The 72,089-nt window shown below is 40.8% G+C and overlaps 2 protein-coding genes, 1 long non-coding RNA gene and 2 pseudogenes across 3 annotated transcripts; 3 read left to right on the forward strand and 2 right to left on the reverse strand.

Moving 5' to 3' along the window:
- The first annotated feature begins 5,105 nt into the window (after positions 1-5,105).
- Positions 5,106-7,465, forward strand: LOC135539003 (gastrula zinc finger protein XlCGF28.1-like; annotated as a pseudogene).
- Positions 7,466-17,052: 9,587 nt separating this feature from the next.
- On the reverse strand, positions 17,053-19,960 carry LOC135539006 (gastrula zinc finger protein XlCGF17.1-like). Its single transcript, XM_064964894.1, has 3 exons — positions 19,884-19,960; positions 18,642-18,890; positions 17,053-18,008 (listed from the first exon to the last, which is right to left on the reverse strand). The coding sequence occupies exons 2-3, from the start codon at positions 18,742-18,744 to the stop codon at positions 17,053-17,055; spliced, it is 1,059 nt and encodes a 352-aa protein (XP_064820966.1). The 5' UTR covers positions 18,745-18,890; positions 19,884-19,960.
- Positions 19,961-24,316: 4,356 nt separating this feature from the next.
- LOC135539004 (uncharacterized) lies at positions 24,317-25,229 on the forward strand. The gene is made up of 3 exons (XR_010455532.1): positions 24,317-24,400; positions 24,854-24,951; positions 25,055-25,229. It is a non-coding gene; the product is annotated as an uncharacterized LOC135539004 (long non-coding RNA).
- An 8,959-nt stretch (positions 25,230-34,188) lies between these two features.
- LOC135539007 (zinc finger and SCAN domain-containing protein 2-like) lies at positions 34,189-55,415 on the forward strand. Its single transcript, XM_064964895.1, has 5 exons — positions 34,189-34,273; positions 35,267-35,515; positions 38,390-38,638; positions 52,392-52,637; positions 54,988-55,415. Exons 2-5 carry the CDS (start codon positions 35,413-35,415, stop codon positions 55,413-55,415), a joined length of 1,026 nt encoding a protein of 341 aa, XP_064820967.1. The 5' UTR covers positions 34,189-34,273; positions 35,267-35,412.
- Positions 55,416-68,910: 13,495 nt separating this feature from the next.
- LOC135539005 (oocyte zinc finger protein XlCOF6-like) lies at positions 68,911-71,614 on the reverse strand (annotated as a pseudogene).
- Positions 71,615-72,089: the final 475 nt, after the last annotated feature.

A 72,089-nucleotide genomic window follows, 5' to 3' on the forward strand; every position in this document is an offset into this window, starting at 1 on the left:
GCCAGGTAGTCCTGAGGCATGGTCCTAAGGCTCAGGTCCTCCGAGAGAGAGAGAAAGAAAGAGAATTAGAGAGAGCATGCTTAAATTCACACAGGACACCGGATAAGACAGGAGAAATACTCCAGATATAACAGACTGACCCTAGACCCCCGACACAAACTACTGCTGCATAAATACTGGAGGCTGAGACAGGAGGGGCAGGGAGACACTGTGGCCCCACCCGATGGTACCCCCGGACAGGGCCAAAGAGGCAGGATATAACCCCACCCACTTTGCCAAAGCACAGCCCCCACACCACTAGAGGGATATCTTCAACCACCAACTTACTATCCTGAGACAAGGCCAGTATAGCTCACAAAGATCTCTGCCACGGCACAACCCAAGGGGGACGCCAGCCCAGACAGGAGAAGACCACGTCAGCGACTCAACCCACTCAAGTGATGCACCCTTCCTAGGGACGGCATTGAAGACCACCAGTGACTCAGCCCCTGTAATTGGTGAGTTAGAGGCAGAGAATCCCAGTGGAGGGGAACTGGCCAGGCAGAGACAGCAAGGGCGGTTAGTTGCTCCAGAGCCATTCTGTTCACCTTCACACTCCTGGGCCAGACGACACTCAATCATATGACCCACTGAAGAGATGAGTCTTCAGTAAAGAGGTAAAGTTGAGACAGAGTCTGCAAGTCTCTCACGTTGGTAGGCAGACCATTCCATAAACATGGAGATCTATAGGAAAAGCCCTGCCTCCAACCTATATAACGTAGGTACAGGACGTAATGAACTCACATTAAATTTTGCGCTACACGTACAACATAGCATTTCCTAACCTAGCCCACCATGTCTGCTGTGTGAGATCGAGGCAGTCATTTGAAAAGTAAGGACATTTCAGTGAAACAAAGGCAGAAATCCATTAAAGCCAAGATAACGGTTGATTGTCAAGGGCAATGAATTCCATTATCTGTCGTGAGTGATGTTGGCTTTCGCCGACTGGTCGAGCACTGGTACACACAACCAAGTGCGCTATTTTTCCAATGTTGCCCTACCAGAGTTACACAGTAATATTGTCACTGCTATTAGCTTCACGACATACATACTACGGAACGTCGTTTGGGTCTTTGTGTGTCAAAAAATATACAGTAGCACTTTCAAAAGATGTACAAAAATGTCAGCAAACACCGGCCACGAACTATGTGTTTACAATACCACGTTGGTAATAAAGCATAATTTGTTCGAACGCAACTTTTGGGGTAGCTAGCTTTAACTTGGTACCTTAGCTCGCACCAATACCACCAGCCAATGACCAGTAGAAACTGCAGTCATTTTCATTATTCTTAGCAATGATTTAGGAATCCTTGTGAGTAAGTATTAGCTAGGTTGCCACTTGATGTTCGCCTATTGAAAATGAACTTCAGTTCATGAAAATAAATAGCTATCCAGCTACTTAACCCTGTTGCCGAAAGTTTCCGTTATAAGCAGCCAGCTAGCTTCATCTGGCTGAGGCTCGACTGGACCGGGTTTGTGTTGTGAAGCTAGCCACAATTGGGATTAGGCACAAAAGTGGAATTTGCCGTTGGTCTTCAAAATAAAAGTATGTCATTGAGTGATGCCAATGAATACAAATAGTATAATTATGCCAGACTTTTATTTTGAAGGCTACCCGCAAAGTCCACTATTATGGCTGGCAACTGATACAGATTATGTCGGTTTGCTATGTTTTTAGGGAAGAACATTGTTTGCATCCAATAGCTTTTTTCATGACCAGCACTGTAGGTGTACGAGACAACTAGCATCATAGCATATGTAGTGATTAATCGTTGACATATGAAATACAAGTGAGAGTGTAATCAATGTGTAATAACTACGTAAACGTGTAAAACTAATATGTGACTGGAAGTCATATTCAGGTCTGATTGGTCAACGAGCTTATTTGACACGTCAAAAGTGTTATTTGACATGTATCTTTTTCGACACGCAAAGACCCAAACGGCGTTCCATAGAAACCCTGGCTGAAAAAACGACTGAACAAATAAACGAAACAGCACAGCAAGTAAGTGAAATAACTAGTTTTTGATTATGTTGTACTGGTAATGGGGACATATGTAAATGTCAACAAAATAACTTTTTGGTGTCTGTGTGTGTCCGTAACCTTTATTTAACTAGGCAAGTCGGTTAAGAACAAATTATTTTTTACAATAACGGCCCTGACTACGCTGGGCAAATTGTGCGCCGCCTATGGGACTCCCAATCACGTCCGGTTGTAATACAGCCGAGAATCAAACCAGGGTCTGTAGTGAAGCCTCTAGCACTGAGATGCAGTGCCTTAGACCGCTGCGCCACTCAGGGAGCCCCTTGAAGTGTTGAAGGTCCCCAAGAACACAGTGGCCTCCATCATTCATTCTTTACATTTTTATTTTATTTGTTCCTAGTAGGACAATCAACAATTACAGAAATACAATTGATTTTTTTTATTCCCCCCAACACAAAAGACAGAAAAAAACATATAACAACCAGACAAATAAGTTAACGTTGATGTCAACGTTGTGAACAGAGTGTCCCATGGTGGCGGTGGGGTTATGGTATGGGGCAGGCATAAGCTACAGACAACTGCATTTTATCGATGGCAATTTGAATGCACAGAGATACCATGACACGATCCTGAGGCCCATTGTCCTGCCATTCATCCGCCACCGTCACCTCATGTTTCAGCATGACAACGCACAGCCCCATGTCGCAAGAAAGACTCTGTACACAATTGAAAATGCTGAAAATGTCCCAGTTCTTCCATGGCCTGCATACTCAGACATGTCACCCTTTGAGCATGTTCGGGATGGTCCGGATCGACGTGTACGACAGCTTGTTCCAGTTCCCTCCTATATCCAGGAAGCCTTTGAAGAGTGGGATAACATTCCAGATGCCCGATGAACTCTATACAAGGAGAGGTGTCCCAGAGGAGTGAGCAGCAGCTATCCACTTCTCCGGTGCTTCATTTTTTGTAAATTGGGAGGTGCCGGGTATAAAAAGGGAGCGCGAGAAGGGGTAACCTTCTCGGTAACCTGATGTATCAGAACGCATAAAAAAATAAAACATCACCTTTATAATAAAGCATTGCATTTATTATCATGGCTTTTGTGTACTGGCATATTTTTTTTTTATATGATTCATTTAATCTTTATTTAACTAGGCAAGTCAGATAAAGAGCAAATTCTTATTTACTGTTACGGCCTACCCCGGCAAAACCGGGACGATGCTGGGCTAATTGTGCACTGCCCTATGGGACTCCTATCACGTCAGGATGTGATAGAGACTGGTTGAACCAGGGATTGTTGTGATGCCTCTCTCACTGAGATGCGGTTCCTTAGACCGCTGCACCACTCAGGAGCAGTGGTGTTGAGCCGCTTACAGAGGATTACACACATGGAGTACATTTATTGTAGCCTGGAGTCCAGGAAAAAAGGTGGCCTTTTATAAACGTATTTCATGCAGTCATTTTAGATGACTGGGGACTTTTGAAGAATCATTTTTAATACCTCACAAATGACCAAAATGACAGGCTACTTTGACACGAATAAACTGAAATCTGAGATCAATAGAAACGACCTTGTCTTCAATCCATCAATAGCCGAGTGTGTGGAGAAACACATTGTACAAATGAGGGAAGCTATAGTCCTAAACAAGCTTTCCAGTTTCACTGACTCACCCAATGATGTGCAGCTCACTCACCTGTGTTTTCTTTTCAGCAGGATCCATTTGCTTTACAACCTGTGTTTTCCAGCGATTTGCAATAGAAATATTGCTGAAGGCCTGTTTGGCTGCTTGCTGTTCACTGACAGATTTGCCACATGTTCCTGACTGTAGACATGACTTGTGATTTGGCTGCACACAATCCACAACTAGGCTATTTAAAATAGGTATTGATCCTCTGTGGATAAATTATAGGCTGACTCCTGGTTTAGTATTGGGAATTATTTCATTTCTTTCTGAACAGACTGCAGAGTTCTCTCAGCTATTATTATATTAGGAAATAAATGAAATGCAATGCTGAGAGAGATGAGGAGTTGTCAACTCATATCTAAACTCAGCAAAAAAATAAACTTCCTCTCACTGTCAACTGCATTTATTTTCAGCAAACTTAACGTGTATATTTTTGTATGAACATAAGATTCAACAACTGAGACATAAACTGAACAAGCTCCACAGACGTGATTAACATAAATTGAATAACGTGTCCCTGAACAAGTGGGGGTCACAATCAAAAGTGGCCACCAGCTGCATTAAGTACTGCAGTGTATCTCCTCCTCGTGGACTGCACCTGATTTCTAGGACACATCTGCATATTTCTCGAGCTCTGAAATGCTTTCGTGTGCAATAACTCAATTCACCTTTGCATTCCTTCTAAACAATGCAATTTAAAAAAAAAACTTCTGCAAAGGGTAATGTCTACAAATATTAGTCCACTCTGTTCATAACAGATTTTAGTTTTGGGAACAGAACTGTTTTGAGTCATTTATTAATTTATCTAAATTCAGAAATCTACTACAGGTTAAGTTTAGTTACGTTGTGTAGCGTGTACTTTTGTCTAATTTGAACAAATTCACGTTTTGTTGTCAATGCTTACCTACCTGATTACCCACTGGAGCTGAGTACCAGCACCTCAATTTTCTACTGCTTGAGCTCATGTTCCTCTTCTAGAAAAATAGCTCAACGGTATTGTGAAGCTCCTGTATCTAAATAATAACATTACTGGCACCCACAATGAGTACATACACCTATTTCAGTCAAGTCAAGCACTGAATTTGATCATTGAACAAGAAGAAATAGAATATATTTTAATTGAGAATAAAGAAAGTGCCAGAACTGTCAAGACAATTACCTTTTGTGTCTGTTTCACATTGTTACTACAGAATGACTAGAATTAAGTCTGAGGCCGGTAACATCAATTGTGAGGACAAACCCAACCTGGCCCTCACCTTCCACACTATGTCCAAACCTACATTCACTGGGTCTTGATTGTGACAGTGGAGCCCAGTTTGCACTGCAGGATCCAGAGATGGCATCAGTGAAGCTGGAAGACTGCAGTCAAACACTGGAGCTGAATGTCAACATTAAAGATGAAGAAGAGGAGGAAGATTGGGAAATCTGTTTCTCATGGTAAGAACAGGTTCTATCTAAGTTTGTTATTCATTCCAACTTCCCACTGTGTATGAAAAGTTGCAGTAGAACTGTTTCATGATGAACTGTTTTAATGAAGGTAGATATTATTTAAAGCTACTGAGACTTGCCTGGTTTGACACCAGCAAAGGGAGCGTTTATTCTGGGCTGTCTGGAGGGCTCAGAGAGCAGACTAAAGTGACGCGGAGACAAACTGCCAGTGTTTTAAAGTTCTATGATTTATTTATTTTTTTTAATGTTCCTTTATTTATTATTTACATTGACATCCTACATCCGGCCAAACCCGGACGACGCTGGGCCAATTGTGCACCGCCCTATGGGACTTCCAATCATGTGATACAGCCTTGTTACCAACCCTTGTGATAGTGAGTGGAAGATGATATAATTTTAACGACTTTAAGAAAGGTTTTATTCTCTTTTGTTTTGTACAGCCTACTGATATGAATAAATATGTCATCTGGTACAGCAGAAGAGGACTGGCCACCTCTTTTAGCATGGTTCTTCTCTACGTTTCTTCCTAGGTTCCTGCTTGCTCGGGAGTTTTTTGTGTGACCACTTTGCATCTACATTTGCATTGCTTGCTCTTTGGGGATTGAGGCTGGGTTACTGTAAAGCACTTTGTGACAACTTCTGATGTAATAAGGGCTACATAAAATACATGTGATTGACATGTATATCACATCAACTGACTGGTTCTTCTGATGTTGTTCACACAGGAGACCGTGTTGAGACGTTCTCTACATCCAGAGAGCAACAGCAGGAAGATCACAGAGATAAGAGGTCTCACCACTGCCCACATTGTGAGGAGATTTTCCTATTTCTATCAAAGCTAAAAATACACCTAAAAATACACACAATAGAGAATCGGTTTTCCTGTACTGACAGTAGGAAGAATTTCACAACATCAAAGGCTCTGACAGTTCATCAGAGAGTGCATACAGGAGAGAAGCCGTATTCCTGCTCTGACTGTGTAAAATGCTTCACAACATCAACTGAGCTAAAAGTTCACCAGAGAACACACACAGGAGAGAAGCATAACTCCTGCTCTGAGTGTGGAAAGAGTTTCTCTCAACTAGGCACCTTAAAACACCATGAACGTATACACACGGGAGAGAAGCCTTACTCCTGCTCTGACTGTGGAAAGAGTTTCTCTGTACTGGAACACTTGAAAGCACATGAACGCATACATACAGGTGAGAAGCCTTACTCCTGCTCTGAATGTGTTAAATGCTTCACAACATCAACTGGGCTAAAAGTTCATCAGAGAACACATACAGGAGAGAAGCCTTACTCCTGCTCTGATTGTGTAAAATGCTTCTCAACATCATCTAGGCTAAAAGTTCATCAGAGAACCCATACAGGAGAGAAGCCTTACTTCTGCTCTGACTGTGCTGTGAGTTTCTCTCTACTGAGCCACTTAAAACGACATACACATATACACACAGGAGAAAAGCCTTACTCCTGTTCTGACTGTGGAACGAGTTTCTCTCTACTGAGCCACTTAAAACGACATACACATATACACACAGGAGAAAAGCCTTACTCCTGCTCTGACTGTGGAAAGAGTTTCTCTGTACTGGGTCACTTAAAAAGACACCGACATGTACATACGGGAGAGAAGCCTTATTCCTGCTCTGACTGTGTAAAATGCTTCACAACATCAACTGAGCTAAAAGTTCATCAGAGAACACACACAGGAGAGAAGCCTTACTCTTGCTCTGATTGTGAAAAATGTTTCACAACATCAACTGGGCTAAAAGTTCATCAGAGAAAACACACAGGGAGAGAAGCCTTACTCCTGCTCTGATTGTGTAAAATTCTTCACAACATCAACTGGGCTAAAAGTTCATCAGAGAACACACACAGGAGAGAAGCCTTACTCTTGCTCTGACTGTGGAAAGGGTCTCTCTCGAATGGGCCAGTTAAGAAGACACCAACGTAAACATAAAGGAAATATGCCTTACCACTGATCTGACTAGAAAATGTTTTAAAACAACAGCTGAGCTAAAGGTTTATCAAAGAACACACAGGAGAGAAGCCTTATGTCTGCTCTCAATGTGGCAAGAGTTTCTCCCAATTGGGCAATGTAAAAACACACCAACAGATACACACTTAAGAGAAGCCTTATCACTGCACTGACTGTGAGAAGAGATTCTACAGATTGGGCCATTTAAAAAGACACCAATGTATACATAAAGGAGAGAAGCCTCATCAGTTCTCTCAGACCAGCTAAGATTAATCACGCCACTTAATTATCATCTCATAAAGTAATTGGCAACGTTGAATTGGCTCAAATTAAGAAAGTGTAGAACACTCTATTGTAATCCTATTGATTCTCACTGTGAGAGACCTGTGCAGAGGAAAGGGAGTGGTTTATAGGATGTTAGCCTCTTTATTTTACTGATCAGTGTGCACCTTGTCAGTTTTGGTGTGTTTTGTTAGCTTCTACTGCAAATATATTGAGCTGACCTTGGATTTGCCCTTAAGGTTGAATATCCTCTGTGAGGCGTCTCACAATGGAGTCTGATGGTTGACTGGGTGGTACTGCTTCACTCTGCAGTTTTCTGTGGGAATGAGCTAGTAGACACAACATACACTGAGTGTACCAAACATTAAGGACACCTGCTCTTTCCATGACATAGACTGACCAGGTGAACCCAGGTGAAAGCTCTGTTCCTTAATGATGTAGTTTTGTGTATTTATTATGGATCTCCATTAGCTTTCCGCAAAAAAACAAGAAACTGCCATTGCAGTGGGCTAAGGAATGAAAACACTGGAAAGTTGGAAACCTACTGCCTGGTCTGATGAATCCCTGTTCCTGCTGTTTCATGCTGATGGGAGGACTGGGGTATGGAGGAAACCATGAGGACATACATCCAGTGGTGGAAAAAGTACCAAACTGTCAGACTGAGTGAAAGTAATGAAACCTTAATAGAAAATAACTCACGTAAAAGTGAGTCACCCAGTAAAATACTACTTGAGTAAAAGTATTTGTTTGTAAATATACTTAAGTATCAAAAGTAAAAGTAGGAATCATTTCAAATTCCTGAAATTAAGCAAACCAGACTGTACAACTGTGTTGTTTTTTAATATCACGGATAGCCAGGGGCAGACTCCAACACTCAGACATCATTTACAAATGAAACATTTGTGTTTAGTGAGTCCGCCAGATCAGAGGCAGTAGGGATGACCTGAGATGTTATCTTGATAAGTACGTGAACTGGACCATTTTAATTCCTGTTCTAATTGTAAAAACGTACTTTTGGCTGTCAGGGAAAATGTATGTAGTAAACGGCACATTATTTTCTTTCGGAATGTGGTGAAATAAAAGTAATTGTCAAAAATATAAATAGTAAAGTACTGATAACCCCCAAAAACTACTAAAGTAGTTCTTTAAAGCTTTTTTTGTTTCAGTACTTTACACCACTGCATGCATCCATGCCGTGTGTCAGCATTACAGGCTGGTGTGGTGATGCTTGGGGTGTGTTTTCAGGGCACACATTGGGCCCCTTGATAAAAGTTGAGCAACATTTGAATGCCACAGGATATCTAAACATCATTGCCAATCAGGTGCCTCCCTTCATGGCAGCAGTGTATCCATCTGCAAATAGATTTCTTCAGCAGGATTACGCCACAAGGCTTGTCCAGGAATGATTCCAAGAACATGACAGTGAATTCAGTTTACTGCAGTGGCCTGACGAGTCACCAGATCTCAATCCAATTGTTCATCTGTGGGAGGAGATGGAAGGAGCTATTCGGAGTAGAGATCCACTCCCAGCCAACTTGACACAATTGTGGGAAGCATTGGAGTCAACATGGGCCAGCATCCCTGTGGAACACCTTCAACACCTTGGACAGTCCATGTTCTGATGCATTGAGGCTGTTCTGAGGACAAAGGGGGTTGCAACTCAATATTAGGAAGGTGTTTCTAATGTTTTGTACTCCGTGTATGTCAGAAAAGATGATGTGATGATCAGTTTTAGCATTAATTTGAGTGGATTGTTTTATATTACTAAACAACTTTTGTTTAATGATAAACAGGCTATGAATCGACTACTTGTGTTTATTAAATTGTATTTTAATATTGTATTCATTATTGTAGTCATTGATGATGAATGTATTTGAATAACTGTGTTGAAGTTAATTGATCTGGCGGCAGGTAGAAATTAGTAAAAATAAAGAAAAACCCTTGACTGAGTCTGTGTGTCTCTTGAGCATAACATACCCCAATTTTTTATTTTATTTTTTTATTTCACCTTTATTTAACCAGGTAGGCTAGTTGAGAACAAGTTCTCATTTACAACTGCGACCTGGCCAAGATAAAGCATAGCAGTGTGAACAGACAACACAGAGTTACACATGGAGTAAACAATTAACAAGTCAATAACACAGTAGAAAAAAAAGTGGAGTCTATATACAATGTGTGCAAAAGGCATGAGGAGGTAGGCGAATAATTACAATATTGCAGATTAACACTGGATTGATAAATGATCATGTACAGGTAGAGATATTGGTGTGCAAAAGAGCAGAAAAGTAAATAAATAAAAAACTGTGGGGATGAGGTAGGTGAAAATGGGTGGGCTATTTACCAATAGATTATGTACAGCTGCAGCGATCGGTTAGCTGCTCAGATAGCTGATGTTTGAATTTGGTGAGGGAGATAAAGGTCTCCAACTTCAGCGATTTTTGCAATTCGTTCCAGTCACAGGCAGCAGAGTACTGGAACGAAAGGCGGCCGAATGAGGTGTTGGCTTTAGGGATGATCAGTGAGATACACCTGCTGGAGCGCGTGCTACGGATGGGTGTTGCCATCGTGACCAGTGAACTGAGATAAGGCGGAGCTTTACCTAGCATGGCCTTGTAGACGACCTGGAGCCAGTGGGTCTTGCGACGAATATGTAGCGAGGGCCAGCCGACTAGAGCACACAAGTCGCAGTGGTGGGTAGTATAAGGTGCTTTAGTGACAAAACGGATGGCACTGTGATAAACTGCACCCAGTTTGCTGAGAAGAGTGTTGGAAGCAATTTTGTAGATGACATCGCTGAAGTCGAGGATCGGTAGGATAGTCAGTTTTACTAGGTAAGCTTGGCAGCGTGAGTGAAGGAGGCTTTGTTACGGAATAGAAAGCCGACTCTTGATTTGATTTTCGATTGGAGATGTTTGATATGGGTCTGGAAGGAGAGTTTGCAGTCTAGCCAGACACCTAGGTATTTATAGGTGTCCACATATTCAAGGTCGGAACCATCCAGTGTGGTGATGCTAGTCGGGCAAGCGGGTGCAGGCAGCGATCGGTTGAAAAGCATGCATTTGGTTTTACTAGCGTTTACGAGCAGTTGGAGGCCACGGAAGGAGTGTTGTATGGCATTGAAGCTCGTTTGGAGGTTAGATACCTCTGTACATATCCAGAAGTGGACCTAGAAGTTTGTCCTTAATTATCTTCTAAATATCTATTGGGAGCCCATCTGGACCTGCCTCTTTACCTCCCTTCATATTGAAAATAGCATCAGATGTTTCAACACCATCCAATTCCTTTTCCAGATCCAATGTAATGTCTTCTGACATAGAGGAAAATCAATACCTGATTAGTTAAGTTCTCAGGAGATTCAAAGTTGTAAAATGTATAATTTGCCCCATAATACATGCTTTGAAAGCCTCCCATCTGGTAGTCGCTGACGTTTGGTCAGTGTTCAATGTAAAATAAACATCTATATGCACTCCAACATAATGTAAGACGTCTGGGTCCTGTAACCATTTGGGACACAAACGCCAACTAGAGGATCCTTTTACTGGTTTTGTATCCCTATAGAATAATGACACAGGGGAACGGTCACTCAGAACAATACTATCATATCCACTTCCTGCTACATTTGGAAGCAATGAGCAAGAAACTAAAAAGTAATCTATACGAGAATATGATTAAAATGTTGATGAGTAACGTGATTACTCCCTTTTCTACGGGTTCTTAATCCTCCAAGGTTCACATAGGTTAAAGTCCTTAAACAAATGCTGTAATTTCTTTCTACTTTGCGAATGGAAAATGTCTAACCAGAAGAGCGATCTAGAGGAGGACCAATTAAAATCCCCTGCCATTTGGAAGGTTATCAATAGAAATGGGATCATCATCATTAGGACCATGAACATTAACCAGATGAATATGCTCATTCAAAGAGGTTCCTGTATCAAAATGTATCTACCAGATGTATCAGTTATAATGTTATCCACTTGAAACGGAACCGATTAGTGAATTCAAACCATAACAGAATGAGAATGAGAGGAGAAACAGGATGCTATTACTTGCCCTTGCCATCTCCTGTGTACTTTAAGTAGCACATCCTTCAACAAGTGAATTTCTTGTAGGAACACAATAGACAAAGTTGTTTAAGCCTAGTAATCACCTGTTTAAGCTTGGATAGTTGGATAGTTTACAAACTCCACAGACATTCCACAAAGTAAATTTCAGTTTTGCATTTGATGTCATTTAACCAAGATGTAAACATGGAATAAGCTATAGCATAAAGGAATATCTAAAATATATTTAGTATCCACAAGGACCTCATTAATATTTTGTAGTGAGAAAAATATGTAAAGATCTGTTGGAACAAACAAAAAGAAATCTATGCTAACAACAGGTAAACACTGAACCCCATTCCACTGTCTCCCGAACCGAGACTCCCAACGCTTCCCCTCCCACCTCCCCCTAATCGTAGCCTGGTGGATGACTGATCCATAAAGGAGCAGTCTAACCTAACGATGCTAAACAAAACAAAGTGTCTCCTGCCTTCTCTCGGCCATTACTCCTCACGAGCAAAACAAAAGGCATATCTAGCAAGATGATATGTGAAATATCACAACAAAAGGCATATCTAGCAAGATATGTGAAATATCAAATCAAATGTATTTATATAGCCCTTCGTACAGCAGCTGATATCTCAAAGTGCTGTACAGAAACCCAGCCTAAAACCCAAACAGCAAGCAATGCAGGTGTTGAAGCATGTTGGCTTGGAAAAACTCCCTAGAAAGGCCAAAACCTAGGAAGAAACCTAGAGAGGAACCAGGCTATGAGGGTGGAGATTATAATAGAACATAGCCAGGATGTTCAAATGTTGATAACTGACCAGCATGGTCAAATAATACGTCTGGGACAGGTAGCACGTCAGGTGAACAGGTCAGGATTCCATAGCTGCAGGCAGAACAGTTGAAACTGGAGCAGCAGCACGACCAGGTGGACTGGGGACAGCAAGGAGTCATCATGCCAGGTAGTCCTGAGGCATGGTCCTATGGCTCAGGTCCTCCGAGAGAGAGAAAGAAAGAGAAAGAAAGACAGAATTAGAGAGAGCATACTTAAATTCACAGAGGACACCGGATAAGACAGGACAAATACTCCAGATATAACAGACTGACCCTAGCCCCCCGACACATAAACTACTGCAGCATAAATACTGGAGGCTGAGACAGGAGGGGTCAGGAGACACCCCCGGACAGGGCCAAAAAGGAAGGATATAACCCCACCCACTTTGCCAAAGCACAGCCCCACCAACTTACCATCCTGAGGCAAGGCAGAGTATAGTATATCACAACAAAAGGCATATCCCAAGAAACAAAGATCTTCTGTTGAATCTGACAATTCATCTTAATGGTTGTACATTCGTCTCAAATAAAACTGTGAAGGACCTCAGAATTACTCTGTACCCTGATCTCTCTTTTGAACAACATATCAAGACTGTTTCAAGGACAGCTTTTTTCCATCTACATAACATTGCAAAAATCAGAAACTTTGTCTACAAAAATTATGCAGAAAAATGAATCCATGCTTTTGTCACTTCTAGGTTAGACTACTGCAATGCTCTATTTTCCGGCTACCGGGTAAAGCACTAAATAAACTTCAGTTAGTGCTAAATACGGCTGCTAGAATCCTGACTAGAAACCCCCAAAAATATCATATTACTCCAGTGCTAGCCTCCCTACACTGGCTTCCTGTCAAGGCATGGGCTGATGTCATGGTTTTACTGCTAACCTACAGAGCATTACATGGGCTTGCTCCTACCTATCTCTCTGATTTGGTCCTGCCGTACCTACCTACACGTACGCTACGGTCGCAAGACGCAGGCCTCCTAATTGTCCCTAGAATTTCTAAGCAAACAGCTGGAGGCAGGGCTTTCTCCTATAAAGCTCCATTTTTATGGAATGGTCTACCTAACAATGTGAGAGACGCAAACTCTGTCTCAACCTTTAAGTCTTTATTGAAGACTCATCTCTTCAGTGGGTCATATGATTGAGTGTAGTCTGGCCCAGGTGTGTGAAGTTGAACGGAAAGGCTCAACTCGTCATGTTTGGAGGACAAAGAATGCTGAGTTGCATCCAAAGAACACCCTACCTACTGTGAAGCATGGGGTGGAAACATCATGTTTTGGGGCTGTTTTTCTGCAAAGGGACCAGGACGACTGATCATGTGTAAAGGAAAGAATGAATGGGGCCATGTATCGTGAGATTTTGAGTGAAAACCTCCTTCCATCAGCAAGGGCATTGAAGATGAAACGTGGCTGGGTCTTTCAGCATGACAATGATCCCAAACACACCGCCCAGGCAACGAAGGAGTGGCTTCGTAAGAAGCATTTCAAGGTCCTGGAGTGGCCTAGCCAGTCTCCAGATCTCAACTCCATAGAAAATCTTTGGAGGGAGTTGAAAGTCCGTGTTGCCCAGCAACAGCCCCAAAACATCTCTGCTCTAGGGAGATCTGCATGGAGGAATGGGCCAAAATACCAGCAACAGTGTGTGAAAACCTTGTGAAGACTTACAGAAAACGTTTGACCTCTGCCAACAAAGGGTATATAACAAAGTATTGAGATAAACTTTTGTTATTGACCAAATACTTATTTTCCACCATAATTTGCAAATAAATTCATAAAAAATCCTACAATGTGATTTTCTGGATTTGTTTTCCTAATTTTGTCTGTCATAGTTGAAGTGTACCTATGATGAAAATTACAGGCCTCTCTCATCTTTTTAAGTGGGAGAACTTGCACAATTGGTGGCTGACTAAATACTTTTTTGCCCCACTGTATGCACAAACTCTTCCGAACTGTTTTGGCTGTTTTATTTAACATTTATTCAACTAGGCAGTTCTTATCAAATTACACTGTAGAAGCACTGGTCCTCTTACATTTTAACTCCAGGTTGCATATTACAATATTTAAGGGCATATCAGATGGTCTGTTCTGGCCATAACAGTCACACCAAGCATAGGGTTGGTTGGTATAAGATTGAAATGGGTAAATAATGTACCCATGAAAACCCTATGAAATAGCTCCCCAATACCATCTGATGTATATATTTAATGTATTACATGAATGGTGACCACAACCCTTCCAACAATACATTTAAATAATGTTTTACTGTGATTGTTCCACCCTGCTGCATGTATTCAATGTATTCCATTTCAAATGTGTCTCTCAGTGCAGATTTACTTCCAGGCTATTATGACACATCTGGCAGTTTCATCTATGTTCCTGGGCCTCGTACAATGAAAAACATATTGTTTTTTGGTCACTACCATTCCACAAAAATAACATGCAACTGGTGCAACTAGCAAACCAAAAACAACATAATAGTAGTTACTTAGCCTGATAACACATCACTCCCGACAGACACAGGCAAAAATGGAGCAGCCTATACACCTAATCATTAGCGATCTGACATAATGTATTGCCTGGAAACTGTAGGCTACTAACTTACTATGGTCCTGTACCTCTGGCCAGGGTAGGCAAAGTTGTAATGTTGTGTATTGTATATACAGTATATACAGTATTTCACTTCAAACAGTTTATTTCATATAATTATACACAAGAGAGAAAAACATGTACAAACATTATTTTTCATTACATTCTTGTTAGTTAGCGGATGCTCTTATCCAGAGCGACTTATTGGACAAATAAGGGTACAGGACAAATAAGGGTTAATTGCCTTGCTTAAGGGCACAATGACAGATTTTTCACCAAGTCAGCTCGGGATTAAATCAGCAACTTTTCAGTTACTGGCCCAACACTCTTAACCGCTAGGCTACCTGCCGCCAGATCAATTAACTTCAATACAGTTATTTAAATACATTCATCATCAATGACTAAAATAATAAATCTAGTTTTAAAATGCAATTTATTAAACACAAGTACTCAATTCATAGCTTGTTCATCATTAAACAAAAGTTGTTTAGTAATATAAAATAATCCACCCAAACTAAAGCTAAAAACTGATCATCACACCATCTTTATCTGATATACACAGAGTACAAAACATCAGGAACACCTTCCTAATATGGAGTTGCACCCCCTTTGTCCTCAGAACAGTCTCCAATCGTCACGGCATGGACTGTCCAAGGTGTTGAGAGCGTTCCACAGGGTTGCTGGCCCATGTTGACTCCAATGCTTCCTACAATCATGTCAAGTTGGCTGGGAGTGGATCTACTCTGAATAGCTCGTTCCTTCTCCTCCCACAGATGCACAATTACAGTGAATTCAGTGTAATGTTCTTGGAACCATTACTGGACAAGCCGGGTGGCACAAGGCATAATCCTTCTGAAAAAGTCTATTTGCAGATGCATACAGTGCTGCCATGAAGGGACGCATCTGATTGGCAATGATGTTTAGATATTTTTTGCTGTTTCACTTTCATAGTTACTGTTAATTGAACACTGCAGTTAGATTAACAAGAATTTAAGCTTTCTGTCGTTATAAAGAAATGTCTATGTCCCGGAAAGTCGTCTGTTGTATACAACGTCATTCTAGTCACATTAGCGCACGTTAGCAACAACCGCCCCGGTTTAGGGACACCCATCCCGTTGAGCAGGGGTGGGCAACTCCAGTCCCCAGGCCTGATTGGTGTCACACTTTTCTCCATCCCTAGCAAACACAACAGATTAATTAAATTGCATTCTAAACTGAAGATCATGATTAGGTGATAATTGGAGTCAGGTGTGTTAGCTGGGGCAAAACTGTGACACCAATCAGGCCCTCGAGGACTGGAAATGCCCACAACTGACTTAGAGGATAATTTAAGGAATTTGAAATTATTCATACTTTTACTTTTGATACTTAAGTCTATTTACAACCAAATACTTAGACTTTAACTCAAGTAGTATTTTACTTGGTGACTTTCACTTGAGTTACTCTTGCCACATTAAGAGCAGAATTAAGGCTTCTCTCCTGTGTCTGTTCACTGATGACCTTTTAGGTCAGCTGTTGTTTTAAACCATTTTCTACAGTCAGATCAGTGCTAAGGCTTCTCTCAGTTTACCTTGGTGTCTTTTTAACTGACACATTCCAGAGAAACTCTTTCAACAGTCAGAGCAGGAGTAAGGCTTCTCTCCTGTGTGTATACGTTCATGTGTTTTTAAGTAGTCCAGTCGAGAGAAACTCTTTCCACAGTCAGAGCAGGAGTATGGCTTCTCTCCTGTGTGTGTTCTCTGGTGAACTTTTAGCTCAGCTGATGTTGTGAAGTATTTTATACAGTCAGAGCAGGAGTAAGGCTTCACTCCTGTATGTATACGTTCATGTGTTTTTAAGTGGCCCAGTTGAGAGAAAATCTTTCCACAGTCAAAGCAGGAGTAAGGCTTCTCTCCTGTGTGTGTTCTCTGATGAACTTTTAGCTCAGCTGATGTCGTGAAACATTTTACACAGTCAGAGCAGAAGTAAGGCTTCACTCCTGTATGTCTACGTTCATGTGTTTTTAAGAGGTCCAGTCGAGAAAAACTCTTCCCACAGTCAGAGCAGGAGCAAGGCTTCTCTGATGTGTGTGTTCTCTGATGAACTTTTAGCTCAGCTGACGTTTTGAAGCATTTTACACAGTCACAGCAGGAGTAGGGCTTCTCCCCTGTATGTATACGTTCATGTGTTTTTAAGTGGCCCAGTTGAGAAAAACTTTTCCACAATTAGAGCAGGAATAAGGCTTCACTACCGTATGTATATGTTCATGTGTTTTTAAGGTTCTCAGTAGAGGGAAACTCTTTCCACAGTCAGAGCAGGAGTAAGGTTTCTCTCCGGTGTGTGTTCTCAGGTGAACTTTTAGCTCAGCTGTTGTTGTGAAGCATTTTACACAGTCAGAGCAGGAGTAAGGCTTCACTCCTGTATGTATACTTTCATGTGTTTTTAAGATGTTTAGTCGAGAGAAAGTCTTTCCACAGTCAGAGCAGGAGTAAGGCTTCACTCCTGTATGTAGACGTTCATGTGTTTTTAAGTTGCACAGTACAGAGTAACTCTTTCCACAGTCAGAGCAGAAGAAAGGCTTCTCTCCTGTGTGTGTTCTCTGATGAACTTTTAGCTCAGCTGATGTTGTGAAGCATTTTACACAGTCAGAGCAGGAGTAAGGCTTCAATCCTGTATGTATACGTTCATGTGTTTTTAAGTGGGAAAGTTGAGAGAAACTCTTTTCACAGTCAGAGCAGAAGAAAGGCTTCTCTCCTGTGTGTGTTCTCTGGTGAACTTTTAGCTCAGCTGATGTTGTGAAGCATTTTACACAATCAGAGCAGGAGTAAGGCTTCACTCCTGTATGTATATGTTCATGTGTTTTTAAGTGGCCCAGTCGAGAGAAACTTGCCCCACAGTCAGAGCAGGAGTAAGGCTTCTCTCCAGTGTGCACTCTCTGATGAACCGTCAGATTCCCTGATGTTGTGAATCTCTTCCCACAGTCAGTACAGGAATACGGATTCTGTCCTGTGTGTATTTTTTGGTGTATTTTTAGCTTTGATAGAATTGGGAAAATCTCCTCACAATGTGGGCAGCTGTGAGACCCTTTAGCTCTGTGATGTTCCCTCTGTTGCTCTCTGGATGTAGAGAATGTCTCAACATGGTCTCCTGTGTGAACAACATCAGAAGAACCAGTCAGTTGGTGTGATATACATGTCAATCAAATGTATATTATGAAGCCCTTTTTACATCAGCAGTTGTCACAAAGTGTTCTACAGAAAGCCAGCTTAAAATCTCAAAAGAGCAAGCAATGCAGATATAGCAGCACAGTGGCCAGGAAAAACTCCCTAAAAAGCAGGAATCTTAGAAGAAATGTAGAGAGGAAACAGGCTCAAAGAGGTGGCCAGTCCGCTTCCGGCTGTACCGGGCGACATATGTATTCATATCAGTAGGCTGTACAACACAAAAGGGGAATAAAACAACTCTAAAAGTGGATAAGACTTGAAAGCTAAAAAGCTTGTCATCCTCTACTCACTATCACAAGGTTAGATACTACACAGACTCATTTCATAGGACTTTAAAACACTGGCAGTTTGTCTACTTCACTTCTTTAGTCTACACTCTGATCACTCCAGATAGACCAGTGAATAAAACAAATGCTGGCAATACTGGTGTCAAACCATGCAAGTCTCAGTAGCATGAAAAAACAGCTACTTTTTCATTGAAACAGTTCTACTGCAACTCTTCATGCACAGTGGAACTTTGGAATGAAAAACAAACTTAGATAGAACCTGCTCTTACCATGAGAAACAGATTTCCCAATCTCCTCCTCCTCTTCTTCATCTTTAATGTTGACATTCAGCTCCAGTGTTTGACTGCAGTCTTCCAGCTTCACTGATGCCATCTCTGGATCCTGCAGTGCAAACTGGGCTCCACTGTCACAATCAGGACCCAGTGACTGTAGGTTTGGACTCAGTGTGGAATGAGAGAGACAGGCTGGGTTTGTCCTCACTGTTGATGTTACCGGCCTCAGACTTAATTCTAGTCGTCCTGTAGTAACAATGAGAAACAGACACAAAAGTTAGTCTTGACAGTTCTGGCACTTTTTATTCTCTAAAAATATATTATATTTTTTCCTGTTCAATTGTCTAATCCAGTGCTTGACTTGGACTGAAATAGGTGCCGGTAATGTTGGTATTTAGCTGCAGGAGCTCCACAATACTGTTGAGCTAATATTCTATAAGAGGAACATGAGCTCAAACACTAGAAATTTGAGGTGACTGTACTCAGCTCCAGTGAGCTCCTGTCCAAGTCGAGCACTGATCTCATTTCAATAGATCTGGTAACTAAACATTGACAAAACATTAATTAATAAATATTAGACAAATTATACACTTTAAAATTAGGCTACACAACTGTAAATGCACTTAGTCTATAGTAGATATCCCCTATACACAAATGCATAAATGACTCAAAAAAAACATTTAGTACAAGGTTGTAGTATGTTTTAGGCAGCACTGTCTTCACTGTATTACTCCAATCAAAAACCAATTGTATTTCATTTCGCACCATAGTAACATTTATAGATAGACAGAAACAACTGAATGTCTCTGAATATTAGTACACGTGTAAAAAAATGATAATAATTACATTGAGCTCCAAAACAGTAATGCAACCACAAAATTGTCTCTCTGTTGCACCCTCAGTGCCTGAACTGAAGTACGTCGATGCAGACGGACTGGAATCCGCCATTTTACCAGCTCGTGAATTTTCCACAAAACCAAAAAGGACATGTTAAACGAACCCAGAAATCTAAAAAAAAATGTATCCTTTATGAAATTACCTTGACGAAATGATAAACATCCACTCAGACTAACCCAAAGTCTCTACGTGACTTGTAAAAAAAGTGATCACGTTCACTCACGCGGTTTGACATAAAAATATCACATAAAAACTTTATCAAAATGTCATAATAACTTGACGTATTTGTTACCTAGCCTGTTATGACATGTTATTTCGATATTATAACGTGCTATTACATACCAGTAGTAATATATTTGAAACGGACACAGAAGTTGTCGTCTCGACTGCACAATTCTGGCGTATCCTTTATTCCGAATAATGATGTGCGCCTGCGCGGAACTACCTTTTCGCCCACTTCCAGTTTCTAAACCCAGAGACGTAACAACGCGAGACTTCGGAGAACGATTGCGAAGCAGACCAAGCCTGGGTTTGACAAGTCAATGAGAAGTGAACAATTCTGATACTTTTGCAGCGTTTAATGGGGATCCTAATAAATACCAACAATATTCCGTCGGCACACACTTGATACATGGCCATTATTTTATAAATGTCATAACTGCAGTGGTTTATTCACAATCGCTCTCACTGCGTATCTTACATATCGCAGATTCACATGAATAGGCAGAAACTCTTTACTCTCCCAACGAAACTCCAGATATAACACCTTTTATCCGTGCCCTGCTCCGAAAAACAATGCTCTCTCCTTCTGCTCTTCTGAGCCGCATGAACTCAAAGCAAAACCACTACTGGTCACTCTGGCTGACTCTAACTTTCCTAATGCCTCCTTTACCATCTTCCTGGCCTCAAATGATCTCCCAAAAATACATAATTGTTGATGAATCGCACTTCAAAAGAACCCGATGTTAGTTTACAACTTTTGGTCTTTTTGCTACATTTTTCGTTGTCCCCGTCTTCCATTCATTCTTACCAACTTTACTCAACTGGGAGATATCAGACTCGAACAAGCACCTCCGCTTCGCCATATTTCCCTACAAAAAAACAAGACACACCCGGGTACGGACTAACTCCTGCACTGCAAACAGCCGAAGATCAGCCTGATCAGCTTGTACTCATAGAAATGCCTGAGATACACGAATATAACTATACAATATTGCATATGGTATAAGTTTGATGATTTTTTGATATACACCATGTAATGAAATATATTGATTTAAAATAAAATCGAATAGCTTGTTTGATGTTCTGATATAGACAGAATGACTGAAAATTACCTGTAATTTTAAATCATTAGTTTACAATTTCACAATGGAATTTATTACAATTTATAACCGTCATGTCTCCAAACTGGGAGAAGCAGAACGAGCAAGTCATTCACATTTGTTCATCAGGACGGTAACACAACGACACGAGGATAATTGTAAGCATCAACATTTCTGAAAACGTTTCTAATTTGATAGGGTTGTTATATTAACTATCAGTTTCTGTTGATGTCGCAAACTATTATTTTCTCTAGGCTAACTCTCTGCCTGGATAACTTAACTAGCTAACGTAAACTCGTACATCGCCTTGGTCCGTACAATTGCCCTTATTTTAGCGCCCAAAAATGTAATACTTCCAGATCGCTGTAATGTCAATACCATTGTAAGCACAATTTCTCCACTTTCCAACTGAATCAATTCCATGGCCTAAACGCTGCCTGTTTCTGCATAATTCAAGCAGGCAATGAGCCCCTTTGGATCTTTTTAAAAATTGCGGGTGGTGAAGCGAAACGAATGCCTGATAGTGAGAAGGAGAGATGTCTTGTGGGAAAATTGCTTTTCCCCCAAATCAAATCAAATTTTATTTTTCACATACACATGGTTTGCAGATGTTAATGCGAGTGTAGCGAAATGCTTGTACTTCTAGTTCCGACAATGCAGTAATAACCAACAAGTAATCTAACCAACAATTCCAAAACTACTGTCTTATACACACAAGTGTAAGGGGATAAAGAATATGTACATAAAGATATATGAATGAGTGATGGAACAGAGCAGCATAGGCAAGATACAGTAGATGGTATCGAGTACAGTATATACATATGAGATGAGTATGTAAACAAAGTGGCATAGTTAAAGTGGCTAGTGATACATGTATTACATAAAGATGCAGTAGATGATATAGAGTACAGTATATACGTATACATATGAGATGAATAATGTAGGGTATGTAAACATTATATTAGGTAGCATTGTTTAAAGTGGCTAGTGATATATTTTACATCATTTCCCATCAATTCCCATTATTAAAGTGGCTGGAGTTGAGTCAGTGTGTTGGCAGCAGCCACTCAATGTTAGTGGTTGCTGTTTAACAGTCTGATGGCCTTGAGATAGAAGCTGTTTTCAGTCTCTCGGTCCCAGCTTTGATGCAACTGTACTGACCTTGCCTTCTGGATGGTAGCGGGGTGAACAGGCAGTGGCTCGGGTGGTTGTTGTCCTTGATGATCTTTATGGCCTTCCTGTAACATCGGGTGGTGTAGGTGTCCTGGAGGGCAGGTAGTTTGCCCCCGGTGATGCGTTGTGCAGACCTCACTACCCTCTGGAAGCCTTACGGTTGTGGGCGGAGCAGTTGCCGTCCCAGGTGGTTATACAGCCCGCCAGGATGCTCTCGATTGTGCATTGTGCAAGTTTGTGAGTGCTTTTGGTGACAAGCCAAATTTCTTCAGCCTCCTGAGGTGGAAGAGGCGCTGCTGCGCCTTCTTCACGATGCTGTCTGTGTGGGTGGACCAATTCAGTTTGTCTGTGATGTGTATGCCGAGAAACTTAAAACTTACTACCCTCTCCACTACTGTTCCATCGATGTGGATAGGGGGGTGTTCCCTCTGCTGTTTCCTGAAGTCCACAATCATCTCCTTAGATTTGTTGACGTTGAGTGTGAGGTTATTTTCCTGACACCACACTCCGAGGGCCCTCACCTCCTCTCTGTAGGCCGTCTCGTCGTTGTTGGTAATCAAGTCTACCACTGTTGTGTCGTCCGCAAACTTGATGATTGAGTTGGAGGCGTGCGTGGCCATGCAGTCGTGGGTGAACAGGGAGTACAGAAGAGAGGGCACGGAACGCACCCTTGTGGGGCCCCAGTGTTGAGGATCAGCGGGGTGGAGATGTTGTTGCCCACCCTCACCACCTGGGGACGGCCCGTCAGGAAGTCCAGTACCCAGTTGCACAGGGCGGGGTCGACACCCAGGGTCTCGAGCTTGATGACGAGCTTGGAGGGTACTATGGTGTTAAATGCCGAGCTGTAGTCGATGAACAGCATTCTCACATAGGTATTCCTCTTGTCCAGATGGGTTAGGGCAGTGTGCAGTGTGGTTGAGATTGCATCGTCTGTGGACCTATTTGGGCGGTAAGCAAATTGGAGTGGGTCTAGGGTTTCAGGTAGGGTGGAGGTGATATGGTCCTTGACTAGTCTCTCAAAGAACTTCATGATGACGGAAGTGAGTGCTACGGGGCGGTAGTCGTTTAGCTCAGTTACCTTAGCTTTCTTGGGAACAGGAACAATGGTGGCCCTCTTGAAGCATGTGGGAACAGCAGACTGAGATAGGGATTGATTGAATATGTCCGTAAACACACCAGCCAGCTGGTCTGCGCATGCTCTGAGGGCGCGGCTGGGGATGCCGTCTGGGCCTGCAGCCTTGCGAGAGTTAACACTTTAAATGTTTTACTCACCTCGGCTGCAGTGAAGGAGAGTCCGCATGTTTTCGTTGCAGGCCGTGTCAGTGGCACTGTATTGTCCTCAAAGCGGGCAAAAAAGTTATTTCGTCTGCCTGGGAGCAAGACATCCTGGTCCGTGACTGTGCTGGTTTTCTTTTTGTAATCCGTGATTGACTGTAGACCCTGCCACATACCTCTTGTGTCTGAGCCATTGAATTGAGATTCTACTTTGTCTCTATACTGACGCTGAGCTTGTTTGATTGTCTTGCAGAGTGAATAGCTGCACTGTTTGTAATCGGTCATGTTTCCAGTCACCTTGCCCTGATTAAAAGCAGTGGTTCGTGCTTTCAGTTTCACGCGAATGCTGCCATCAATCCACGGTTTCTGGTTTGGGAATGTTTTAATCGTTGCTATGGGAACGACATCTTCAACGCACGTTCTAATGAACTCGCACACCGAATCAGCGTATTCATCAATGTTGTTGTCTGACACAATACGAAACATATCCCAGTCCACGTGATGGGAGCAGTCTTGGGGTGTGGAATCAGATTGGTCAGACCAGCGTTGGACAGACCTCAGCGTGGGAGCTTCTCTCGTGGGAGCTTCTTCACTCGATCTGTCCAACTTATCACCTCTAAAATGTAAATAAAATACTATAAAGAGTTTATATAATGTGTCATTCCATACCTATTTGAAGGTTTCTGTCGAATTTGAATCGGGTTTTTAGGGCGGTGCTAAAGTGATCTTAGAAGTCAACAGCGGCTTTGAGAATGATGATCTCATGCAATGACGCAAAAAATGACTAGGTATCCCCTCCTTACCCCCGTCACTGTCCATTTCTTGTTTTTAAACGATAAGAGAAATGCTACACCTGGTGGAGAGAGATTGTAAGACAGAAATCGTTGCTTTATGCGTACTGTAAGTTACGACATGACGGAGGGTCCGTTTTTTCAACTTTTCTCCAATACTATAGAGCCATTGACATGTCGATCAATGCTTGAATAGAAACCTAGTTCACACCCCCGATTTTGAAGTCAACACAGTCCCATTAGTTTTCTTTGTAGCCTCGTTTGAATGTTGCGGTTGCGCACATTTGTACGGAATGGGGTGAGTTTACGTTAGCTAACGTTAGATAGTAAGGCGAGAAAGCAGGGCTAACATATTTTATGGTTGTACAAACAGTCAGCTAGCTTACTCTATCGGTTTAGCTAACTACAGTTAGCTATGTTTTCTGTTAACGGGTCATTGTCATTGTTTTTTGGCAGACATTTTTATTTATTTATTAACTAGCTAGAGACCAACATCAACGTTACTCTCTGGGTACCTACTGTGAAGCTGGTTGGTTTGCTAACTAACTGTAGTATGGGTTATCTAGCTAGCTAAGAACGTTAGCTTACAGGGGAGAGGACATTAATATGTTACAATTAAGAGGAGAATGTGTAAAATGCATTGACCAAAATTAACTAGGTAAGAAGCCTGTCAAAATGTAGTTCAAACTTGCTCTCAGTGTATTCATTACCACAGTTTGTTTACTATTTACCTTTATTAACTTTTTTTCAGAAAATGAAAAGTGAAGATTATAATTATACATCCACAACTGATCAAGACCAGAGCTGTTTCCCACGAATTATGCCAGGAAGTTGATTGTTCCTCAAAATGTGTGTGTTTTGATTCCCTCTGATATTTTATGTATAAATGATGGGTTTTGATGTGCATCTAATAACATTGCATGCATGATTTACTGTATGTCATGTGCTTAAGTGTTTGTTGCAGGACTATCCAGAAGTTCACCTGGGCAGGCCCAAAAAAGGCAGAAAAGCCAGTCTTGTTCTCCCTCTACCCCAGCCCAGGATGAATTTAATGGGGACACGCCTAGACATGGTAAGAGAAACTGGAGAGTCAGTGGGAAATGTCAAACCTTTCACAGGGGAGCATAGATGGGATTTTCCTTTTTGTATCAGGCATCACTGCCTAAGCAACTAGAGGAGCAGCGCCGAAGTGTGGATGCACAGAATCTGATGGTGAAATTTGCATTTATTTTTGACATTTCATTTACACTGTAGATTTAGTCAGCATCTTTCACACTACTTAAAGTGATACAATTGGTTAATTCCACTCTTACAAGCAATGCCTGTAGAATTTATTTTTTTATGTTTTATTAGTCCTACTGAGACAGAGGTTACTGCATAACTTCCAGGGATTCAAACAGTCTCTTGACACAGATTAAGGTTAAGCAACATTGGTGGTAAGGATACAAAGGACTGTGCCAACAAGGTCATGGACAGGTATGTCATATCTTATCACTACCAAGCAATCAGAAAAAAATATACAGTGGGGCAAAAAAAGTATTTAGTCAGCCACCAATTGTGCAAGTTCTCCCACTTAAAAAGATGAGAGGCCTGTAATTTATCATAGGTACACTTTAACACTGACAGACAAAATGAGGGAAAAAAATCCAGAAAATCACATTGTAGGATTTTTAATTAATTTATTTGCAAATTATGGTGGAAAATAAGTATTTGGTCACCTACAAACAAGCAAGATTTCTGGCTCTCACAGACCTGTAACTTCTTTAAGAGGCTCCTCTGTCCTCCACTCGTTACCTGTATTAATGGCACTTGTTATCAGTATAAAAGACACCTGTCCACAACCTCAAACAGTCACACTGCTGGAGCAGAAGGCAAATGTTTTACCGATTGTTTTTGTTGTTTGTTTATCTGCTTCGTTTGTAACTTATTTTTTCATTAATTTTGTACATAATGTTGCCGCTACCGTCTCTTATGACCGAAAATAACTTATAGATATCAGGACATCCTTTACGACTCTGTCGAGCGAGGCGGAGGATATACGGCTCCCTCGGGAACAGGCCCCGATCCCCGTGATCTGCGTAAAGAGGAGGCAGAGAAAGAGAGGCCGGAGAGCGGGCTGCCTGCTGAGAATTCGAAGGCGATCGAATAAACCCCCACTTCCCTTAATTCTGCTAGCAAACGTGCAATCTTTGGACAATGAAATCGACGAGCTACGGGGAAGATGAAACTACCAACGGGACATTTAAAAACTGTAACATCTTATGCTTCACAGAGTCGTGGCTGAAGGATGACAATATCAACATACAGCAGGCTGGTTATAGATGTACCAGCAGGATTGAACAGTGGTGTCTGGTAAGACGGACTATGTACCTTTTTTTTTTTGTTTAAATAACAGCTGTTTCACTATGTCGAAGGAAGTCTCGAGCAATGCCTGAGGTTGATTATATCACGATAAGCAAAAAACCACACTACCTATAGAGAGAGTTCTCATCTGTATTCTTCGTAGCTGTTTACATACCACCTCAGTCAGAGGTTGGCTCTACGATAGCATTGAATGAGCTGTATTCTGCCATAAGCAAACAAGAAAACGCTCACCTGGAGGATGCAGCTGTACACAGCCCATCTGTAAATAGCCCATCCAACTACCTACCTCATCCCCATATTGTTTTTATTTACTTTTTTTGCACACTAGTATTTCTACTTGCACATCATCATCTGCACATCTCACTCCGGTGTTAATTTGCTAAATTGTAATTACTTCGCTACTATTGGCCTATTTATTGCCTTATCTCCTTACTCTATTTGCACACACTGTATATAGATTTTTCTATTGTGTTATTGACTGTACTTTTGTTTATCCCATGTGTAACTCTGTTGTTTTTTGTAGCACTGCTTTGCATTATCTTGCCCAGGTCGCAATTGTAAATGAGAACTTGTTCTCAACTGGCCTACCTGGTTAAATAAAGGTGATATTTATATATATATATATTTTAAAGAAGGCGCTCCTAGTAGCCAGAGACTTTAATGCAGGGAAACTTAAATCAATTTTACCACATTTCTAACAGCATGTTAAATGTGCAACCTGAGTGAAAAGAACTCTGGACCACCTATACTCCACACACAGAGATGCATACAAAGCACTCCCTTGCCCTCCATTTGGCAAATCTGACCATAATTCCATCCTCCTGATTCCCGCTTACAAGCAAAAATTAAAGCAGGAAGCACCAGTGACTAGATCAATACAAAAGTGGTCAGATGAAGCAGATGATAAGCTACAGGACTGTTTTGCTAGCACAGACTTGAATGTGTTCCGAGATTTCTCCAATGGCATTGAGGGCATTCGGTCATTGGCTTCATCAATAAGTGCATCGATGACGTCGTCCCCACAGTGACCGTACGTACATACCCCAACTAGAAACCACGGATTACAGGCAGCATCCGCACTGAGGTAAAGGCTAGAGCTTCCGCTTTCAAGGAGAGAGACTCTAAGCCGGAAGCTTATAAGAAATCCCGCTATGCCCTCCGACGATCCATCAAACAGCCAAAGCATCAATAAAGGACTAAAATCAAGTCGTACTACACCGGCTCTGATGCTCGTCAGATGTGGCAGGGCTTGCATGCCATTACAGACCACAAAGGGAAGCACAGCCGAGAGCTGCCCAGTGACACGAGCCTACCAGATGAGCTAAACTACTTCTATGCTCGCTTCGAGGCAAATAACACTGATACATGCATAATAGCACCAGCTGTACCGGAAGACTGTGTGATCACGCTCTCCGCAGCCAATGTTAGTAAGACATTTAGACAGGTCAACATTAACAAGGCCGCAGGGCCATACGGATTACCAGGACGTGTACTGCGAGCATGCACTGACCAACTAACAAGTGTCTTCACTGACATTTTCAACCTCTCCATGTCCGAGTCTGTAATACCAACATGTTTTAAGCAGACGACCATGGTGCCTGTGCCCAAGAACACTAAGGGAACCTGCCTAAATGACTACCGACCCATGGCACTCACATCTGTAGCCATGAAGTGCTTTGAAAGGTTGGTCATGGCTCACATCAAAACCATCATCCCAGAAACCCTAGACCAACTCCAATTTGTATACCACCCCAACATATCCACAGATAATGCAATCTCTATTGCACTCCACACTGCCCATTCCCACTTGGACAAAAGGAACACCTACAGTTGAAGTCGGAAGTCGGAAGAGTCATTAAAACACGTTTTTCAACCACTCCACAAATTTCTTGTTAACAAACTATAGTTTTGGCAAGTTGGTGAGGACATCTACTTTGTGCATGACACAAGTAATTTTTCCAACAATTGTTTACATACAGATTCTTTCACGTATAATTCACTGTATCACAATTCTAGTGGGTCAGAAGTTTACATACAATAAGTTGACTGTGCCTTTAAACAGCTTGGAAAATTCCAGAAAATGATGTCATGGCTTTAGAAGCTTCTGATAGGCTAATTGACATAATTAGAGTCAATTGGAGGTGTACCTGAGATGTATTTCAAGGCCTACCTTCAAACTCAGTGCCTCTTTGCTTGACATCATTGGAAAATCAAATTTTCACCTTATTCATAACGAGACTTTTAGCGTTCAGTGAATGATTTGTCCCCTACCCATTCTGAAACTAACTGCAGCTCTTTGTCAAGTGTTGCAGTCATTTCAGTCGCTGTCGTAGCTGACGTGTATAGTGTTGAGTCATCCTCATACATAGACACACTGGCCTTACTCAAAGCCAGTGGCATGTCATCAGTAAAGATTGAAAAAAGCAAGGGGCCTAATCAGCTACCCTGGGGAATTCCTAATGTTGGAGACGCTCACATTAAAGAACACCCTCTGTCTTTGGTTACTTGTCTAACTCTTTATCCACATTATAGCAGGGGGTGTAAGGGGGAGGTGTAAAGCCATTACACATACGTTTTTCCAGCAGCAGACTATGATCGATAATGTGAAAAGCTGTACTGAAGTCTAACAAGTCAGCCCCCACAATCATTTTATCATCAATATTTCAGAAATAGCATTACACAATCAACATCTTGATCAATTCTATGCAAAGGAGACGTGTCCCGGAGGAGGCTACGACCCCCTTATCATGTAATGGGGTAGGGCCTTCCCAAGCAGGGTTGCCAACTTAGTGACCTTTTCGCTATATTTAGCGAGTATTCAGACCCCTCTAGGACACATTTTCAAAAAATTGACAAATTTACTCTGCAAAAAAGGCTGAGGCCACCATGGCATTAGCTATCGCTGAACACTGTTCCATGCTGGCATGTGATCACATTGGAGAAGCTTGTAGAGCTGCTTTCTCAGACTCCACTGCTGTTTCCCACTTCAAAATGCACAGGACAAAGTGCACAGAAATTATTAATGGTGTTCTAGCACCATACATTCTGAAAAAGTTGGTTGCCGATGTGGGTGACCAGCGTTTCAGCCTCCTCCTCGATGAGTCCACGGATGTAAGTGTTTCTAAGTGCCTGGGGGTTGTGTATATGTACTTTAGTGACACCAAGCAGACAATTGTATCACCATTTCTGGGGCTTGTTAAGTTGGAGGGAGGAGATGCCAAATCTGTAGCCCGTGCTGTTGTGGCTTTCCTCCAAGTGTTGTCTTAAAAAAGAGAAACTCCTGAGGATAGGGACTGACTCTGTTATGATGGGGATTAACAATGGGGTCCATAAAGTGCTGAAGAAGGAGTATGGCCTCAAATATCTGGTTCTTATTCGGTGTGTGTGCCACTCTTTGCAGCTTGCTCATTTGTTGTTCTAAACATATTTAGGGTGTTTTTTACTCACTTTTGTCTTTCCCACAAAGTTATTCCTCTCTCCTACAGCGTCCATCACAATTACGTGCACATTGTCAATTATGCAAATTGGGCGATAACATCATTTAGCGACTTCCAGCGACTTTTAGGACAGCCAATAGCTTTGGAAAGGGATTGTATATCACATTGATCGATATGGGAATTTGGTTAGAGTCTTTCAGAAAAAGTGTAGTATCATCAGCCAGCTGGCTTATAATAATTTCTTTACCAGCTATGGAAATACCTTGTACAGGAATATTATTTAAAGAATTTGCAAGACGTTGGGTAATTAATAAAAACAAGTATGGAGAGATAGGACAACCTTGCCTAATTCCTCTCTTTAACTCAAATGTAGGTGAGGTGCCATATTTCAATTTGATAGAGCTGTTACCATTTGCATAGAGAGTCTTAATAGCCTTACAGAAAAAAATCCCCAAAGCCAAGTCTCTCAAGGGAGTGGAAGTGAAACTGATGCTCTACTGTGTCAAATGCTTTATAAAAATCTAAAAATAATATGAAGCTATCCTCAGTTATTAGGACTGAGTAGTCAAGTACGTCTAATACTAGTCTGACATTGTTAGAAATATGTCTGTTCCTCATGAAGCCAGACTGTGTTTCATCAATGATTGCATCCAGGACTTCTTTAATTATTTTTGCAAGTAGTGAGGCTAATATCTTATAGTCATTATTAAGAAGACAAATTGGACGCCAGTTATCGATGAGCAGCACTTCTTTTTTAGGTTTAGGTATCAGTGTTATTAACCCCTGACTCATTGTAGGAGAGAGAACATTATTAAAAACACTCTCTAAAAATACTTCAAATAGGAAGGGAGCTACTTGTTCAGAAAATAATTTGTAAAATTCTGATGTAATTCCATCAACACCTGGTGATTTATTGTTCTTTAGATGTTTGATAGACTCTATAATCTCTTCAACTTTGATGGGTTCATCACACTGTTTAGATTCTATATCACTGATAGAGTGAACATTATTCAGTGAGTTAAAAAACATATCTGTGGATTCCTGACAGTACATAGAGCTATACAATTTTCTGTAAAAATTGCTGCAGTATTTAGCGATTAATTTTTGGTCATCTGTAATAACACCATCAATGTTTAACTTATGGATAGTGTTATTTTTAGAGTGAAATTTCTCAAGTCTAAAGAAATAGGATGAATTCTGTTCTTCCTCCTCAATCCATTTTTTCCTAGATCTAATAAAGGCTCATTCTGCTTTTAATTTATATATATTATCCAGTTTATTTTGTAACTCAATTAGTTCCATCTTCTCCTCCCCAAGAGGTCGGCTGGGGACCTCTGAGAAAGGGAAGTTATCTTAATGATCACCTTTCCTCCTCAGCTCTTCTGGTCTTAGCAAGATTACTACCATATTTTCTAAGATATTTGGACACCTCAAATTTAAAGAGCTCCCAGTTCTTGCAATAAGATTTTTCTTCACAAGCCCTTTCCCAAAAGTGTGAGAGCAGATCTTTAACCTCAAATGTAACTATATCCTATATCATTATTTAATAATGAGCTAGCCCAAGCATTTCGCTACACTCGCATTAACATCTGCTAACCATGTGTATGTTAATAAAATTTGATTTGATTTAGCTTCCAGTAGGATGCTCTACCAAGGTTCGTATCAGGGGTAAATATTTTGGTATCAATGTAAATAGCCTTATGGTCTGTGAGGGGAGTAGTACAAATATTTGTAGTAACACACTCACTATCAATACATTTGGATATAAGCCAAAAAGCTAGTCTGGATTGTCTGGGACCTGTTTTGTTACTCCAAGTGAATGATCTGTGGTCGGAAACCTCTCTCTCCATATATCAGTAAGATCAAACTTTTCCATAAAAAGTATTAAACCCAAATTCTGATTGGTTGGCCTACCTGGGGGCCATCTATCAGTTGAATTATCTATAGTAATGTTAAAGTCCCCTCCTATCAATAATAACGAATTGGGAAATTTAGATAACCAATGAAGTATATGTTTCTCTATAGATTCAAGCAACTCATCATTCTCATGTTTGGTGTTGTACCCGTAGAAGTTTACAGTAATGAGCGTAATGTCATTGTAACTCATCATTCTCATGTTTGGTTTTGTACCTGTAGAAGTTTACAGTAATGAGTGTAATGTCATTGTAACTGATCACAAGACAAATAAAGTCACCAAAGGGGTCACATTCAGAGTGTAGAATATTACCACCAAAGGTATTTGTCATTGTAGTGACACCAGCAGGGCATTCAGATCCATGGGAAAGCCAAATATCGTTGCCCCACTGTGACCTCCAGAAGTTGGCATCAGCCAAAATTGAGTGAAACTTGAAAAAAGCAAAAATCTGTTCGAAATTGTTTAGCAAATAAAAATAAGGCCTTGCGCTTCACACTTTCGTAACCCCCTAGCATTTAGAGACAAAGACAAAACAACAAAGATGATAGAAAATTATATAAAATCCATTATATAAAAGTATAAACTGTAGTAGTCTGGTCTATATCTTAACATTAATAAATGTGAACTCATAGCTGTCAAAGATTGTGTGACACCTTCATATTATGGTATTCCAGTAAAAGAAGAACTTACACATTTAGGCATAACCATTACAAAGGATCAGAAGTCTAGAGGCTTACTCAATTTTAACCCTCTTATTAAAAAAAACCCAGAAGAAGCTAAATCAATGGCTACAGAGGGACTTATCTTTAAAAGGTAGAGTCCTAATAACCAAGGCTGAAGGTATCTCTAGACTAACATATGGTGCTCTATCTTTATATATTGACCGTAAAATAAGCAAGGAGATAGACCAGATGCTTTTCAACTTTCTGTGGAGAAACCGTACCCATTACATTAGGAAAACTGTTGTAATGAACATTTATGAGAATGGTGGACTGAATTTTCTGGACTTTACTACTTTAAATAATACTTTTAAGATCAATTGGATAAAACAATTCCTAAGAAGACCAACTTCTATCTGGAATTTGATTCCTCATCATGTCTTCTCTACTTTTGGTGGCCTTAACTTCATGTTGTTTTGCAATTATAATATTGACAAAGTTCCAGTGAAACTTTCTGCTTTTCATCGGCAGGTTTTCTTGTCATGGTCCTTAATTTATAAACACAATTTTTCTCCACACAGATATTATATATGGAATAATCGGGATATATTGTATAAAAAATACCTCTCTGTTTTTAGAATATTGGTTCCGAAATAATATCCTATTGGTGAGCCAACTGGTAAATGCAGAGGGTCTTTTACTCAGTTATAAAGAATTCTTATCACTTTACAAGGTCCCTGTAACACCTAAAGATTTTGCAATGGTTTTAGATGCCATTCCCTCAGGTGTTGCTCTGTTATTCAGGAACGTGTCAAGACCTGACCCTCAGAGCTTACCTTCTGTTGACCCTGTTGACTCATCAGTAGGAAAGATTTGTTTCTCTTTTGGTCCATTCAACAACAGAGCGATACGATCCTTGTTTCAGCAGGATGTTGTATCTATACCTTATGTCATGCCTTATTGGAATGGATTTATTGATAATACATGTTAAAAAAAGTTTGGATGTTGCCACACACATACCTACTTGTTAACAAAATTAAGGAAGTTTCCTTTAAAATTATTCATAAATATTATCCTGCCAACCACTATATGAAGAAGTTTAAGGAAAACATCAACTCAAATTGCTCCTTTTGTAATGACCACCCAGTTGTGCATCTTTTTTGGCATTGTATGCATGTAAGAAAACTGTGGCAAGACATCAGTAGGTTTATAATTGAACACATTTATGAAGATTTTACACTATTGTGGAGAGATGTACTGTTTGAATTCTTTACATACAATAGAAATAAGCGGAATCATTTTTATGTAATTAATTTCATTATTCTTTTGGCCAAATTTCATATACACAAATGTAAATTTACAAACAGAAAACCACATTTTCGTACACTACAAAAATAACTTGAACTGTATTTTAAGACGGTTAAATGCTCTACTAACAAAAAAGCTGTTAGAATTGTAAGTATATGCATGACCCTTAAGGTCCTTGTGTAATTGTAATGTGATAGTGTACCTCCTAGCTCGATTGTCTATTGTTTGTAATCTATGTATGCTTGTGTTCCCTCGTGTGCTTTATGTATTGATTTGTTATTAATAATAATTTTTAAAAAAAGGACAGCCAAAACCTACTTTCCTTACTGAGGAGTTGGCAATCCCAAGGATCCCGGAAATCACGGACGGTGTTAGCGGAGGAACAGGAAGTTCCAGGCAGGCGCCCACCATTATTCAGTATAAAGAAAGCACCAGAACGATGCAGTCAAGAAGATAAGCTAAGTGTCCTTTTCTATTTATTACCTCAGGTATGTAACAGCACGTTTAAACGTTCTGATATCAAAATAACATGTCATAACATTTTAGGTAATAAATCCGTTAAGGTATTATCACGTTTGGTAAAGGTATAATGTGTAATTTTTGTGTCAAACCGAGTGAAGCACATGATAACTAAGTTACATATTTAGAGCCTTTAGGGTTTGTCTGAGTGGATGTACATAATTTTCTCAATGTCATTTTATAAATAATCTATTTACTTCTGAGATTTCTGAATTCGTGTTGCAAGTTGTTTTTTTTAATGTAAAATTACACGAGCTGGTAAAATGGCGGCGCCATTCGGTCTGCGTCAACGGACTTTTACATTTTTTTTTATTGCAACAATAATAACATTTTTACACATCAATACAGGGACATTACTGTGAATACAATGACAAAACATGTAAAGTCCAGGCAGAGAGACAATTTCACGGTTCCACCACTGTTTTGAAGCTGAATGTAATTATCATCAGTTTTCTACATGTGTAGTAATATTCAGACACATTCAGTTGTTTCTGTCTATCTATAAATGTTACTATGGTGTGAAAGGGTAATACTATTTGTTTTGATTTAAATAATACAGTGAAGACAAAGTTATTCAGGAAAATAGTACATAGTGCTGCCTAAAACAAACGGTAACCTTGTACTAATTGTTTTTTGAGTCATTTATGCATTTGTGAATTCAGGACATCTACTATACATTAATGCACTTAAGTTGCGTAGCCTGATTTTAAAGTGTATACATTGTCTAATGGGAATCAGATCTATTGAAATCGGATCAGTGCTTGACTTGGACAGGAGCTCACCAGAGCTGATTACCGTCACCTCAAATGTTTACTGTTTGAGCTCATGTTCCTCTTATAGAATATTAGTTCAACAGTATTGTAGCGCTCCTGCACCTAAATATAAACAATGTTTTTTTGAGAATAAAAAGTGCCAGAACTGTCAAGACTAACTTTTGGGTCTGTTTGTCTTTATTACTACAGGCCAGCTCAGATGAAGTCTGAGGCCGGTAACATCAACAGTGAGGACAAACCCAGTCTGCCTCTCTCCTTCCACACTGAGTCCAAACCTACAGTCACCCAGTCCTGATTGTGACAGTGGAGCCCAGTTTTCTCTGCAGGATCCAGAGATGGCATCAGTGAAGCTGGAAGACTGCAGTCAAACACTGGAGCTGAATGTCAACATTAAAGATGAAGAAGAGGAGGAGGAGATTGGGACATTTGTTTCTCATGGTAAGAGCAGGTTCTATGTGTAACCAATGTGAAATGGCTAGCTAGCTAGCGGTGGTGCGCGCTAATAGCGTTTCAATCGGTGATGTCACGTGCTCTGAGACCTTGAAGTAGTGGTTCCCCTTGCTCTGCAAGGGCCGCGGCTTTTGTGGAGTGATGGGTAACGATGCTTCGTGGGTGACTATTGTTGATGTGTGCAGAGGTTCCCTGGTTCGAGCCCGGGTCGCGGCGAGGGACGGACTAAAGTTACACTGTTACATACCTAACTAAGTTTGTTGTTCGTTCCAACTTCCCACTGTGCATGAAAAGATGCTGTAGAACTGTTTCATGATGAACTGTTTCAATGAGAAGGTAGATGTTATTTCATGCTACTGACACTTGCATGGTTTGACACCAGTATTGCCAGCATTTGTTTTATTCACTGAGATATCTGGAGTGATCAATTATTTAGTGAAGTAGTGTTTTAAAGTTCTATGAAATGAGTCTGTGTAGTTACTAACCCTTGTGATAGTGAGTGGAGGATGACTAGCCCCATCTTACCCACTTTTAGAATAGTTTTATTCCCCTTTTGTATTGCGCAGCTTTCTTCTATGTATACATACAGTGCATTCGGAACGTATTCAGACCCCTTGACTATTTACACATTTTGTTACGTTACAGCCTTATTCTAAAATTGATTAAAAAAAGATCAATCAAAGTACCTCAAAGGAAACACAGGTTTATAGAAATGTTTGTACATGTATTAAATTCAAAACAAAAACACCTTTATTTACATAAGTATTCAGACCCTTTGCTATGAGACTCGACATTGAGCTCAGGTGCATCCTGTTTCCATTGATCATCCTTGAGGTGTTTCTACAACTTGATTGAGATTCCACCTGTGGTGAATTACATTGATTGGACAAGATTTTAGAAAGGAACACACCTGTCTATGTAAGGTCCCACATTTGACAGTGCATGTCAGAGCAAAAACCAAGCCATGAGGTCGAAGGAATTGTCCGTAGAGCTCCATGAAAGGATTATGTCGAGGCACAGATCTGGGGAAGGGTACCAAAACATTTCCAAATAAAAAGTGTAATATGCAGATAATGCAGATACCTCTAAGAACGACAGCCAATAAAAATAGAGGATTTACAGTTCCAATGCGCTACAATATCACCGGTTTGTAAAAACTCACAAAACTGATCTCAAATATTACGAAACTCTTCTTTTTCACTAAATAAGTATATTCATCAAGAGCCAGACTTGACGTTAATTATTTTAACCAATGACCAAGTGAGGGGGGAACTGACATGCATCCAGTCGAAAGCAATTGAACGTCTAGCTTAGAATAGACAGAGGTCAACCATTTTCTTTTCTCTCCTATGTAAAGAGATATTCTCTGGGTAAAGATTTAGGAGGTATAGTTTAGGGATTAGTGGTATTGTGGTAGAGGTCATCTCAGAGATCTAGCACAGTACTGAGCTCAAACGTTTATCTCAGCACATTCCCACTAAATGCGTGTTACATTTAACACACATTTCTGGGGTATTGGGTCAAATTTGTGGGGCTTAACTTGGGATTAACATCATCATCGGGACCATAAACATTAACTAGATTAATATGCTCATTCAAAAAGTTTCTTGTGTCAAAATATATCTACCAGATGTATCAGTTATAATATTATCCACTTGAAACGGAACACATTTGTGAATTAAAACGATAACACCATGAGAATGAGAGGAGAAACAGGAAACCATCTCCTGCATACTTTAAGTATCTCGTCCTTCAACAAGTGAGTTTCTTGTAGGAACACAGTAGATGAAGTTGTTTAAGCCCAGTAATAACCTGTTTTAATCTTAGATCGTTTACAAACTCCACTGACATTCTACGGAGTACATTTCAGTTTTGCATTTGAAGTCATTTAACCAAAGATGTGAATGTGGAATAAGCTATAGCATAAAGACATATCTAAAATATGTTTAGTAACCAGAAGGACCACATGAATATTTTGTAGTGAGAAAAATGTGTAAAGATCTGTTGGAACAAACAAACCATAAATCTATCCTAACAGTAGAACACTGAACCCCATTCCACTGTCTCCCGAACTGAGACTCCCAACGCTTCCCCACGCTTCCCCTCCCACCTCCCCCTAATCGTAGCCTGGTGGATGACTGATCCATAAAAGGGAGCAGTCTAACCTAACGATGCTAAACAAAACAAAGTGTCTCCTGCCTTCTCTCGGCCATTACTCCTCACGAGCAAAACAAAATGCATATCTAGCAAGATGATATGTGAAATATCACGTCCTATTCGTTTTTGAAAGGTAGGAAAGAATAGCTCTACCTAAAACAGTAACGCTAGTTTGTGAAGCCTGAGACTATTATTACAGTATGGACAGTCCAAAATAGTTGAAGATGATCCACAACACAGGGTATTTTGCTAGTAGCTACCAAGTAACAAAGAAGCCCTCACATATAATATTAACGTGGTATACCATGATACGTTTACAAACCAATAAAATATCAAAGATCAGAAATGAACAGCCTATGTAAGGGAAAAGGGATACCGTTGAATATGTGCTTCGTTACCCAAAGGCCCTTTGCACATGATGATCGTGTGAAAGCCGAACATCATGTGCAATCATTTTATTCCAAGGATATGATTGAAAGGCCTCCATCATTCTAAAAAAGTTTGGAACCACCAATACATTTTTTATTTTTATTTTTAGAGCTGGCCGCCCGGCCAAAGTGAGATATCAGGGGAGAAGGGCCTTGGCCAGGGAGTCAAACACTGAATTAGATCGTTGAACAAGAATAAATAATATATTTTTAGAGAATAAAGAAAGTTCTGGAACTGTCAAGACAATAACTTGTCTGTTTCTCATTGTTACTACAGGCCGACTCAGATCAAGTCTGAGGCCAGTAATATCAGCAGTGAGGACAGACGCAACCTGCCTCTCTCCTTCCACACTGAGTCCAAACCTACAGTTACTGGGTCCTGATTGTGACAGTGGAGCCCAGTTTTTACTGCAGGATCCAGAGATGACATCAGTGAAGCTGGAAGACTGCAGTCAAACACTGGAGCTGAATGCCAACATTAAAGATGAAGAAGAGGAGGAGAAGATTGGGACATCTGTTTCTCATGGTAAGCACAGGTTCTATCTAAGTGTGTTGTTCGTTCCAACTTCCCACTGTGTATGAAAAGTTGCAGTATAACTGTTTCAATAAGAAGGTAGATGTTATTTCATGCTACTGACACTTGCATGGTTTGACACCAGTATTGCCAACATTTGTTTTATTCACTGAGCTGTCTGGAGTGTTCAGAGAGTAGACTAAAGAAGTGAAGTAGACAAACTTCCAGTGTTTTAAAGTTCTATGAAATTAGTCTGTGTCGTTACTAACCCTTTTTTTTAACCTTTATTTAACCAGTCAGTTAAGAACAAATTCTTATTTTCAATGACGGCCTGGGAACAGTGGGTTAACTGCCTGTTCAGGGGCAGAACGACAGATTTGTACCTTGTCCAATGCTCTAACCACTAGGCTACCCTGCCGCCCCGTTACTAACCCTTCTGATAGTGATTGGAGGATGACACACCCCTTTTTAGCTTTCATCTCTTACCCACTTTTAGAATAGTTTTATTTGCCTGTATTGTACAGCCTACTGATATGAATACATATGTCACCCAGTACAGCCAGAAGAGGACTGGCCAACCCTTTGAGCCTGGTTCCTCTACGTTTCTTCCAAGGTTCCTGCTTTCTAGGGAGTGTTTCATAACCACTGTGCTCTTTTGCGATTTTAGGCTGGATTTCTGTCGAGCACTTTTTCAACTGCTGATGTTTTAAGGGCTTTGTTAAATAAATTTGATTGACATGTACAGTACCAGTCAAAAGTTTGGATACACCTACTCATTCAAAGGTTTTTATTTTTTTTCTACATTGTAGAATAATATTGAAGACATCAAAACTATGAAATAACACATAGGAATCATGTAGTAAACAAAAAAGTGTTAAACAAATCAAAATAGATTTGAGATTCTTCAAAGTACCCACCCTTTGCCTTGATGACAGCTTTGCACTCTTGGCATTCTCTCAACCAGCTTCATGAGGTAGTCACCCAGAATGCATTTAAATTAACAGAAGTGCCTTAAGTTAATTTGTGGAATATCTTACCTTAATGTGTTTGAGCCAATCAGTTGTGTTGTGACAAGGTAGGGGGGGTATACAGAAGAGAGCCCTATTTGGTAAAAGACCAAGTCCATATTATGGCAAGACCGGCTCAAATAAGCAAAGAGAAATCAAATCAAATTTTATTTGTCACATACACATGGTTAGCAGATGTTAATGCGAGTGTAGCGAAATGCTTGTGCTTCTAGTTCCGACAATGCAGTAATAACCAACAAGTAATCTAACTAACAATTCCCAATCTACTGTCTTATACACAGTGTAAGGGGATAAAGAATATGTACATAAGGATTTATGAATGAGTGATGGTACAGAGCAGCATAGGCAAGATACAGTAGATGGTATCGAGTACAGTATATACATGTGAGATGAGTATGTAAACAAAGTGGCATAGTTAAAGTGGCTAGTGATACATGTATTACATAAGGATGCAGTCGATGATATAGAGTACATACGTATGCATATGAGATGAATAATGTAGGGTAAGTAACATTATATAAGGTAGCATTGTTTAAAGTGGCTAGTGATATATTTACATCATTTCCCATCAATTCCCATTATTAAAGTGGCTGGAGTTGAGTCAGTGTCAGTGTGTAGGCAGCAGCCACTCAATGTTAGTGGTGGCTGTTTAACAGTCTGATGGCCTTGAGATAGAAGCTGTTTTTCAGTCTCTCGGTCCCAGCTTTGATGCACCTGTACTGACCTCGCCTTCTGGATGATAGCGGTGTGAACAGGCAGTGGCTCGGGTGGTAGATGTCCTTGATGATCTTTATGGCCTTCCTGTAACATCGGGTGGTGTAGGTGTCCTGGTGGGCAGGTAGTTTGCCCCCGATGATGCGTTGTGCAGACCTCACTACCCTCTGGAGAGCCTTACGGTTGAGGGCGGAGCAGTTGCCGTACCAGGCGGTGATACAGCCCGCCAGGATGCTCTCGATTGTGCATCTGTAGAAGTTTGTGAGTGCTTTTGGTGACAAGCCGAATTTCTTCAGCCTCCTGAGGTTGAAGAGGCGCTGCTGCGCCTTCTTCACGATGCTGTCTGTGTGAGTGGACCAATTCAGTTTGTCTGTGATGTGTATGCCGAGGAACTTAAAACTTTCTACTCTCTCCACTACTGTTCCATCGATGTGGATAGGGGGGTGTTCCCTCTGCTGTTTCCTGAAGTCCACAATCATCTCCTTAGTTTTGTTGACGTTGAGTGTGAGGTTATTTTCCTGACACCACACTCCGAGGGCCCTCACCTCCTCCCTGTAGGCCGTCTCGTCGTTGTTGGTAATCAAGCCTACCACTGTTGTGTCGTCCGCAAACTTGATGGTTGAGTTGGAGGCGTGCGTGGCCACGCAGTCGTGGGTGAACAGGGAGTACAGGAGAGGGCTGCACCCTTGTGGGACCCCAGTGTTGAGGATCAGCGGGGAGGAGATGTTGTTACCTACCCTCACCACCTGGGGGCGGCCCGTCAGGAAGTCCAGTACCCAGTTGCACAGGGCGGGGTCGAAATCACTCACATGCCTCTGTGGCAGGGTCTCTCTACTTCCGGCGCCGACAGAGGTGGCCGCCTCGCTTCGCGTTCCTAGGAAACTATGCAGTGTTTTGTTTTTTTTACGTGTTATTTCTTACATTAGTACCCCAGGTCATCTTAGGTTTCATTACATACAGCCGAGAAGAACTACTGTATATAAGATCAGCGTCAACTCACCATCAGTACGGCGGTGTTTTTATGTTTTTCGCGATGCGGATCCTGTGTTCTGCCTTACAAACAGGACAACGGAATGGATCGCATGCAGCGACCCCAAAAAACGACTCAGAAAAAGTGGGAAACGGAGCGGTCTTCTGGTCAGACTACGGAGACGGGCACATCGTGCCCCACTTCCTAGCATTCTTCTTGCCAATGTCCAGTCTCTTGACAACAAGGTTGATGAAATCCGAGCAAGGGTAGCATTCCAGAGGGACATCAGGGACTGTAACGTTCTGTGCTTCACGGAAACATGGCTCACTGGAGAGACGCTATCCGATGCGGTGCATTGACTGGGCTTCAGGTCTTAAAGTAATCCGGAACATTTCAAGAACTTTGACAGTTTCTTCAAGTGCAGTCACAAAAACCATCAAGCGCTATGATGAAACTGGCTTTCATGAGGACCACCACAGGAAAGGGAAGACCCAGAGTTACCTCTGCTGTAGGGGATAAGTTAGGTTAGAGTTACCAGCCTCAAATTGCAGCTCAAATAAATGCTCAGAGTTCAAGTAACAAACAAATCAACTGTTCAGAGGACACTGTGTGAATCAGGCCTTCATGGTTGGATTGATGCAAAGAAACCACTACTAAAGCACACCAATAAGAAGAGACTTACTTGGGCCAAGAAACACGAGCAATGGACACGAGACCTGTGGAAATCTGTCCTTTGGTCTGATGAGTCCAACTTTCAGATTTTTGCTTCCAACCGCGGTGTCTTTGTGAGATGCAGTGTCGGTGACTGGATGATCTCCGCATGTGTATTTCCTACCGTGAAGCATGGAGGAGGTGTGACGTTGTGGGGATGCTTTGCTGGTGACACTGTCTGATTTATTTACAATTCAAGGCACATGTAACCAGCATGGCTACCACAGCATTCTGCAGTGAGACACCATTCCATCTGGTTTGGGCTTAGTGGGACTCATTTGTTTTTCAAAAAGACAATGACCCAACACACCTCCAGGCTGTGTAAGGGCTATTTGACCAAGAAGGAGAGTGATTGGAGTGCTGCATCAGATGACCTGGCCTCTACAATCACCAGACCGTAACTCAATTGAGATGGTTTGGGATGAGTTGGATTGCAGAGTGAAGGTAAAGCAGCCAACAATTGCTCAGCATGTGTGGGAACTTTCAAGATTGTTGGAAAACATTCCTGGTGAAGGTAGTTGAGAGAATGCCAAGCTGTCAAGGCAAAGCTTTTAAGAATCTAAACTACAAGATATTTTGATTTAACAATTTTTTGGTTCACATGATTCTATATATGTTATTTCATAGTTTTGATGTTGTAGAAAATAGCAAAAATAAATAAAAACCCTTGAATGGGTAGGTGTGTCAAACTTTTGACTGGTACTGTATATTACACCAACTGACTGGTTCTTCTGATGTTCACACAGGAGATCATGTTGAGACATTCTCTACATCCAGAGAGCAACAGCAGGAAGATCACAGAGCTAACAGGTCTCACCACTGCCCACATTGTGAGGAGATTTTCCCAATTCTATCAAAGTTAAAAATACACCTAAGAATACACAAAGGAGAGAATCTGTATTTCTGCACTGACTGTGGGAAGAATTTCACAACATCAAAGGCTATGACAGTTCATCAGAGAGTACACACAGGAGAGAAGCCTTACTCCTGCTCTGACTGTAGGAAATAGTTTCTCTCAATCGGGCCACCTAAAAAACATGAACGTATACATACAGGAGAGAAGCCTTACTCCTGCTCTAATTGTGTAAAATGCTTCACCACATCAGGTGAGCTAAAAATTCACCAGAGAACACACACAGGAGAGAAGCCATACTCCTGCTCTGACTGTGGGCAGTTCTCTCAACTGAGCCACCTAAAACAGCATGAACGTATACACACAGGAAAGAAGCCTTACTCCTGCTCTGACTGTGTAAAATGCTTCACTACATCATCTGAACTAAAAGTTCATCAGAGAACACACACAGGAGAGAAGCCTTACTTTTGCTCTGACTGTGGAATTAGTTTCTCTCAACTGGGAAACTTAAAACAACATGAACGTGTACACACAGGCGAGAAGCCTTACTCCTGCTCTGATTGTGGAAAAGTTTTCTCGAAGGGGCCACTTTAAAACACATGAGCATATACATACAGGAGATAAGCCTTACTCCTGCTCTGATTGTGGAAAGAGTTTTTCTCGATCTAAAAATACATGAACGTATACATACAGGAGAGAAGCCTTACTCCTGCTTCAATTGTATAAAATGCTTCACAACATCGGGTGAGCTAAAAGTTCATCAGAGAACACACACAGGAGAGAAGCCATACTCCTGCTCTGATTGTAGGGCGAGTTTCTCTCAACTGAGCCACCTAAAACAGCATGAACGTATACACACAGGAGAGAAGCCTTACTCCTGCTCTGACTGTAGGAAGAGTTTCTCTCATCAGCCACCTGAAACAGCATGAACGTATACACACAGGAGAGAAGTCTTACTCCTGCTCTGACTGTGGAAAATGCTTCACAACATCATCTGAGCTTAAAGTTCATCAGAGAAACACACAGGAGAGAAGCCTTACTTCTGCTCTGACTGTGGGGCGAGTTCTCTCAACTGGGAAACTTAAAACAACATGAACGTATACACACAGGGGAGAAGCCTTACTCCTGCTCTGACTGTGGGGCGAGTTTCTCTCAACCGTGCAACCTAAAAAATCATAAACGTATACACACAGGAGAGAAGCCTTACTCCTGCCCTGACTGTAGAAAGAGTTTCTCTGAACTGGGCCACTTAAAAAGACACCAAGGTATACATAAAGGAGAGTAGCCTTACTACTGCAATGACAGTTTCCACAGTTTTAAATCATCAGCTGAGCTAAATGATCTTCAAAGAATATACACGGGAGAGTGGCCTTTCTTCTGCTCTTACTGTAGCAAGATCTCGCAATGGGCAATGTAAAAACACACCAACGGCTACACACTTGAGAGAAGCCTCACGGTTCTCTCAGACCAGCTGAGATTAGTCACTCCACTTAATTCTTCTCATAAAATAATTTGCAATGTTGAATTGGATCAAATGAAGAACGTGTAGAACACTTTTAGTCCTATTGTTTCTCACTGTGAGAGAACAATGCAGAGAACAGGGAGCGTCATGGAATGATCAGTGAGCGTCTTGTCAATTTTGCATTTTGCTGACAGTTGTGAATCTGATGCAGCCGAAGAGCTAACTGCCCCTTTACCTGGGAAAGCACTGAACAACAGACAGGGATGTTGGACCATCGAAGAGGTGCAAATATGATGAGACCTATATTGATTTGGGTTCACTTATATTGGGAATAGTGCCTTTCCTCAGCCAAAGTGTGTTTTATCTCACAACTGAAACCTTCACTCTTAACGCAGACATTTAGAAAAAAACATGCCACATTGAAAAATAAGCCACAGGAGTTTTTGAGCGAGAATTAAGACAACTTTGAGTAGTAAGACACCTATTAAAGCAACAGATACCATTAATAAGAAGGGGCTAGAAGCGTCTTATATGGTGAGCTACCAAGTGGCTGGGACAGGCAAGCACCATACTATTGTGGAGGACTATCCATTCTTCCTGCTTCTGTGGATATGGCTGGAGGAAAGGCCCAAAAATGATTCCGCATCGATGCATCATGACAAGCAGATGTTTTGAAACAATTACTTCTTTGCATTCAAGCCAGTGAATTCAGTGGGATGAGTCAACAGACGTGGCGGGTCTGGCACAGCTCCTGGTATATGTCCATTATGTTTTTGGGGGGTCAATTAAGGAAGACATCCTCTTCTGCAAACCACTGGAAACCAGGACAACAGGATACCTTTTTAAAGTACTGGACAGCTTTGTGACATCAAATGGACTTTGGTGGTCAAGATGTGTTGGTATCTGTACTGATGGTGCAAATGCCATGACAGGGAGACATAGTGGAGTGGTAACGCTGGTGCAAGCACTTACTCCCGATGCTACTTTGGTTCACTGCAGCATCCACCGAGAGCCTCTTGCTACCAAGGGAATGCTTGAAAGATGTTTTGGATACTACAGTGAAAATGGTTAACTTTGGTGAAGCAAGGCCCCTGAACTCTCGTGCATTTTCTGCACTATGCAATGATATGGGCAGCGACCATGCAACGCTTTTACAACATACAGAAGTGCGCTGGTCATCAAGGGGCAAAGTATTGACATGTTTTTTTTTGTTTAATTGAGAGACGTACTTAGTTTTTTTTACTGACCATAATTGTCACTTGTCTGACTGCTTTCATGATCAGTTCCTCAAATGACTGGCCTCTCTGGGTGATGTTTTTTCTCACCTGAATGATCTGAATCTAGGATTACAGTGACTGCAGCTATATTCAATGTGCGGGACAAAATTGAGGCTAATAAGTTGGAGCTCTTCTCTGTCTGCATTAACAAGGACAACACACAGGTCTTTCCATCATTGTATGATATTTTTTTGTGTGTGAAAATGACCCTAAACTTATGGACAATGTCAGATGTGATCTTGCGAAGCACCTGAGTGAGTTGGGTGCGCAATTACACAGGTACCTTCCCGAAACAGATGACACAAACAGCTGGATTCGTTATCTCATTTTGCCCTGCCTCCAGTCCACTTACCGATATCTGATCAGGAGAGCCTCATCAAAATTACAAAAAGCGGATCTGTGGAAATGGAATTTAGTCAGAAGCCACTGCCAGATTTCTGTATTAGGCTGCGCTCAGAATATCCTGCCTTGGCAAATTGCGCTGTTAAGACACTGATGCCCTTTGCGACCACGTACTTATGTGAGAGTGAATTCTCGGCCCTCACTAGCATAAAAACTACATACAGGTACAGACTGTGTGTGGAAAATGATTTAAGACAGACTCTCCAATACAACCCAACATTGCTATGTGCATCCTTTCAAGCACAACCTTCTCATGAACCTGTGCTGAGTTATTCACCATTTTCAATTAACAAGTTTTATATGTAAAATGGTTAAATAAAGAACGAAATGTATTATTATTTGTGCCCTGGTCCTATAAGAGCTCTTTGTCACTTCCCACGAGCCGGGTTGTGACGACAACTCACATTCATTTCTTATGTTTAATAAATGTATCCTATTGTGTGGGTGGCTTACAATATTTGAGTGCGCTGACCCTGGTGCTAGAGGGGGTACGCAGCTCGAGGTTGAATGTTTGAAGGGGTCCGGGACTATAAACATTTTGTTATCCACCGGTCTAGATAATCCCGGTTTCTGCTGTGTCATGCTGATGGGATGACTAGGGTATGGAGAAGACTAGGGTATGAGTACATGCATCCATGCCGTGTGTCAGCATTGCAGGCTGGCAGTGATGGTGTGGGGTGTATTTTCAGGACACACATTGGGCCCCTTGATAAAAGTGGAGCAACATTTGAATGCCACAGGATTTCTAAACATAATTTCCAATCAGGTGCATCCCTTTATGGCAGCAGTTTATCCATCTGCAAATTGATTTTTCAGCAGGATTATGCCACAAGGCTTGTCCAGGGACGGTTCCCCGAACATAAGTGAATTCAGCTTACTGCAGTAGCCTGCCGTGTCACCAGATCTCGATCCAATTGAACATCTGTGGGAAGAGATTCACTCCCAGCCAACTTGGCACAACTGTGGGAAGCATTGGAGTCATCATGGCGCAGCATCCCTGTGGGTTTCTTTCCACACCATGTAGAGTCCATGGCCTGACGAATTGAGGCTGTTCTGAGGACAAAAGGCATTGCAACTCGATATTAGGAGGGTGTTCCTAATGTTTTGTTCACTCAGTGCCAAAGGAAAGTATTCAGACTTTTTCCACATTTTGTAACGTTACAGCTTTGTCATAAAATTGATTACATTTTTAAAAATGTCCTCAATCTACACACAATAGCCCATAATGACAAATTGAAAACATGTTTTTTGGCAAATAATAAGTAAGTATTAATAAATAAGATTTCATACCATTTTTTATGAGACTCGAAATTGTTCTCAGGTGCATCCTGTTTTCACCAAGTATCCTTGTGATGTTTCAACAACTTGATTGGAGTCCACTTGGTAAATTCAATTCAAACAGGCACACACCTGTCTATATAAGGTCTTACATTTGACAGTGCATGTCAGAGCATGGGGGTGGCAGCATCATGCTGTGGTTATGTTTTTCAACGGCAGGGACTGGGAGACTAGTCAGGATTGAGGGAACGTTGAAATGAGCAAAGTACAGAGAGATTCTTGATGAGAACCTGCTACCGAGTGCTCAGGACCTGTTGACTAACTGTTGAAGTTAATTGATATAATGTTTGTACAATAATTTGTTCTCGGCAACATCTTCTCTGTATAATTTCAAATGAATGTTTTAATGTGTCTATATATAAACCAAATTTGATCCCATTCACATTCTCACAAACAAATGGCCGACACTGTGGATATATATTTGTTGATGTCCGATGGTCATTCTTATGGTGGGTTGCAAGATGCAGGATCCTTCCAAGTTGAACCCACCAGAGGGGGACTGTCATGACGGTCCTGTGAGGATCAGGTTACAGTGGATCTCGGTTTACAGAGAGATCTCTCCCTCCCGAAGAGGGGGAGAAGTATAGAGGGATTGATGGGGGGGTTTATGACCTCACACCCATCATAAATAAGGCAACAGCCCAACTCCACTCTGTTCTCTAATGTGTGAGACTGGAATGTCTGTGTGGATTAGGAAGAGTTTACAGCCCAAAACTAAACAACATCAAATAAATGGACTTTGGGACATGTATATTTGATCAACCAAATGGTGGAAACAATGATGGATGGAATATGAAAAGGAATGTCTATTTTATGATGTTCTTAAAAGTTAGTTGAGGATGTTATAACGAAAACATTACCTTGAAGAGTTTTCATAATGTATGTGTGATGTTTACTTACTTTGTGTCGAGAATATGCAGATGAAAGAGGATGTTATGGTGATAAGACTGATTTTAGTTGTCCTAATACCTTGCCTTGTAACTAGCTACGCCCCAGGGAACCCAGAGAGTGTGTCATAAAGATGGAAATGCCCCTTTCTACTCCAGGGTATAAAACATGATTTAAGCATTTACATATCAGACTAAGTTGAACACTCACTGCAGCTGAGGTCTACGACTAGTCGTGACCCCGAAATGCAACACGAGGTAGAAGACAAAGTAAATCTCTGAACAATCAAGTTTATGGTGGAGTAGCTATTCTTAGTACTGTATCTAGGGAGTTGAATTTAAGCAGGACCATCTGGCTATTCTTTTCAAGTCACCGGTTGTCTACATGGCCCTCTTACCCACGCCGGGAGCATCGACACGCCTGATTAGCCTCCTCGGAAGCCCACTCTCACAGAACGAGTGCAAGGAAACTGACAACTATGAGAAAGGACATTGACATCGTTTGGAGAATCGGTGACTTGCACCTGAAGACGAATGAACAAGGCGTTGGCCAAACCTTTCCCACTAAGTGGAACTCGACCCACAGAGATACCCAACAGAGACCTTCAACACATAAATACATGCATTACACTTTTTTAATCATAACAGGGGCAGTTCAGGGCAAGCTGTTAGGGCTGAAACTAAGCATAGTTTAGAAATGTATCCAAGTGTGGAATTTCTCTGTAAAACTCCATCAAATCAAATTTATTTATATAGCCCTTCGTACATCAGATGATATCTCAAAGTGCTGTACAGAAACCCAGCCTAAAACCCCAAACAGCAAGCAATGCAGATGGAGAAGCACGGTGGTTAGGAAAAACTCCCTAGAAAGGCCAAAACCTAGGAAGAAACCTAGAGAGGAACCAGGCTATGTGGGGTGGCCAGTCCTCTTCTGGCTGTACCGGGTGGAGATTATAACAGAACATGGCCAAGATGTTCAAATGTTCATAAATGACCAGCATGGTCAGCACCATCTTCTGTTGGTCCACTAGGGACCTGTTGCCATTGTATGATGGTCTAACCAATAACCTAGACTGTTTGTGTATATGTATCTTATGTTATGGTTTAGCTTGTTAGTAAATAAATAATCAACTAAATTTGTGTGGTACGGAACGATTAGTGAGACCTGGGTTTGTGCAGATTTCCGAATTATGCGATGTTCAGAATGCCACTGATGAAATGAATGAATTGGTGACTGCTATGAAATCGATATATTCTTTGAGTTAATTCGGGAAACGGTAACTCATGAAACAACATTTTCCTGTAGCTGCTCCAGGTTACTGAGTTAATTGTTACAGGATTAATTTAATCACGTAATCATAAACAGTTAATTATTCAGTAAATAATATGTCACAACATATTGATTCCCCTTAGGAATGTAAGATAAATTAGGCCTCACTGTTGAATTCAGTCCATAGGAATTGTGTAGCAAGTTACTCATACACCAATCGCGCTATAGGCAGGATTATTGTTGAGTGGCGTGTGTGTGGTTTTTCTTTTTCACCCATATACTAGTGGTGTGAAATTGACTCTTGTTGTACATTGACACATATCAGTGTCCCCTTATTGTACGGGACAATTTCAAATGTACTTTTAGAGGCCATTCAATACAATACTCATCATTAAAACAATAGCAGTTTAGGTCAAAACAGATTAGACTAATAAAGGAAATAGGAGGTAACAGCGCAGGTAGATGGAAACTGTAGAGAGGCACAAAATAGGTTAGAGGAAAATCAAATAGAAGTGGAGGTACTTATTCAAGAACGATCAAGTGTAATGTATTACAAAAATAAAGTGAATTGGATGGACAATGCACACAATTTTTCTTGAATCTACAACACGGAAATTATACTTAAAAGAATTTACAGAAACTCATTACAAATGGAGTTATCCATGATTCACCAAATGATATTTTGGAAGAGGAAGCAAAATATTTTAAGCATGTTTACTTTTTAGTCTCCTCCATTTCCACTGAATAGTAATAATAATAATAATGTAAAATTAACACATTTACAGAAAGACCGGTGTGAAGGCCAACTTACAGAAGAGTTATTTTGAGTCAATAAAATATTTTGAGTCTGTAAAAACAAGGGCTTGACAGTATACCAGTAGAGGGATATCAGACCTTTTTTGATGTACTCAAAGATCCATTATTAGCATGTTTTAATGACTTTTATACAAATGGTAGACTTTGAGGTACTCAACAAGAAGGTCGGATTTCATTACTACTAAAACAGGGCCCATTTGGTAAGTACAAAGTTCCAGTCCATTTAAAAAACTGGAGTCCTCTAACGTCAATGTTGTGATGTGAAAATCCTGGCAAAATGCAATAGCATAGAATAAAAAAGGTTATACCAGATATTGTTAATCCTGAACAGACAGGTTCTTGGACGATATATTGGAGATAATATGAAACAATTGAACATTATGAAACATTGAAGATACCAGGTCTGGTCTTCATAGCTGATTTTGAAAAGGTGTTTGATAAAGTACAATTAGAATTAATATATAAATGCATGGAATACTTTAATTTTGGGGAATTTCTTATACAATGGGTTAAAGTTATGTACAGCAAACCCAGATGTAAAATAGTAGACAATGGTTACTTCTCAGAAAGTATTGAGCTTTTAAGAGGAGTAAAACAAGGCTGTCCGTTGTTTCCATGTCTATTTATTATGGCCATTGAAATGCTAGCTATTAAAATGACATCCAACAAGAACATCAAGGTGTTAAAAATCCAGGGGATAACAACAAAGGTGTCAATGTATGCAATGTACGCAATCTGGATCACTTTTCAAGCCTCTCTGGATTAAAACCTAATTATGACACGTGTACCATATTACGTATTGGATCATTAAAAAATAGTTTACACTATCTTGTAGTTTACCAGTAAAATGGGCAGATGGTGAAGTAGACATACTTGGTATTCACATCTCAAACAATATAAATTAATTTACCACAAATCATTTCAATAGGAAGTTAGCAAAAATAGATAAGATTCTGCAACCATGGAGAGGTAAATAATAGATTAAGTTGTTTAAGCCCAGTAATAACCTGTTTTAAGCTTAGATCGTTTACAAACTCCACTGACATTCTACGAAGTACATTTCAGTTTTGCATTTGAAGTCATTTAACCAAAGATGTGAACGTGGAATTTATTGCATAAAGACATATCTAAAATATGTTTAGTAACCAGAAGGACTGCATTAATATTTTGTAGTGAGAAAAATGTGTAAAGATCTGTTGGAACAAACAAACCATAAATCTATCCTAACAGTAGAACACTGAACCCCATTCCACTGTCTCCCTAACCGAGACTCCCAACGCTTCCCCTCCCACCTCCCCCTAATCGTAGCCTGGTGGACGACTGGTCCATTAAAGGAAGGGAGCAGTCTAACCTAACGAAGCTAAACAAAACAAAGTGTCTACTGCCTTCTCTCGGCCATTACTCCTCACGAGCAAAACAAAAGGCATATCTAGCAAGATGATATGTGAAATATCACGTCCTATTCATTTTTTAAAAGTAGGAAAGAAAAGCTTTACATAAAACAGTAATGCTAGTTTGTGAAGCCTGAGACTAATATTACAGTATGGACAGTCCAAAATAGTTGAAGATGATCCACAACACAGGGTCTTTTGCTAGTAGCTACCAAGTAACAAAGAGGCCCTCACATATAATATTAACATGGTATACCATGATATGTTTACAAACCAATAAAATATCAAAGATCAGAAATGAACAGCCTATGTAAGGAAAAGGGATACCGTTGAATATGTGCTTCGTTACCCAAAGGCCCTTTGCACAAGATGTCCATGTGAAAGCCGAACATCATGTGCAATCATTTTAGTCCAAGGATATGATCGAAAGGCCTCCATCATTCTTAAAAAGTTTGGAACCACCAATACTTTTTTATTTTTTTAGAGCTGGCCGCCCGGCCAAAGTGAGAGGGGTGAAGGGCCTTGGTCAGGGAGTCAAGCACTGAATTAGATAATTGAACAAGAAGAAATAATATATTTTTGGAGAATAAAGAAAGTTCTGGAACTGTCAAGACAATAACTTATCTGTTTCTCATTGTTACTGCAGGCCGACTCAGATCAAGTCTGAGGCCAGTAATATCAGCAGTGAGGACAGACGCAGCCTGCCTCTCTCTTTCCACACTGAGTAGAAACCTACAGTCACTGGGTCCTGATTGTGACAGTGGAGCCCAGTTTGCACTGCAGGATCCAGAGATGACATCAGTGAAGCTGGAAGACTGCAGTCAAACACTGGAGCTGAATGCCAACATTAAAGATGAAGTGGAGGAGAAGATTGGGACATCTGTTTCTCATGGTAAGCACAGGTTCTATCTTACCAACTTGTTCTTACCAACTTCCCACGGTGTATGAAAAGTTGCAGTATAACTGTTTCAATGAGAAGGTAGATGTTATTTCATGCTACTGACACTTGCATGGTTTGACACCAGTATTGCCAACATTTGTTTTATTCATTGGTCTGTCTGGAGTGTTCATAGAGAAGACTAAAGAAGTGAAGTAGACAAGTAGACAAACTGCCAGTGTTTTAAAGTTCTATGAAATTAGTCTGTGTCGTTACTAACCCTTTTAGTTAACCTTTATTTAAATGCAAGTCTGTTAAGAACAAATTCTTATTTTAGTGAGCCTGGGAACATGGGTTAACTGCCTGTTCATGGGCTAACTAACCGATTTGATACCTTCAGAGTGGAGGATGATATGAAATGAGTACCCTGTGTAGTTACTAACCCTTGTGATAGTGATTGGAGGATGACACACCCCTTTTTAGCTTTCAACTCTTACCCACTTTTAGAATAGTTTTATTCGCCTGTATTGTACAGCCTACTGATATGAATAAATATGACACCCAGTACAGCCAGAAGAGGACTGGCCACCCCTTTGAGCCTGGTTCCTCTACGTTTCTTCCAAGGTTCCTGCTTTCTAGGCAGTGTTTCATAACCACTGTGCTTCTGCATCTGCTCTTTTGCGATTTTAGGCTGGATTTCTGTCGAGCACTTTTTCAACTGCTGATGTTTTAAGGGCTTTGTTAAATAAATTTGATTGACATGTACAGTACCAGTCAAAAGTTTGGATACACCTACTCATTCAAAGGTTTTTATTTTTTTCTACATTGTAGAATAATATTGAAGACATCAACACAATGAAATAACACATAGGAATCATGTAGTAAACAAAAAAAGTGTTAAACAAATCAAAATAGATTTGAGATTCTTCAAAGTACCCACCCTTTGCCTTGATGACAGCTTTGCACTCTTGGCATTCTCTCAACCAGCTTCATGAGGTAGTCACCCAGAATGCATTTAAATTAACAGAAGTGCCTTAAGTTAATTTGTGGAATATCTTACATTAATGCGTTTGAGCCAATCAGTTGTGTTGTGACAAGGTAGGGGGGGTATACAGAAGAGAGCCCTATTTGGTAAAAGACCAAGTCCATATTATGGCAAGACCAGCTCAAATAAGCAAAGAGAAATCACATTCAAATCAAATTTGATTTGTCACATACACATGGTTAAGATTTAATGAACTTTGACAGTTTCTTCTAGTTGACATGCAGTAAAACCATCAAGCTATGATGAAACTAACAATTCCTAAAATACTGTCTTATACACAGTGAAAGGGAAGACCCAGAGTTATGTACATAAGGATATATGAATGAGTGATGGTACAGAGCAGCAAATTGCAGATAAGTAAATGGTACAGAGTTCAAGTATACATGACAGATCAACTGTCAAAGGACATAGTTAAAGTGGCTAGTGAATACAGGCCTTCATGGATGCATTGATGCAAAGAAACCACTATAAAGCACACCAATAAGAGATGACTTAATTAGGGCCAAGTAACATTATATGGACAGGTAGCATTGATATTTAAAGTGGCTGATGATCCAATTTACATTTTCCCTTCCAATTCCCGTGTATTAAAGTGAGATGCAGAGTCAGTGTGTTGGATGCAGCCACTCATGTTATTTCCTACAGGTGAAGCCTGGAGGAGCTGTTTTTCAGTCTCTCGGGGAGCTTTGATGTGACACTGTCTGATTTACTTCTGGATCATAGCGGGGTGAACAGGCATGGCTACCACAGATGTCTTGCATGAGACACCATTCCATCTGGTTTGGGGACTCATAAATGTTCAAGTAACAAACACATCAACAACAACTGTTTCTGTGTGAAACAAGACACCAGTTGTGTTTTCAACAAGACAATGTACCCAACACACCCCGAGGCTGTTGTAAGTCCTCATTTGACCAAGAAGGAGAGTGATTGAGGGCTGCATCAGATGACCTGGCCTCCACAATCACCAGATACAACCCAATTGGGATGGTTTGGGATGAGTTGGATTGCAGAGTGAAGGTAAAGCAGCCAACAATTGCTCAGCATATGTGGGAAGTCCTTCAAACGGTTGGAAAAGCATTCCAGGTGAAGGTAGTTGAGAGAATGCCAAGAGTGTGCAAAGCTTTTAAGGCAAACTACAAGATATTTTGATTCGTTTAACAATTTTTTGGTTACATGATTCTATATATGTTATTTCATAGTTTTGATGTTGTAGAAAATAGCAAAAATAAATAAAAACCCTTGAATGGGTAGGTGTGTCAACTTTTGACTGGTACTGTATATTACACCAACTGACTGGTTCTTCTGATGTTCACACAGGAGTCCATGTTGAGACATTCTCTACATCTATAGAGCAACATGAGCAGGAAGATCACAGAGCTAAGAGGTCTCACCACTGCCCACATTGTGAGGAGATTTTCCCAATTCTATCAAAGTTCAAAATACACCTAAGAATACACAAAGGAGGGAATCTGTATTTCTGCACTGACTGTGGGAAGAATTTCACAACATCAAAGGCTATGACAGTTCACCAGAGAGTACACACAGGAGAGAAGCCTTACTCCTGCTCTGACTGTGGAAATAGACGGGGCGACCTAAAAACACATGAACGTATACATACAGGAGAGAAGCCTTACTCCTGCTCTAATTGTGTAAAATGCTTCACCACATCAGGTGAGCTAAAAATTCACCAGAGAACACACACAGGAGAGAAGCCATATGCTCTGACTGACAGTTCTCTCAACTGAGCCACCTAAAACAGCATGAACGTATACACACAGGAAAGAAGCCTTACTCCTGCTCTGACTGTGTAAAATGCTTCACTACATCATCTGAACTAAAAGTTCATCAGAGAACACACACAGGAGAGAAGCCTTACTTTTGCTCTGACTGTAGGGCGAGTTTCTCTCAACTGGGAAACTTAAAACAACATGAGCGTGTACACACAGGAGAGAAGCCTTACTCCTGCTCTGATTGTGGAAAGAGTTTTTCTCGACGGGCCACTTTAAAACACATGAGCATATACATACAGGAGATAAGCCTTACTCCTGCTCTGATTGTGGAAAGAGTTTTTCTCGACAGGGCGATCTAAAAATACATGAACGTATACATACAGGAGAGAAGCCTTACTCCTGCTTCAATTGTATAAAATGCTTCACAACATCGGGTGAGCTAAAAGTTCATCAGAGAACACACACAGGAGAGAAGCCATACTCCTGCTCTGATTGTAGGGCGAGTTTCTCTCAACGGAGCCACCTAAAACAGCATGAACGTATACACACAGGAGAGAAGCCTTACTCCTGCTCTGACTGTAGGAAGAGTTTCTCTCAATCGAGCCACCTGAAACAGCATGAACGTATACACACAGGAGAGAAGTCTTACTCCTGCTCTGACTGTGGAAAATGCTTCACAACATCATCTGAGCTTAAAGTTCATCAGAGAACACACACAGGAGAGAAGCCTTACTTCTGCTCTGACTGTGGGGCGAGGTTCTCTCAACTGGGAAACTTAAAACAACATGGGAAACTTACTCCTGCTCTGAAACAACACCTGAATAAACGTATACACACAGGAGAGAAGCCTTACTTCTGCTCTAACTGTAGAAAGAGTTTCTCTCAACTGGGCCACTTAAAAAGACACCAAGGTATACATAAAGGAGAGTAGCCTTACTACTGCAATGACAGTTTCCACAGTTTTAAATCATCAGCTGAGCTAAATGATCTTCAAAGAATATACACGGTAGAGTGGCCTTTCTTCTGCTCTTACTGTAGCAAGAGCTTCTTGCAATTGGGCAATGTAAAAACACACCAATGGCTACACACTTGAGAGAAGCCTCATTAGTTCTCTCAGACCAGCTGAGATTAGTCACTCCACTTAATTCTTCTCATAAAATAATTTGCAATGTTGAATTGGATCAAATGAAGAACGTGTAGAACACTTTTAGTCCTATTGTTTCTCACTGTGAGAGAACAATGCAGAGAACAGGGAGCGTCATGGAATGATCAGTGAGCGTCTTGTCAATTTTGCAATTTTGCTGACAGTTGTGAATCTGATGCAGCCGAAGAGCTAACTGCCCCTTTACCTGGGAAAGCACCGAACAACAGACAGGGATGTTGGACCATCGAAGAGGTGCAAATATGAAGAGACCTATATTGATTTGGGGTTCACTTATATTGGGAATAGTGCCTTTCCTCAGCCAAAGTGTGTTTATAGCTCACAACTGAAACCTTCACTCTTGCGCAGACATTTAGAAAAACGCATGCCACATTGAAAAATAAGCCACAGGAGTTTTTTGAGCGAGAATTAAGACAACTTTCGAGTAGTAAGACACCTATTAAAGCAACAGATACCATTAATAAGAAGGGGCTAGAAGCGTCTTATATGGTGAGCTACTGAGTGGCTAGGACAGGCAAGCACCATACTATTGTGGAGGACTTCATTCTTCCTGCTTCTGTGGATATGGCTGGAGGAAAGGCCCCAAAAAACTATACCGCATCGGCGACATGGCAAGAGATGTTTTGATACAATTACTGCTTTGCATATACAAGCCAGTGAATTCTATGGATTACAGCTGGATGAGTCAACAGACATGGCGGGCCTGGCACAGCTCCTGGTATATGTCCATTATGTTTTTGGGGGGTCAATTAAGGAAGACATCCTCTTCTGCAAACCACTGGAAACCAGGACAACAGGATACCTTTTTAAAGTACTGGACAGCTTTGTGACATCAAATGGACTTTGGTGGTCAAGATGTGCTGGTATCTGTACTGATGGCGTGAAAACCATGACAGGGAGACATAGTGGAGTGGTAACGCTGGTGCAAGCACTTACTCCCGATGCTACTTTGGTTCACTGCAGCATCCACCGAGAGCCTCTTGCTACCAAGGGAATGCCTGACAGCTTGAAAGATGTTTTGGATACTACAGTGAAAATTGTTAACTTTGGTGAAGCAAGGCCCCTGAACTCTCGTGCATTTTCTGCACTATGCAATGATATGGGCAGCGACCATGCAACGCTTTTACAACATACAGAAGTGCGCTGGTCATCAAGGGGCAAAGTATTGACGTTTTTTTTTTAAATTGAGAGACGTACTTAGTTTTTTTTACTGACCATAATTGTCACTTGTCTGACTGCTTTCATGATCAGTTCCTCAAATGACTGGCCTCTCTGGGTGATGTTTTTTCTCACCTGAATGATCTGAATCTAGGATTACAGGGACTGCAGCTATATTCAATGTGCGGGACAAAATTGGGTCTAATAAGTTGGAGCTCTTCTCTGTCTGCATTAACAAGGACAACACACAGGTCTTTCCATCAGTGTATGATATTTTTTTGTGTGTGAAAATGACCCTAAACTTATGGACAATGTCAGATGTGATCTTGCGAAGCATCTGAGTGAGTTGGGTGCGCAATTACACAGGTACTTTCCCGAAACAGATGACACAAGCAGCTGGATTCGTTATCTCATTTGTGCCCTGCCTCCAGTCCACTTACCGATATCTGATCAGGAGAGCCTCATCAAAATTACAAAAAGCGGATCTGTGGAAATGGAATTTAGTCAGAAGCCACTGCCAGATTTCTGTATTAGGCTGCGCTCAGAATATCCTGCCTTGGCAAATTGCGCTGTTAAGACACTGATGCCCTTTGCGACCACGTACTTATGTGAGAGTGAATTCTCGGCCCTCACTAGCATAAAAACTACATACAGGTACAGACTGTGTGTGGAAAATGATTTAAGACAGACTCTCCAATACAACCCAACATTGCTATGTGCATCCTTTCAAGCACAACCTTCTCATGAACCTGTGCTGAGTTATTCACCATTTTCAATTAACAAGTTTTATATGTAAAATGGTTAAATAAAGAACGAAATGTATTATTATTTGTGCCCTGGTCCTATAAGAGCTCTTTGTCACTTCCCACGAGCCGGGTTGTGACGACAACTCACATTAATTTCTTATGTTTAATAAATGTATCCTATTGTGCGGGTGGCTTACAATATTTGAGTGCGCTGACCCTGGTCCTAGAGGGGGTACGCAGCTCGAGGTTGAATGTTTGAAGGGGTCCGGGACTATAAACATTTTGTTATCCACCGGTCTAGATAATCCCGGTTTCTGCTGTGTCATGCTGATGGGATGACTAGGGTATGGAGAAAACCATGAGTACATGCATCCATGCCATGTGTCAGCATTGCAGGCTGGTGGTGTGATGGTTGGGGTGTATTTTCAGGACACACATTGGGCCCCTTGATAAAAGTGGAGCAACATTTGAATGCCACAGGATATCTAAACATAATTTCCAATCAGGTGCATCCCTTTATGGCAGCAGTGTATCCAGCTGCAAATTGATTTTTCAGCAGGATTATGCCACAAGGCTTGTCCCGGTTGAACATAAGTGAATTCAAAGTAGCCTGCCGTGTCACCAGATCTCGATCCAATTGAACATCTTTTCCCAGCCAATTTTGCATTGGAGTCATCATGGCGCAGCATCCCTGTGGGTTTCTTTCCACACCATAGAGTCCAAAATTGAGGCTGTTCTGAGGACAAAAGGCATTGCAACTCGAAAGGAGGGTGTTCCTAATGTTTTGTACACTCAGTGCCAAAGGAAAGTATTCAGACTTTTTCCACATTTTGTAAGTTACAGCTTTGTCATAAAATTGATTACATTTTTAAAAAAATCTACACACAATAGCCCATAATGACAAATTGAAAACATGTTTTTTGGCAAATAATAAGTAAGTATTAATAAATAAGATTTCATACCATTTTTTATGAGACTCGAAATTGTTCTCAGGTGCATCCTGTTTTCACCAAGTATCCTTGTGATGTTTCAACAACTTGATTGGAGTCCACTTGGTAAATTCAATTCAAACAGGCACACGCCTGTCTATATAAGGTCTCACATTTGACAGTGCATGTCAGAGCATGGGGGTGGCAGCATCATGCTGTGGTTATGTTTTTCAACGGCAGGGACTGGGAGACTAGTCAGGATTGAGGGAACGTTGAAATGAGCAAAGTACAGAGAGATTCTTGATGAGAACCTGCTACCGAGTGCTCAGGACCTGTTGACTAACTGTTGAAGTTAATTGATATAATGTTTGTACAATAATTTGTTCTCGGCAACATCTTCTCTTGTGTATAATTTCAAATGAATGTTTTAATGTGTCTATACATAAACCAAATTTGATCCCATTCACATTCTCACAAACAAATGGCCGACACTGTGGATATATAATTGTTGATGTCCGATGGTCATTCTTATGGCGGGTTGCAAGATGCAGGATCCTTCCAAGTTGAACCCACCAGAGGGGGACTGTCATGACGGTCCTGTGAGGATTTCGGGCTGTTCTCCTCCCCGCTGATCCTCAACACTGGGGCCCCACAAGGGTGCGTTCTGAGCCCTCTCCTGTACTCCCTGTTCACCCACGACTGCGTGGCCACACACGCCTCCTACTCAATCATCAAGTTTGCGGACGACACAACAGTGGTAGGCTTGATTACCAACAACGACGAGACGGCCTACAGGGAGGAGGTGAGGGCCCTCGGAGTGTGGTGTCAGGAAAATAACCTCACACTCAACGTCAACAAAACTAAGGAGATGATTGTGGACTTCAGGAAACAGCAGAGGGAACACCCCCCTATCCACATCGATGGAACAGTAGTGGAGAGAGTAGCAAGTTTTAAGTTCCTCGGCATACACATCACAGACAAACTGAATTGGTCCACTCACACAGACAGCATCGTGAAGAAGGCGCAGCAGCGCCTCTTCAACCTCAGGAGGCTGAAGAAATTCGGCTTGTCACCAAAAGCACTCACAAACTTCTACAGATGCACGATCGAGAGCATCCTGGCGGGCTGTATCACCGCCTGGTACGGCAACTGCTCCGCCCTCAACCGTAAGGCTCTCCAGAGGGTAGTGAGGTCTGCACAACGCATCACCGGGGGCAAACTACCTGCCCTCCAGGACACCTACACCACCTGATGTTACAGGAAGGCCATAAGGATCATCAAGGACATCAACCACCCGAGCCACTGCCTGTTCACCCCGCTATCATCCAGAAGACGAGGTCAGTACAGGTGCATCAAAGCTGGGACCGAGAGACTGAAAAAAAGCTTCTATCTCAAGGCCATCAGACTGTTAAACAGCCACCACTAACATTGAGTGGCTGTTGCCAACACACTGACACTGACTCAACTCCAGCCACTTTAATAATGGGAATTGATGGGAAATGACGGAAATATATCACTAGCCACTTTAAACAATGCTACCTTATATAATGTTACTTACCCTACATTATTCATCTCATATGCATACGTATATACTGTACTCTATATCATCGACTGCATCCTTATGTAATACATGTATCACTAGCCACTTTAACTATGCCACTTTGTTTACATACTCATCTCATATGTATATACTGTACTCGATACCATCTACTGTATCTTGCCTATGCTGCTCTGTACCATCACTCATTCATATATCCTTATGTACATATTCTTTATCCCCTTACACTGTGTATAAGACAGTAGTTTAGTAATTGTTAGTTAGATTACTTGTTGGTTATTACTGCATTGTCGGAACTAGAAGCACAAGCATTTCGCTACACTCGCATTAACATCTGCTAACCATGTGTATGTGACAAATAAATTTGATTTGATTTGAATGAGTCAGGTTACTGGCAGAGAGCCATTTCCTGGTCACGTGCATTTCACATGATATCCACCTGCATTCCATTAGTCCTCAAGACAGAAAGGAATTCTCCGGTTGGAACTTTATTGAAGATTTATGATAAAAACATCCTAATGATTGATTCTATACTTAATTTGAAACGTTTCTTCGACCTGTAATAGAACTTTTGGAAGTTTTTGTCCGAAGTAATCCTCGACCTGAAGGAGCGTTTGGATGTGTATACCAAACGAGCTAACAAAAGGATCTATTTGGACATAAATAACGGACATTATCGAACAAATCAAACATTTATTGTGGAACTAGGATTCCTGGGAGTGCATTCTGATGATCTTCAAAGGGAATATTTATCATGTAATTTATGGTTTCTGTTAACTCCAACATGGTGGCTAATTTGGTTATTTTTGAGTGCCGTCTCAGATTACTGCATGGTTTGCTTTTTCCATAAAGTTTTTTTGAAATCTGACACATCGGTTGCATTAAGGAGAGGTATATCTATAATTCCATGTGTATAACTTGTATTATCATCTACATTTATGATGAGTATTTCTGTTGAATCTATGTGGCTATGCAAAATCACTGGATGTTTTTGGAACTAGTGAACAATGTAAACTCAGGTTTTTTATATAAATATGAACTTTATCAAACAACACATACATGTATTGTGTAACATGAAATCCTATGAGTGTCATCTGATGAAGATCATCAAAGTTTAGTGATTCATTTGATCTGCTTTTTATATTTCTGCTTTTTGTGACTGCTATCTTTGGCTGGAAAAATTGCTGTGCTTATTCTGTGGCTTGGTGGTGACCTAACATAATCGTTTGTGGTGCTTTCGCCGTAAAGCATATTGGAAAATCGGACACTGTGGTGGGATTAACAACAAGATTACCTTTAAAACGGTATAAAATACATGTATGTTTGAGGAATTTTAATTTTGAGATTTGTTGTTTTGAATTTGGTGCCCTACACTTTCACTGGCTGTTATCATATCGACCCCGTTAACGGGATTGCAGCCATAAGAAGTACCAACGCATATTTTTAACTGGTTGGATTACTGAAATATGGTCCCTTTCCCCCCACCTTTTGATGTTCCCCGACTCTCAATGTTTAACAAAGGCTTTTCAAGAGTCCTTCGGTCAAGTCAAGAGAGAAATGTATTTATGTGGGGGGTCATAAATCTTACCCACAGGCCAACGTCATGACAGTCCTCTCATGTTGGGTTCAATCTTGCGATTAACCTGCACGTTGCAAAGCAACATAAAAATGACCGTGGGTTGTCCTGGTTGTGGTCTCCCTCTGGTGGTCGATCCGGGTAGGGTTTCTGCGAATGAAGAAGTCTGCACCAAGGCAGGGCAGCAGATGTCCAGTTGATTGCTGTTGCAGTCCCCCTCTCTGGTGGTCGACCCAGGTAGGGTTTCTGTGAATGAAGAAGTCCGCTCCATGGCTGGGCAGCGGATGTCCGGATTGGGATCGGCGTTCCGTCCAGACTAGAAGATCTGGGCAGTAACTTAGGCAGATGTTAACAACGCACACACACACAAAATATATCATTACATTTCCTCCCAAACGAGCGGAGTTGTGGCACTAACTGATGGTTGTATTGGGGAGTTGTTTATGGCTCTATCACTTTCTAAGTGCCGAAGAAAATGAAACAAAATGAATGAAAGCATAAACAAAACAAAATATAGTTATGCCTCATTAATCATCTAATTGGACTGTATTCTATATACGTCCAAGGTCTTGGCAAAATGGCCCTGTCATGGCATTGTCTAATGTTATATCTAGGGCTTTCCTACTTGGTGTGTTGCTTAGGCACTATCCTAAGTTGATAACTATATGATAAGTCTACAGCTGTAAGGCACTAGTTTTGGGCAGTCTACAGGGATGACCTATGGACTTCTGGGAAGAAAACTGGTGAGTGCTGTAGCTGTTGTCATGTCTTTACTATCATTAAATGAAGACTTTTAGTTTTTATCAAAGATTCTCTGATTAATCATGTAGCTGTAATTAACTAGGAAGTCGGGGCACCAAGGAAAATATTCAGATTACAAAGTTATAATTTTCCTAATATAACTTTCAGATATTTTATATCTGATCAATTAGTCTTCGAATTAATGAATTATTTACTTTACCTCACGTTAGTCTCATTCCAAACATAGTTAATTGTTGGTTATCTGCACAAACCCAGTCTTCCCTATGAGTCATCCATACATCAATTGTCTTAAATAATTTATTTACTAACTAAGAAATTCAGAGAAATGCATAAACAAACAGTTGATAGTTACAAGGAAATTAAACAGAGTTTCCCTAGTGGGATATACCATTATCGCGGCTTGGTGTACAAAAGGGAAGTGGGGATTGACTGAGATAAGAAAACACACAGTTGATAATTATAACAATTGAAATGCTAATCCTTTGCACATGAACGCTCACTAATTTGGGAACAATTGCAATCAATATACATATTTACACTCAGTGTGTTGTTGGGATCTCTGTTGAAAAGTTTGTTTCTGTTGGAGAGTCTGTCCGCCCTCTCTGTCGTGGTTAGAATGGATAGTTCAGAGTGACATTCATTCATGTCGTTATGGATAGATGTTTCGGCGGTTGTCGGTCTTCGCGTTCAATGATACTGAATTCCAAGCTGCAGACTAGTAATTAATATCAAAGACTTGTTCTTATTCTGTTGGTATCGATAGTCTAAGAGGTTAAGCACGTGGTATGGTTAAAAGATTCAGCCATCTACTCAAACCTTGGCCCTCTTATCGAGGTAAGCTGGTCTGCAACCTTTGTCCTCTCATAAAGGAGGGAAACATGGTCTGTTGAGAAATTCTCAAAGTGGGGGTTTTATTCGGGGGAGCAGAAAAAGGCTGTCTCATAACGCCAGGTCAAAACTGTGCTCATGGGCGGTCCTCTGATTTAGTTAAACTCAAAAGGGAATTCAAGTTTCCTTCATTAAACAGTCCAAAATCACATTACACAATTTTACAAACAGTATCATCCTCACCCATTCATCTTAGATGTAAACCTCATATCTGAGGCTATTATATAAACAGAGGTATGGTAATGTGGCCATGTTGGCTCCCATGAGTTTCACCAAATTGTACAAAATGGACCAGTTTGTAGCTGGATTCTTCACTGATCTTTTATACCTTCTCCAGAACATATATGTTGTTCGGACCTCAAGTTCTGTAAGGTGGAAGAAATTCCTTTGTTCTCTTCTATGAAAACTCCCTCTCTCTCTCTATACTGTGGCCATGAGGAGATAATCTCTGTGCCACTTAAAACGACATGAATGTATACACACAGGAGAGAAGCCTCATCACGGCACTGACTGTGAGAAGAGATTCTACAGATTGGGCCATTTAAAAAGACACCAATGTATACATAAAGGAGAGAAGCCTCATCAGTTCTCTCAAATCAGCTAAGATAGGACACTCCACTTCATAATCTCATAAAATAATTGGCAACGTTGAATTGGATCAAATGAAGAAAGTGTAGAACACTATTGTAATCCAATTGTTTCTCACTGTGAGAGAACTGTACAGAGGAAAGGGAGCGTTATAGAATGTTAGCCTCTCTTTACTGATCAGTGTGTGTTAGCTTCTACTGTAAAGATATTGAGATGACCTTGGATTTGCCCTTAGGGTTGAATAGCCTCTGTGAGGCGTCTCACAATAGAGTCTGATGGTTGACTGGGTGGTACTGCTTCCCTCTGCAGTTTCCTGTGGGAATGAGCTGGTAGGACGCCTGCTCTTTCCATGACAGGTGAACCCAGGTGAAAGCTATAATCCTTAATGTAGTTTTTTATTATGGATTCATTATGGATCCCCATTAGCTTTCAGCAGAAAACAAGACTGCAGTTGCAGTGGGCTAAGAAATGAAAAGACTGGACACTGGAGAATGAATATGAACAATATTGCCTGGTCTGATGAATCCCTGTTCCTGCTGTTTCATGCTGATGGGAGGACTAGAGTATGGAGGAAACCATGAGTACATGTATCCATGCTGTGTGTCATCTTTGCAGGCTGGTGGTGTGATGGTTGGGGTGTGTTTTCAGGTCACACATTGGGCCTCTTGATAAAAGTTGAGCAATGTTTGAATGCCACAGGATATCTAAATAATTACTGCCAATCAGGTGCCTCCCTTCATGGCAGCAGTGTATCCATATGCAAATATATATATTTTTTTTGCAGGACTATGCCACAAGGCTTGTCCAGGAATGGTCCCAAGAACATGACAGTGGATTCAGTTTACTGCAGTGGCCTGACGAGTCACCAGATCTCAATCCAGTTGTTCATCTGTGGGAGGAGTATTATACCTTCTAAAATAATAACCACATGGCCAGGAAATATACCACACGTGTTGTTTTACAGGAAATTCAACCCCTGACATACATGTACTTTCCGGTATGAGGGTGAAGAAAGAAATCGCCCTCGGTCATTACATTACAGTTGTCACAATGATCTGGGGGAGGGTGGATAGGAAATGCTGTTTTCAGCTTTCTGTGAGAATGAGCTGGTAGACACTACATGTATCAGAGATGGTGTGATGATCAGTTTTCACCACTAGTTTGGGTAGATACATTTTACTATTGATGCACAGGCTATGAAATTACTACATGTTTATTCAATTGTATTTTATTATGAACGTGATTGAATTACTCAATTGAACTTAATTGATCTGACAATATAAAATAGAATGAATTTCTGCTGCTCAATCTCTTCTCTATCATTAAATACTAAACTATTTTAAGCTAAATAATTCCTGTTTGTATGAAGCTGAAACAGGAAATGTAAATGAGCATTACATTTGACCTCAGTACTGACATGGTTTTCAAGCATCAGCTTTGAGACCAGATACACTACTGCAGTTTTATTGATCTACTGAATGTCTTTGTTTAATTCATGTCACTACAGCTCTACACATCACCATGGTGACAAGCCCATTCGTTAGGCACCAGAAATGTCTACAGTGCATACAAATAGATGTTTATCAGTATAAAGTGCTTGTGTTTTCTTATTAAGTGTTTTATAGCGTACCAAAGCCAAGAAACTGCATTACCCATGCAATTCAATAATGACCCAGTTAGTATTGGGGAATGGAACCAGAGAGGAAGCTTGTGTTTCCTTTCTCACACCACTACAGTATTCATTTCAACACACCTTTTCCACACCCCTTTGTTAGAGCTCAATATATACCCAAGACTATATAGAGGGTCAGACTGTTGTAATGCCCAGTTGATTATGTAAATAGTCTTGAAGACTTTAATTTAGATATGTTTATTTCACATCCATTAAGTAGATACTAAATAACCTCACTATTTCTTTTCAGCTTTTAAAATGTTTTATTTTATAAAGCATTCTCACACTCAGACGTGACATTATTCTATGTATCACACTTCCAAAAGTCTTTAAAAATATTTAATGCACCAGTTTAAAAAAAAGTGTGTCATGACTGTCATTACCAAATAGGATATAATTTCATCAAATTGTTAGATTTTAGAAATTATTATTATGTGAACTTTATTTGAACTTACGATACACAGAATCATCTAGAATGTCAGCCTAAAATCTTTGGGCATAGACTGTCCAAGGTGTTGAGAGCATTCGACAGGGATGCTGGTCCATGTTGACTCCAATGCTTCCTACAATCGTGTCAAGTTGGCTGGGAGTGGATCTTCTCCGAATAGCTCGTTCCATCTCCTCCCACAGATGTACAATTACAGGGAATTCAGTGAGCTGTTCTGTGAACCATTCCTGGACAAGCCTTGTGGCATAATCCTAATGAAAAGAAAATCAATTTGCAGATGGATAAACTGCCGCAATGAAGGGATGCACCTGATTGGCAATGATGTTTAGATATTGTGGTGGAATTATTGTAATCAAAAGGAGCGACTTATACATTTCTTCAAAACAATCTAACTTTATTAATTAATTACTGCAGTAATGGAGCTGGTCAATGACCGTGCCGTAGGTGATTCGTTGAGAGCCCAACCAGCAGGACTAAAGCCACAGCATTTTATAGCAAAGTCCATCCTCCTGGATGTTCATTACAAACAACAGCTTTATGAAATGGGCCACAAGGTAAGGATTTGAATGAAATATACTAATTTCTCATTGTGTAGAGACCAGGGTCTGGCCCCCCAACTCCACATTGGAGCAATCTCCCCCTGGTACCTCAGGACAGAAACATTAACTCATGCTATGGAATGCGGTCTTGTTAGGTTTATCAACCCAAGACAATGTAAATCTTCTGTCAGTGTTAAATCTCCCAGAGGCCCACTTTTCAGTTCACACAGAAACCATAGTTATAAGAACCCTCTATTCTGTTGCACAAAACAACCATTTGATAAAATTAAACAAATATAACATAATCTTGCAATTTTGCTCTCACAATATCCCGTGGCATTCAAACATTGCTCAACTTTTATCAAGGGGCCCAATGTGTGGCCTGAAAACACACCACCAGCCTGAAATGCTGACACACGGCATGGATGCATGCAGTGTAAAGTACTGAAGTAAAAATTATTTAAAGAACTACTTTAGTAGTTTTTGTAGTATCTGTACTTTACTATTTATATTTTTGACAACTTTTACTTCACTACATTCCTAAACAAAATGTACTTTTTACTACATACATTTGCCCTGACACCCAAAAGTACTTGTTATATTTTTTATGAATAGCAGAACAGAAAATGGTCCAATTCACGCACTTATCAAGAGAACATCCCTGGTCATCCCTACTGCCTCTGATCTGGCAGACTCACTAAACAGAGAACATCCCTGGTCATTCCTACTGCCTCTGATCTGGCAGACTCACTAAACAGAGAACATCCCTGGTCATTCCTACTGCCTCTGATCTGGCAGACTCACTAAACAGAGAACATCCCTGGTCATTCCTACTGCCTTTGATCTGGTAGACTCACTAAACAGAGAACATCCCTGGTCATTCCTACTGCCTTTGATCTGGTAGACTCACTAAACAGAGAACATCCCTGGTCATTCCTACTGCCTCTGATCTGGTGGACTCACTAAACAGAGAACATCCCTGGTCATCCCTACTGCCTCTGATCTGGCAGACTCACTAAACAGAGAACATCCCTGGTCATCCCTACTGCCTCTGATCTGGCAGACTCACTAAACACAAATGCACCATTCGTAAATTATGTCTGAGTTGAGCCCCTGGCTATCTGGCTATCTGTAATATTAAAAAAACACAACACAGTTGTACAGTCTGGTTTGTTTAATTTAAGGAATTTGAAATTATTCATACTTTTACTTTTGATGGAGTATATTTTAGCAATTACTTTTAATACATAAGTATATTTACAACCAAAAGCTTTTAGACTTTTACTGAGGTAGTATTTTACTGGGTGACTCACTTTGACTTCAGTAATTTTCTATTAAGGTTTCATTACTTTCACTCAGTCTGACAGTTAGGTACTTTTTCCACCACTGGATGTATGTACTCGTGGTTTCCTCCATACCCCAGTCCTCCCATCAGCATGAAACAGCAGGAAGAGGGATTCATCAGACCAGGCAGTATGTTTTCAAATTCTCCAGCGTCCAGTCTTTTCATTCCTTAGCCCACCTGTTCTGCTATGGAAAAAGCAGGTGTCCTTAAATGTTTTTTTATTTATTATTTTTACAATACAGTGTTCTACGCTTCATTTGATCCAATTCAATGTTGCCAATTATTTAATGACATGAGAATTAAGTGGAGTGTCTAATCTTAGCTGGTCTGAGAGAACTGATGAGACTTCTCTGCTTTATGTATACATTGGTGTCTTTTTAAATGGCCCGATCTGTAGAATATCTTCTCACAGTCAGTGCTTTGATAAGGCTTCGGTCAACTATGTATCCGTTGGTGTGTCTTTACATTTACCAATCGGGAGAAACTCTTGCCACATTAAGAGCAGGAGTAAGGCTTCTCTCCAGTGTGTGTTCCGACAAACTTTTAGGTCAGTTGATGTTGTGAAACATTTTACACAATCAGAGCAGGATTAAGGCTTCACTCCTATATGCATACGTTCATGTCTTTTTAAGTTGTACAGTTTAGAGAAACTCTTTCCACAGTCAGAGCAGGAGTAAGGCTTCTCTCCTGTGTGTATACGTTCATGTGTTTTTAAGTCCCCCAGTTTAGAGAAACTCTTTCCACAGTCAGAGCAGGAGTACGGCTTCTCTCCTGTGTGTGTTCTCTGATGAACGTTTTGCTCAGTTGATGTTCTGAAGATTTTTTCACAGTAAAAGCAGGAGTAAGGCTTCTCTCCTGTATGTACACGTTCATGTGTTTTTAAGTCGCCCAGTTGAGAGAAACTCTTTCCACAGTCAGAGCAGGAGTAAGGCTTCACTCCTGTATGTATAAGTTCATGTCTTCTTAAGTGGCCCAGTTGAGAGAATCTCTTTCCACAGCCAGAGCAGGAGTAAGGCTTCTCTCCTGTGTGTGTTCTCTGATGAACCTTTTGCTCAGTTGATGTTTTGAAGCATTTTTCACAGTCAGAGCAGGAGAAAGGCTTCTCTCCTGTGTGTATACGTTCATGTGTTTTAAAGTCGCCCAGTTGAGAGAAACTCTTTCCACAGTCAGAACAGGTGTAAGGCTTATCTCCTGTGTGATTTCTCTGATGAACTTTTAGAGCAGTTGATCTTTTGAAGCATTTTTACAGTCAGAGCAGGAGTAAGGCTTCTCTCCTGTGTGTGTTCTCTGATGAATTTTTCGATCAGTTGATGTTTTGAAGCATTTTTCACAGTAAAAGCAGGAGTAAGGCTTCTCTCCTGTGTGTGTTCTCTGATGAACTTTTCGATCAGTTGATGTTTTGAAGCATTTTTCACAGTCAGAGCAGGAGTAAGGCTTCTCTCCCGTGTGTGTTCTCTGGTGAACTTTTTGCTCAGCTGATGTTTTTACGCATTTTTCACAGTCAGAGCAGGAGTAAGGCTTCTTTCCTGTATGTATATGTTCATGTGTTTTTAAGTGGCCCAGTTGAGAGTATCGCTTTCCACAGTCAGAGCAGCAGTAAGGCTTCTCTCCTGTGTGTGTTCTCTGATGAACTTTTTGATCAGATGATGTTCTGAAGATTTTTTCACAGTAAAAGCAGGAGTAAGGCTTCTCTCCTGTATGTACACGTTCATGTGTTTTTAAGTTGTACAGTTTAGAGAAGCTCCTTCCACAGTCAGAGCAGGAGTAAGGCTTTTCTCCTGTGTGTGTTTTCTGATGAACCTTTAGAGCAGTTGATCTTTTGAAGCATTTTTCACAGTCAGAGCAGGAGTAAGGCTTCTCTCCTGTGTGTGTTCTCTGATGAACCTTTAGAGCAGTTGATCTTTTGAAGAATTTGTCACAGTCAGAGCAGGAGTAAGTCTTCTCTCCTGTATGTATGCGGTCATGTCTTTTTAAGTTGTACAGTTGAGAGAAACTCGCCCCACAGTCAGAGCAGGAGTAAGGCTTCTCTCCTGTATGTATATGTTCATGTCTTTTAAGGTGCACAGTTGAGAGAAACTCTTTCCACAGTCAGAGCAGGGGTATGACTTCTCTCCTCTGTGTACTCTCTGATGAACTGTCAGAGCCTTTGAGGTTGTGAAATTCTTCCCACAGTCAGTACAGGAAAACAGATTCTCTCCTATGTGTATTTGTACATGTAATTTTAGCTTTGATAGAATTGAAAACTTCTCCTCACAATGTGGGCAGTGGTGAGACCTCTTAGCTCTGTGATCTTCCTGCTGTTTCTCTCTGGATGTAGAGAATGTCTCAACATGGTCTCCTGTGAGAACAACATCAGAAGAACCAGTCAGTTGTGTGATATACACTACAGGTCAAAAGTTTCAGAACACATACTCATTTAAGGGTTTTTCTTTATTTGACTATGTTCTACATTGTATAATAGTGAAGACATCAAAACTATGAAATAACACATATCATGTAGTAAACAAAAAGTTGTTAAACAATTCAAAATACATTATAACTGAGATTCTTCAAATTGCCACCCTTTGCCTTGATGACAGTATTGCACAATATTGGTATTCTCTTACCTTGAGAAAGAGATTTCTCAATCTTCTCTTCTTCATCTTTAATGTTGACATTCAGCTCCAGTGTTTGACTGCAATCTTCCAGCTTCACTGATGTCATCTCTGGATCCTGCAGTGCAAACTGGGCTCCACTGTCACATTTAGGACCCAGTGACAGTAGGTTTGGAATCAGTGTGGAAGGAGAGAGGCAGGCTGGGTTTGTCCTCACTGTTGATGTTACCGGCCTCAGACTTAATTCCAGTTGTCCTGTAGTAACATTGAGAAACAGACAGAAAGTTGTCTTGACAGTTCTGGCACTATATTCTAAAAATATATATATATTTCTTCTTGTTAAATGATCTATTTCAGTGCTGGACTTGGACTGAAATAGGTGCTGGTAATCATTTTTAGGTGCAGGTCAAACACTGATCTCATTTCAATAGATCTGGTAGATAAGCATTTAGAACAAAACATGAATTCATTGCAATTAGACAAAGTACCTGCTTTAAAATTTGTCTACACAACGTAAATGTACTTAACCAAGAGTAGAGTTTCCCAAATTTGCATAAATGACTAAAAACCATTTAGTACAAAGTTGCAGTATATGTTTTAGGCATCACTATGTACTATTTTCCTGAATAACCTTGTCTTTACTGTATTATTTCAATGAAAAAACAATTTTATTTCACATTCACACCATAGTAACATTTATAGATATAGAAACATCTTCATGTGT

This window comes from Oncorhynchus masou, unplaced genomic scaffold (assembly GCF_036934945.1).
Source record: "Oncorhynchus masou masou isolate Uvic2021 unplaced genomic scaffold, UVic_Omas_1.1 unplaced_scaffold_2290, whole genome shotgun sequence".
Classification (NCBI taxonomy): Eukaryota; Metazoa; Chordata; class Actinopteri; order Salmoniformes; family Salmonidae; genus Oncorhynchus; species Oncorhynchus masou.

Excerpts from the sequence above, each read along its gene's own strand:
- LOC135539007 (XM_064964895.1), top strand. The coding sequence starts at position 35,413 with ATGGCATCAGTGAAGCTGGAAGACTGCAGTCAAACACTGGAGCTGAAT. Across the intron at positions 35,516-38,389 it reads TGGGACATTTGTTTCTCATG|GCCGACTCAGATCAAGTCTG; the intron begins GTAAGAGCAGGT and ends TTGTTACTACAG. Across the intron at positions 52,638-54,987 it reads TGGGACATCTGTTTCTCATG|GAGTCCATGTTGAGACATTC; the intron begins GTAAGCACAGGT and ends ATGTTCACACAG.
- LOC135539006 (XM_064964894.1), bottom strand. The coding sequence starts at position 18,744 with ATGGCATCAGTGAAGCTGGAAGACTGCAGTCAAACACTGGAGCTGAAT. Across the intron at positions 18,009-18,641 it reads TGGGAAATCTGTTTCTCATG|GAGACCATGTTGAGACATTC; the intron begins GTAAGAGCAGGT and ends TTGTTCACACAG.